At 42.2% G+C, this 60,948-nt stretch overlaps 2 protein-coding genes across 2 annotated transcripts; one reads left to right on the top strand and one right to left on the bottom strand.

Annotated features, from left to right (window-relative positions):
* Positions 1-3,743: 3,743 nt before the first annotated feature.
* LOC106601265 (carbonic anhydrase-related protein 10) lies at positions 3,744-27,405 on the bottom strand. The gene is made up of 9 exons (XM_014193344.2): positions 27,001-27,405; positions 24,798-24,872; positions 18,161-18,306; positions 9,537-9,722; positions 8,693-8,788; positions 8,480-8,552; positions 6,074-6,228; positions 5,757-5,931; positions 3,744-4,638 (listed from the first exon to the last, which is right to left on the bottom strand). The coding sequence occupies exons 1-9, from the start codon at positions 27,056-27,058 to the stop codon at positions 4,616-4,618; spliced, it is 987 nt and encodes a 328-aa protein (XP_014048819.1). The 5' UTR covers positions 27,059-27,405; the 3' UTR covers positions 3,744-4,615.
* Positions 27,406-42,217: 14,812 nt separating this feature from the next.
* Positions 42,218-46,636, top strand: LOC123741899 (uncharacterized). The gene is made up of 3 exons (XM_045716182.1): positions 42,218-45,970; positions 46,091-46,172; positions 46,454-46,636. The coding sequence occupies exon 1, from the start codon at positions 43,988-43,990 to the stop codon at positions 45,347-45,349; it is 1,362 nt and encodes a 453-aa protein (XP_045572138.1). The 5' UTR covers positions 42,218-43,987; the 3' UTR covers positions 45,350-45,970; positions 46,091-46,172; positions 46,454-46,636.
* The last annotated feature ends 14,312 nt before the right edge of the window (positions 46,637-60,948 follow it).

Below are 60,948 nucleotides of genomic sequence, written 5' to 3'. Positions count from 1 at the left end.
TGTATGTAAACTTCTGACTTCAACTGTAAAAAAAAAAAATTATAAAAAAAATTATATCTATATATATATATCTTTAGGCATAGTGGTATTATCATACAAAAACAGTACATGTATGATATTGTGTTTAGACAAAGACTTCAGCCACCCAAACCATGGGATGTCTCTCTGCTACCGTCCAGCAAGCGGTACCAGAGAATCTGGTCTTGGACCAACAGGCTCAGAGACAGCTTCTACAGTGCATTCGGAAAGTATTCAGACCCCTTGACTTTTTCCACATTTTGTTACGTTATGGCCTTATTCTGAAATGGATTCAATATTTTTTTGTCAGCAATCTACACACAATACCACATAATGACAAAGCGAAAACAGGTTTAGACATTTTTGCTAATTTATTAAAAATAAAAAACAGAAATACCTTATTTACATATATATTCAGCCCCTTTGCTATGAGACTGAAATTGAACTCAGGTGCATCCTGTTTCCACTGATCATCCTTGAGATGTTTCTAAAACTTGATTGTTGTCCATCTGTGGTAAATTCAATTGATTGGACATGATTTGGAAAGGCACACACCTGTCTATATAATGTCTCACAGTTGACAGTGCATGTCAGAGCAAAAACCAAGCCATGAGGTCAAAGGAATTGTCCGTAGAGCTCCGAGAAAGGATTGTAAAGTCTGTAACGTAACAAAACATGGAAAAAGTCAAGGGGTCTGAATACTTTCCGAAGGCACACGCATACTGACGCCCCAAGAATAAGACAGTTGAATAGCTATCCAATGGTTACCCGGACTATCTGTACTGCATTATTTTGCACTCTCACGTGACTTGATCCTGACACTCTCACACACACTTACACACGCACATTGCGCACACAAACACACGCATACTGACGCCACACAAACACACACTTTCACACATGTACACATACACTCCGAAAAAAGGTGCTAAGTAGAACCATATAGAGTTCTTCAGTTTGTCCCCATAGAGTTCTTCAAAGAAACCCCTGTGTAGGGTTCTACCTAGAACCCTCTATAAACAATTCCATCAACCTTATTAGCCTTTAAAATTGAATGATCTATGGCAATACATTACATTTCACAAGGCCTTTCTTTGAGGGCCTAGTTATACCCCAACAGCAGTGTTAGGAAACTCCCAACAGGGCATATCAGGCCTGGAAGTCACATTATGCTGGCTTGCAAAGTGATGTGTAATTCCTATTGGAATCCAGCCAGTTAGTATATCCAACAAGTGGAATTGTTAAATCACCCGCAACCTGCATTCAGAATGACTGTCAGTCTCAGTATTCAATCTTCCATAACCTATCTCAATCATCTAAACTGGAACAGCCATCTCAGTAATAGGTGCAATAAATCCAATTACTAACAGATTGGATTATATTAGAAAACGATGTTATTTATCTTTGTGTAGCATGAAATTAATCAACCAATCAATGTACATGCGAAAACACAGATAATACAGTAAAACAAACAATTCTTAATCTCCCTGCAATAGAGCATACTGGGAAATATGATGTATGGTTTTATGTAGAACCCTTCTTGCCTTCCAAAGAATCCTTCTTGTCTTCCAAAGAATCATCAAATAACCCTTTCTTCCCAAAACGGTTCTCAGGATGTTAAAGGTTCTAGGTAGAACCCTTTGTCTTACAAAATAATCCTTGTCTTCCAAATAGGGTTCTTTAGATCAGAACGGTTCTTGGTAGAACCCTATCCCTCCGCAAATAACCCCTTTGTAACCCTTTTTTCTAAGAGTGTACACTCATCATATACGCTGCTACTACTTTGTTTTTTTATTGTTATTATTATCTATCCTGATGCCTAGTGACTTTAACCCTGCCTACATGTACAGTGCATTCAGAAAGTATTCACACCCTCTGATATACACACAATACCCCATAATGTTAAAGTGGAATTATGTTTTTATACATTTTTACAAATTAAGAAAAAATGAAAAGCTGAAGTCACTTCAATATAAGTATTCAACCCCTTTGTTATGGCTAGCCTAAATAAGTTCAGGAGTACAAATTTGCTTAACAAGTCACATAATAAGTCGCATGGACTCGGTGTGCTATAATGGTGTTTAACATGATTTTTTAAATGACTGCTTCATCTCTGTAACCCACACATACAATTATCTGGGTCCCCCAGTCGAGCAGTGAATTTCAAGCACAGATTCAACCACAAAGATAATGTAGGTTTTCCAATACCTCTCAAAGGGCACCTAAATGAGTAAAATTAAAAAGCAGACATTGAATATCCCTTTGAGCATGGTGAAGTTATTAATTACAGTTTTGATGGTGTATTAATACACCCAGTCACTACAAAGATACTGGCGTCCTTCCCAGCTCAGTTTCCGGAGAGGACGGAAACCGCTCAGGGATTTCTCCATGAGGCCAATGGGGATTTTAAAACAGAGTTTAATGGCTGTGATGGGAGAAAACTGAAGATGTATCAACAATAGTGTAGTTACTCCTCAATACTAACCTAGATGACAGAGTGAAAAGAAGGAAGCCTGTACAGAATACACATATTCCAAAACATGCATCCTGTTTGCAATAAGGCACTAAAGTAATACTGCAAAAAATGTGGCAAAGAAATTAACGTTTTGTCCTGAATACAAAGCATCACTGACTAACACTCTTCTTATTTTCAAGCATGAAGTTGGCTGCATCATGTTCTGGGTATGGTTGTCATTGGCAAGGACTAAGGAGTTTAAAAAAATTAAAATAAACGGAATAGAGCTAAGCACCGGCAAAATCCTAGAGGAAAACCTGGTTCAGTCGGCTTTCCAACAGACACTGGGAGACAAATTCACCTTTCAGCCGCACAATAGCCTAAACACTAGGCCAATTATACACTGGAGTTGCTTACCAAGACAACATTCAATGTTTCTGAGTGTCCTAGTTAAAGTTGGCTTAAATTGGCAAAAAAAATGTATGGCAAGACTTGAAAATGGCTGTCTAGCAAAGACCAATAACCAGAGCTTGAAGAATTGTATAAAGAATAAAAAGGACAAATATTGTACAATCCAGGTGTGCAAAGTTCTTAGAGACTTACCCAGAAAGACTCACAGCTGTAATCACTGCCAAAGGTGATTCTAACATGTATTGACTCAAGGGGTTGAATACTTAGTGTTTTATTTATCATTTAATTAAAAATAAAAATGATAATTTTTCTTCCATTTTGACATTAGACTATTTTGTTTAGATTGTTGCCAACAAAATGACAATTCAATTCATATAAATCCTACTTTGTCAAGGGGTGTGAATATTTTCTGAAGGCACTGTATATACTTACCTCAACTACCTCGTACCCCTGTACCCCTGCAAATTGATATGGTATATTGGTACTCCCTGTATTTAGCTTCATTCTTGTGTGTTATTTCTCTTGTGTTTTTATCTTCTTGTTTTACTCTGCATCGGTGGGAAAGAGCTTGTTAGTAAGCATATCACTCTAGACCTGTTGTTGTATTTGACGCATGTGACAAATACAATTGTATTTGTTTCGTTGCCACAAAACGAGGAGATTTACCCTATTTAATGAGAAATACAATGCTCAGGAGAGAGCGCACACACACACACACACATACAGTCATGTACACATGCGCGCACACACACACACAAACCCACATTGCCTGTAACGCCATACACAGCTCTGAATTGAAAATGAGGATAAATAATTGATAAGGAATGCCTTGTGACTGCTTAAAGAATTTGCAGACAAATCACGTCCCATGCTCTATTCAGTGCTAGACAATATACAATTCTTAAACAGCATATACTATATAGGCCTTATGTAAAGTGTTATTTTATCTTAGATAATTCTCTGAAACAATTGGGCTGCTATCATTGAAATAAACAGAGTGAATGAAATTGTAAACAATTAAACAGAAAAGGCAAATGGCCCAAAATGGCTAGAAAAGTTTAGCAAATACAGTATAAAATACTGGATCTCCCAAGTCTATGGCAAGGAGTGTTTCCTGACTATGTGGCCTGAACAGGAAAATCTCTTGCCCTGGTTTTTTACTGGGGCCCAGAATTTTTCCTGGTTAGGTCACATGGTCAGGAAATGTTTCTGCATTTGTGACATTTATTCAGTACACCTTTTGCTTGTGACATGGTTATGTAGAAGCTTTCATCACCGGAAGAGCACCCATCAAATTCAGATTCTTAGCTTGTTGTTAGATCTGATGGAATGCTATTGGTATCAAAACACATTATGGTTGTATTTGTGATTACATTTAGCTAATTTCAAGAAGTGTTGGTCCTTTGGGATCTTTGGGTACTCAAGTGAATCTGATGATGATGTCATAAAAGAGGTCCTCATTGTCTCCACTGCAGAGGTCAGTAAATGGCGGAGCCTGTTGAATTTCCTTACAGCCCATTTCCATAAGCTCTGTAGAATAATTACATTTGTGCAGCCTTAAAAGTTACACTTTTCAATCTTTCCTTGTCTTACTTTGCAATCTCAAACATATTCAAAAAACAGCCTCTCTGCTGATAATGTAGTATTTCCACATTCAAATAAAGTCTTGAGAATCAGGATCCCATATTTAGTTTTTATCTTGTTGTATTGTACAGCATGTTCATCTTTTTCCTATTTCAGAAGCCACTGGTTTACTGGAAAGAGAACAAAGAGATGTGGAGGTTAGCATGAACTGCTTGAACTGGAAACACAAAGGCAATGCTTGAGACATAGAACCTACAAAGAACCTGTTCATTTTGAGGGACAAGGCATTTCTCTATAGACATCTCAGAACTATAGAAGACAGAAAACATACACTCAGTAGGCAGTTTATTAGGTACACCCATCTAGTACTGGGTCGGACCCCCCTTTGCCTCCAGAACAGCCTGAATTCCCCAAGGCATGGAAACGTCTCTCAATTGGTATCAAGGGACCTAATGTGTGCCAGGAAAACCTTCCCCACACCATACACCACCGCCACTAACCTGTGCCGTTGACACCAGGCAGGATGGGGCCATGGATTCATGCTGCTTTCACCAAATCCTGATTCTGCCATCAGCATGACACAACAGGAACCAGGATTCGAAGGACCAGGTGATGTTTTTCCACTCCTCAATTGTCCAGTGTTGGTGATTGCATGGCCACTAGAGCTGCTTCTTATTGTTTTTAGCTGATCGGAGTGGAACCTGGTGTGGTCGTCTGCTGCAATGCCTTTCTGCACACGACTGTTGTACTGCAACATTATTTACTTATTTGTGGCCAGCCTGTTAGCGTGCACGATTCTTGCCATTATCCTTCGACCTCTCTCATCAACAAGCTATTTTCGCCCACAGGACTGCCGCTGACTGGATGTTTTTTGTGTGTTGCACCATTCTCGGTAAACCCTAGACACTGTCGTGTATGAAAAGCCCAGGAGGCCGGATGTTTCTGAGATACTGGAACCGGCGGACCTGGCACAGACGATCATACCACGCTCAGTCGTTTAGGTCACTGGTTTTGCCCATTCTAACGTTCAATCGAACATTAACTGAATGCCACGGTCTGTAGGAGTTTTTTTCGTGAATGTGGTAGTGTACCTAATAAACTGGTCGCTGAGTGTATATTGAATTTCTAAAAACACAAACCGGTTTCAGAATACAGTATGTGCAGTTTATATTACTATGACAAACTTCTTTCTCACAGTCTGTTTTTACCAATACCTGAATTTTACCGGAAAGTTTCAAGTAACCGTGTTGATTGAATAAAGATCCTAAACACATGCGTTCAGACACACCTCGATACTGGGGCCTCAGGGCACGGTTGTTGGGGCAGTCCCGGCCCTGCTTGCTGAAGTTGATGTTGGTGCGGATACAGCGCTGTAGGAGAGGCTGGGCGGGCCGCGTGTTGTCACTCATACTGAGGAATATCTTATATGGCTCATTCTGACTTAGCAGTCGCAGAGAATGCATCTAAAGAGACGGAGTGAGAGAAAGTTGGACAGATAAGGTTTATGGTAAAGAATCTACAGTCTCAAATACGGCCAATTATTAAGTAACTTCTGTCACACATGAGTTAATGTTATTATTGAGTCTATGATCGAGGGTGAGTTACCTGCATCTGTGTGACGTACACAGGTTTGTTCATGAGGATCCAGGTGGCTGTCTCGAAGCAGGGCGGGATAGTCATGGAGCCCTCGTATGTTATAAAACGTGTAGTGTCTGGATATAGATCTGCTATGTTGAGCCCCATGAGTAAGAATGCGTCATCTGGAGGTGGACCAAAACAGAGGTAATCCGATTCATACTGTACCATCCTCAACACTTTATACACTGTATTACAGAATAATAATAAACACATTTAATTTGTATAGCGCTTTTCATTACAGTGTTATCTCAAAGCTCTACACAGGCAAAAAATAATGATAATAAAATAAATACTACAATAAAAACAAATCAAGGCAGGATATAGCAATAGTAGGCTAGTTGCTAAAAGGACTTTCCAGATTAGGACTATAAGAAAGACAGTCTGTAGAAATGTGTTTAAAGACCCGTTTTAAAAGCTCTGATTGATGGAGCAGCTCTCAAATGGTCAGGGAGAGCATTCCATAGGCGAGGGGCAAAGGAGCAGAAGGCTCAGTCCCCCATAGTACGGAGACGTGTGTCTTGGGGTTCTGAAGCAGTGTTGAGTTGCTGGAGTGGAGAGTGCGAGGTGGCTCATTGATATAAATTATATTGTTGATGTAGGTGGGACTCAATCCATTCAAGGCTTTAAACACTAGGAGGAGGATTTTAAAGTCAATCTTATAGTTGACCAGTACCCAGTGGAGTTCAGCAAGGATGGGGGTGATGTGGGCTGACTTCTTGGTCCTGGCAGGACTCTTCTGGAGAAGTTGTTGCCTCTGAAGTGATTTGGTTTAAAGGCCCCCGAACAGAGCATTGCCATAGTCGATCTGGGAGAAGATGAAGGCGTGGACGAGTTTCTCTGCATCTGGCTGGGAGAGCGATGGTTTGAGCCAGGCAATGTTTCTTAGATAGAAAAATTATGTTTTGCAGATATGTTTTATATGGGCATCAAAGGACAGAGAAGGATCAAACTTAACTTCCAGGTTAGAGATGACAGAGGACAGATGGATGACTTGACCGTCACTAGTCGGGCAGATGTTTCCAGCACTAGTGACCTGCTTGTGTGTCCCAATAAGCATAGCCTCAGTCTTTCTGCTGTTCAGCCGGAGGATGTTCTCTTTCATCCATGCCCTGATGTCATCTAGGCAGCTGCCAAGTTTTGCTAGGGCTGAGATGGTGTCCGGATTGATGTAAATATATACTTGGGTATCGTCAGTGCAGCAGTGGAAGTTGATGTTATAGACTCTGAGGATTTGGCTGAGAGGGAGCATGTAGATTAGGAACAGAATAGGATGCAAAACGGACCCCTGTGGGACGCCACATGTGACTGTAGACTCCACCGATCTGGACTCTCCAATCGGGATGTATTGCTTCCTATTGGAGAGGTAAGAGGAGAACCAGTTCAGAGCAGTTCCAGAGATTGAAGTGTGCTCTCTGTGATGCCGCAGGAGGACCACAACATGGTCAGCAGTGTCAAAAGAGCACCGAGATCTAAGAGAAGTGGGAGGCTAGGTGAACCAGATTCTGCAGCCATCAGTAGATCATTGGTAACTTTTACCATAGCTGTTTCGGTGCTGTGCAAGGACTGGAAACCTCACTGGAAAAATTTGTTCAGCTATTTGGAACACAGATGGAATTGAAGCTGGTGTGCAATCACTTTTTCCAGTACTTTTGATAGGAAGAGGTTGGAGATGGGCCTGTAGTTGGATAAGAGGTCAAGGTGGGGTTTCTTCAGTAAGGGGGTGACTGCATCTGTTTTGACGAATGATAGTACCTCCCCGGTCAGCAGGGACTTGTAATACAGTATAACATCCAATTATTATAGTAATGCGATACAAATAAAAGGATGATTAGTGATTTATTTAATGTAATTCGTTTAATTTAATTAAATGAATGAAAAAGGAATGACAATTAAATTAACCAGACTTAATGAAGAGCATAAAACTGAGAGAAAAGAGAGTTTGGGTAGAGGCTGTTAATACTAACTATAGCAATGTTACATAATTGTTGTCTTTAAAGGAATGCCAATTTTCGATCAGCTTAGAACATTTTGAAAGTGCCACCGAGTTATTTCTGTCGTTTAGAAACAGGAGATGACTCAAACATCTCTCAGGGTTGGGGGTAGTTTCTATTGTTACACATCTTCTCTATTGAACCAGGAGGATCACATTGGTAATGTAGCTGATTCATTCAGAAGTTGGAATGAATTTCACTCAATCTCTGATTAAGTCAATCTCTGGCAACCTTCCAATTAGCCAAATTAATTCAGTTGCTAGATATTCTTTTTTATGACGGATTCAGAAATGGAACTGACTACTATTCTATCTGTGACTACTGTAGATTTGACAATGTGTGTGCATAAACCCACACATCTTAAATGCCTGAGGGTGCTTACGTTTGTATGTTATTCTCGTGATGGTGTCTCTGTTCAGCATGCGATTCAGGAATACATTTGGAGACTCGGATATCTGAGAGGGAAGAGATTTAAAAGAACATGAAATATTCAGCATCCGCAGCACAGTCCCATAGGATTCTGAATATAAAGACCACTGTCACTACAATAGGACACCACAGAGAAGGAGATTGTCTGCATCAAGCACAAACTGACCTTTATGAATATGGACACAATTGCTACACCATTGGGGCTCTTGGCTGCCTCACTGTAGTTGGCATAGAGTTCCTGGTTGTAGTGTATAAGTTGCACCTGTAAGTGAGGCGAGATAAAGACAAAACAAACAGTGAGTCCTTCATTTGCTGGTGTTAGACCATGTGAGATAGAAATGTGAATTTCTCTTGCACATGAAAGCATTATGTCAGATTAAACTAATTTTACCCATCCAACCCACACTCGAAGACAAACTCAAGAAATTCAGGAATATTTTACTTTGACACTTATCTGCTCAGTAGAGTTCCAATTTAGAACAGCATTCAGCTCTAATTATCTGGGCAGCCACTTACTTTTGACAACATATCTTCCTCACTTAAAAATGGTGATTAAGGACTGGAAAGTGTTTGCCAATTCTCATTTAAATCGTAACAGACAAACTCAGTTTGGCACCTGATCAGTTTACTGTTTTTCCTTTCTTGTCATAATAATATCGCCCTCCTCCACTGAAAAAGCCCGCTCCCACAAAAAACCCACTGCCATTTGTCGATCCAGCCTTTGCTGTTGCTCTTCTACCCCACCCTTCAAAGGTCCTGTACATGTGATTAGTGGACTGAGTGATAGAGGTAGTTCAGCATATTTTATAATTGTCCATTGTTTGAGGAAATCTTCCACACAAACAAGCCTCAGTAGAGCTGTGTAAAGCAGTGAAGCCTTAACTGTAATGCAAGTTTGATTGAATTGAGCTCTTAGTCTAATGAAAGCAACTTGCAGTGGATTGGATTGTTTATAGACACAACAAAGATAAAGATAATCCCTCTCGGCTCATTGGCTCATTCCCTCTCACCTCTGCAGGGAAGGACTGTCCATTGAGCAGGTGCTCCGAGCCCTGGCCGTCCTCGCTACCGAAGTGCAGGCGGATCTCCTCCAGCCGGTGACTGTAACCCAGAGGCCCACCGGAGATGTTCACCAGGTGAGCCTTGTCTGGCCGCAGCGAAACGTGGCGCCCCGTGTTGTACATGGTGCCTCCCATCTGCACAGAGAGGAGTCAAGTGAGGTGTGGTGGATGTGTGGTAAAAGAGAAGGGGCGCAAGTTTCTCACCTGAGAGACCTCTACAGAAGAGGAAATGGAGATAACTCATGTTAATACACTGAACTAAAATATTAACGCAACATGCAACAATTTCTAAGATTTTACTGAGTTACAGTTCATATAAGGAAAATCAGTCAATTTAAATTAATTAGGCCCTAATCTATGGATTTTACATGACTGCATATACAGGTATGCATCTATTGGTCACAGATACCTTAAAAATAGGTAGGGTTGTGGATGAGAAAACCAGTCAGTATCTGGTGTGACCACCATTTGCCTCATGAAGCGCGAAACATCTCCTTCGCATAGAGTTGATCAGGCTGTTGATTGTGGCATGTGAAATGTTGTCCGACTCCTCTTCAATGACTGTGTGAAGTTGCTGGATATTGGCGGGAACTGGAACACGCTGTCGTACACGTCAATCCAGAGCATCCCAAACATGCTCAATGGGTGATATGTCTTGTGAGTATGCAGGCCATGGAAGAACTGGGACATTTTCAGTTTCCAGGAATTGTGTACAGATCCTTGCAACATGGGGCTGTGCGTTATCATGCTGAAACATGAGGTGATGGCGGCGGATGAACGGTCTCACCACAGTATCTCTGTGCATTAAAATTGCCATTGATAAAATGCAATTATGTTCGTAGCTTATGCCTGCCCATACCATCACCCCACCACCACCATGGGGCACTCTGTTCACAACATTGACATCGCAAACCGCTCGCCCACAGGATGCCATACACACAGTCTGCCATCTGCCCGAAACAGTTGAAACCGGGATTAATCCGTGAAGAGCACACTTCTCCAGTGTGCCAGTGGCCATCAAAGGTGAGCATTTGACTACTGAAGTCTGTTACAACGCCGAACTGCAGTCAGGTCAAGACCCTGGTGAGGATGACAAGCATGCAGATGAGCTTCCCCGAGACGGTTTCTGGTCTTTTATTTTCCCCAGCACAAGGTACACCTGTGTAATGATCATGCTGTTTTATCAGCTTCTTGATATGCCACACCTGTCAGGTGGATGGATTATCTTGGCAAAGGATAAATGCTCAGTAACAGGGATGTAAACAAAATTATTTTATTTCAGCTCATGAAACATGGGACCAACACCTTACATGTTGCGTTTATATTTTTGTTCAGTGTAATTCTTTATCATTTCCATTATGGGTAGAAAAAGAAAAAAAACTCACGCTCCAATTGCACTTTCCCATTACTGCAATGTAAAATTATAATATTCCTCAGGCTCATAATCACAGAATAATCATTTGGGATTGGCTGTAGGCCTGCAGTAAATGAGGTTTTTAAAAGGTGGATTAAAATAAAAAAATGAGAAAATCATCTTCCAAATCTCATCTCATTAAGGAAGCAGGTGAAATTAATAATAAACTGAGAAACCAACTCTCACGTTGTTTGAAGTGACACATCGAAATGCCCAACAGGTAAAGGAAGACCTACAAAGCTTTGTTCCATTCTTTCATAAAAAACTAGGATAACATCAAGATTTATAATGAAATGAGAGGGAGGTAAGGAGAAAAAGTGAAGGGAGGGAGTTCAGTGTTATGCCTGTGTAGATCGTGATGGAGTCATTCATCATAGGGTGATCCACTTAGTTAATTTATTCAGACCAAAAAAGACAGAAAAATATATACAACAAATACTGCCGATGGTTAAATGAAGTAGGAAAAGCAATATATTTCACTTGACATGTTTTTTAATAGCCCTATAAACATGGGCCCTTTCTACTCCCTCTTAGTGCATAATGCATGGAATCAAATGAGCAAAATGGTGAGAGCTGAACATTAATTCAATTCCTCAACAGTGTTATGTATTAGACCAAATCTTCCACTGACACCTATTCTAATTAGTAGGCAAAATAAGCACTCAGCAGGTACTGAGCTGGCACTGGGGCCAATACTTTGTGCATGAGAAGACGGCAATATGGGTTCGGAGTTGTAGGTTCTGTTTTGGGGATGATATAATCTCTACTGGCTAGTAAGCAAAGAAATTTGATGAGGCCCTTTGGGATGTGATAATGTAGCTGGCTTGCTTTGTCATAAAAATATGTTTTCACTAAATCCACATACTGTTCACCCACACAGCCTTCAAAATCCTTCTGATAACAGTGGTGCATTAAAATCTGATAGACAAAGATATAATAAGAACTTTAGAGTACCCACTTAACAGTGCATTTAAGGTAAAGAATGAGTACCTTGAATGAGTAAGCATGTCCACATTTGACTGGTACTATATATATATATATATATATATTTTAAAATAGTTGCAGACAGATTTTAGGTCATATTACATTTTTTTTATAGCAGCAGATGTTTAAAGTTGTTCAGTTCCTGTATTCATCTTGTGTAGCAACCGACTATACTCTAAATCAGTGCTTTTATACTGGCCGGGTATGGTCACATGGTCATTCAATCAAACCAAATCAAATCTCTTAACATAACTTCAATTTATTAAGAGTAGCATGGACAATCAATTGGATATTCTATCACGAAGTGTCTTTCAAATCCTCTCCATTCTGTGCCGTCTCATTGACACCACAGACTAGGCCTACCTAACAGACAGAAATTCTGCAGATGAACATCAATTCCATTCAGATTCACAATGATCATTGATTATGACAATGCTCTAGCTACCTTGAATGCAATGTATTTGGACGTAAAGTCATGCTAGAGGAGGAGCTGACACAATAACACTCCTGTTGAGGGATTTAGTGATTTTGCTGTCCGCTTTAAGCATTTCCAAACAGAGTATAAAAGCTGCTTACCATGAGCAAAAATCCCCCCACGCTTCATTGAGTTAAAAAGGCTTGGGACTAATTGCTGTGCTGCTTCAGTGAATTGAGTCCAAATATTGAGGGCTTACATTTTGGGGACATTTGATTATAATTTGAAATGTGTTTTGTATCAGGTTAGGTTAAACTTTTCCCCTCTGCTGTACAGTGGACTGTCCCTCAGGCTTGAGAGATAGGTTCTACAGTGCCTTCAGAAAATATTCACACCCCTTGACTTTCCAAATTTTGTTGTGTTACTAAATGGGTTTCAAATGGATTTAATTGTCCTTTTCTTTGTCAATGATCAAGACAAAATACTCTGTCAAAGCAGAAGAAAAATTCTAACATTTGTAAAAAAAGAAATCCCACAGTGTCTGGTGGAAAGCAGATTGAACCAGGTTTTCCTCTAGGATTTTGCCTGTGCTTAGATTCATTCTGTTCATTTCCTATCCTGAAAAACTCCCCAGTCCTTAAAGATTACAAGCATACCCATAATATGATGCAGCCATCACTATGCTTCAACATATGGAGAATGGTACTCAGTAATGTGTTGTATTGGATTTGCCCCAAACATAACACTTTGTATTCAGGACAAAAAATTGCTTTGCGGCATTACTTTAGTGCCTTGTTGCAAACAGGATGCATGTTTTGTAATATTTTTATTCTGTACAGGCTTTCTTCTTTTCACTCTGTCAATTAGGTTAGTATTGTGGAGTAACTACACTGTTGTGGATCCATCCTTAGTTTTCTCTTATCACAGCCATTACACTCTTTAACTGTTTTAAAGTCACCATTGGCCTCATGGTGAAATCCTTGTGCAGTTTCCTTCCTCTCCGGCAACTGAGTTAGGAAGGACGCTTGCATTTTTGTAGAGACTGGGTATATTGATACACCATCTAAAGTGTAATTAATAACTTCCGCATGCTCAAAGGGATATTCAATGTCTGCTTTTTTTAAAATGTTTTACCCATTTACCAATAGGTGCCCTTCTTTCTGAGGCATTGGAAAACCTCCCTGATCTTTGTGGTTGAATCTGTGTTTGAAATTCACTGTTCGACTGAGGGACCTTAGAGATAGAGATAATTGTATGTGTGGGGTACAGAGATGAAGTAGCCATTCAAATATAAAGTTAAACACTTATTTCCCATAGAGTGAGTCCATGCAACTTATTATGTTACTTTTTAAGCCAATTTTTACTCACAAACTTATTTAGGCTAGCCAATACAAAGGGGTTGAATACTCATTGACTCAAGATATTTCAGCGTTTCATTTTTTATTAATTTGTAAAAATGTCTAAAAGCATAATTCCACTCTGACATTATGGGGTATTGTGTGTAGGCCAGTGGCAAAAAAATCTAAATGTAAACAATTTTAAATTCAGGCTGTAACAGAACAAAATGTGGAAAAAGTCAAGGGGTGTGAATACTTTCTGAAGGCACTGTACGTGTCATACCTCACTTTTATGCAGAACACAAGACTCTCCCATTATTATATCAATGAAAGTAAATTGCAGTGACTGCCCTCAAAACAGTGAGAATGGGAGGTAGTTTGGGTTTTCCACCATGTTTTGAGAAGAGAAGTTAGACTAGCTTTGATTAGATTATTAAATCCCCCATCAGTTCTCTCTCAGTTCCCTGGAGGCCCTCTACTGTCTTTGCCTGAAAAATACAAATTTTACATTTACACCATTTAGCAGATGCTCTTATCCAGAGCAATTTACAGGAGCAATTAGGGGCAAATGCCTTGCTCAAGGGCACAGCAACAGATTATTCACCTAGTCGGCTCTGGGATTCTAACCAGTGACCTTTTGGTTACTGGCCCAACACTTTTAACCGCTAGGCTACCTGCCGCCCTCTAACTGTGGCCTTTACACTCTGAAGTGAGCGCCTCTCTGTGGGGAAATTCATTCTATGCAACGAGGCACGTCTACAGGCTCTGTTTCAAAGTTGGGATTTTACTGAACTTCACACACACTCAGCATGAGATCCACAATAGTAGTATAATGGAGAGAATTGTGTCTCTGGCTAAACACGAGCAGCAGAGAGAATCTCCAGTAAACACACATTGACAGAAACACTGCCTGTTCCTGGCAGTTCAATGCAGTTGGGGTGGTAAAGCAACAGAAGGCATGTTATTTGTTCCGCCAACACAGTAAGGTTACAATATGCAAAATAGAAATCCTCACAAAATCATGCACGAGAAGCGCACCCGTAGCTCCCTCTTTGGCTGGTTAACCATCATTTTGCAACATGAAAGACAAAATATGCTAAAACATCTCCGCCAATAAAGTGTTTTCTAAATTCCCTGTTCATGGTGTCTGTTTGAATGTTGTGTGGACCTCAGACAACCCCTAAACATCTTTGTTAAAAGAGATTCTCAGTACTTTTGTATAATATATTTTTTCATTATTTTATAGTCCTAGTTAAATTCTCTCTCAATAACTTTCTTCCATGATTATTGTATTTATTATAATTGCATTTAATCCTGTTCAAGTGTTCACCATTACGATATGATATACTTTATTGTAAATTTAAATGGAAATTCATTCTGTGACGCCAGAATATAAATACACAAACACAACACAATATACTACATGCAGTACAAAAAAATGGAAAGTTAGTACACAAGTCACACATTTACATTTCCACATATTCAAAGTCTCTGCAGCCTACTGACCTGCCGTGTATTGGGCCTGCATCTGTCCTATGTCCCACTGTTCAGCATCCTGCATCTGTCCTATGTCCCACTGTTCAGCATCCTTCATCTGTCCTATGTCCCACTGTTCAACATCCTGCATCTGTCCTATGTCCCACTGTTCAGCATCCTTCATCTGTCCTATGTCCCACTGTTCAGCATCCTGTATCTGTCCTATGTCCCACTGTTCAGCAGCCCTATGGCTGATGGAATGAAACTTGCCTTGCTCCTATTCTTACTGAACAGTGAGACCCTTAATCTCTTTATGCTAACTCAATCTTGCTCACTCACAGAGCTATGGCTAATTTAGGCTCCAAATTTCCACCCTGTTAGGTTCCACCCTGGTAGGATTATGCACCTAACAGGTTGGAAAATGCACAAAAAAATAAGTGACCAATATGTTTTTCTGAAAGTCAAACTGGTAGAATACAAAATGTATGAGGTCCAAAAGGCACCGCAATGTAGGAATGAGTCACCAAAGTTCCGGAGCATGTCTTTAAGTGGTGACACTCCATGTGAAGCCTGTCAGAATGATGAATCCTCCTGTTATTTGACCCAACACTCACCTCACCCACCTTACTTCTCCTTTAGTCTCTGTCACTCCTAAGCCACTTTGTACTCCCTCCCTTCCTTGAGGATTCAAAGTCTGGGATTTGAACAGATTGAGGACATTGAAGTCCTTCAACCTTCGAAAGGAACTAAGGTAACTTTTTATCTTATCTCAAACTTGTCTCTTGGTAATAGCAGGCTGTTTTCTGGATAAACAAAAAAAATAAGGATATTCTAGCCCTGGATTACATCACATGAAATGGGTTATACTGTATAATTGCACCAATATTTTCAAAGGACCGACATTTCCCGGCTGACAGTTTTCCTCATGGGTGCTTTGCAAAATGCCAACTTGTTGCTTACTAAATGTTTTCTATGAGCAACTGTTTGTGCTTTACTAGGGTAAGTTAATGAGAAACTACGTCTTCATGAGTGAATTTGGTGACAGTGTGTGCGAGTGAGTATGGCTTTGTGGACATCATGGGAGCAAGTGAGATAGGAAATGACTAATGTCCTGCTATTGACTGTCGCAGCATCCAAATGATTACTAAATGTCAACACGTTGAAGTCAATTCAAAGATGCTATGAACAGAACCATTTATCAAGCAAAGGCTTATCACCACAGTTTCATGTTGTCTTTTTTCATGACAAAGATTGCCACACTAAATCACTTCTTAGGATTAATTGTCTGTATCAAGTATCTAAAATGCAAATTGCTATTCAGTCGCTGCCTGAGCATACAAGTTGAAAATATTTCCCTAATATTCAAGTGAAGTGAGCAAATACACTTCCGTAAAAGTGCTGTTTTTGGAGTGCAGCAACTGCATCTTATCATTTGATCTTTGACCATAACAAGTCTATTTCACACTTTCTCTAACAGTTAAATGTCTTTACAAAACAGGTTCCTCAGAATCTCAGCATCCCCTTCACCTGAGCATCAATCTCCATCTGAAGTTTTCTGTGGTAAAGTAAGACTCCTCCACAAGGTCTAACATCCCAAGTGCTTAATAACAAGATGGAAATTCATTTACACAACCACCTTTTTCAAGCAACCACCTTTCATCAAGCTATAAATCAAAGCTCAATGTTAATCAGGAATAACATGTATTCTACTTGTGTGTGAGCTGAGTTTGTTTGTATGTAGTGTGTAAATGGCACATGACAATATTTAAAACTAAAATAGTGTATACATCTCAATAAATAGCTGCAGGAAAAGAGGCAATTAACTGGGAGAGTAAACATGTCCATCTGTTGATGGACATGTATCTGGGAGTATCGAGTAGACGAGCTGTGGCGAATGTAAAAACATCCTGGCTAACTTCATTTATCCCCTCTCCCACAGTCCTCCCACAGACACACGCCAGCACAGATGGCCCAGCTCTCTGCGCTCTCGCTCAGCAGATGCACACTAGCATTAATCATAAAACAAGACTTACAAAGAGAATTTAACCCTCTCTTCCATGTACTGCTCTTTGCCAATCCTTCCTGACTCCTTGTGGTAACAAAATGAGCGTACTATTCATGGGAACCAAATGCTGGGGGAGGGGGTGGACTATCTTAATCAAAGGTTTTTGTCCTCTGAAAAATGGCCACCACATACCTTACAGTAAGTCAATTTTCATTCTTACACAACACCGCTAAGAACCAAAAGATACATCAATAAAATGTAATTGCATCAAATAGGCTCGGTAATAGTTAAATTGTCCACATTTGAACTACAGTACTGAGTGTAATTCTGTTGTCGTTCTCATTTTACATGATTAGTGATTTCCCCTATTCCCTAGTGGACCTTAAGCCCTGTGGTGAACGATGGTCATGCCCCCTTGTCCCCAGCTTGCAGCTTGAGCTTGGGGCATCCTGCCAACACCCTTTGATAATGTTAGTGAAATCCTACAATAAATACTATCTGCTATATGGGTCATTTGATGGGATCGGGATGGGAGAGATTCAGATGGCAACTGTGAAAGCAGAGCATGATGTACAACTAAAGGAGAGCCATGGGGCCAGATAGCAGGGGTGTTGCTAGTGGCATTTAGAAAATTCACCCTGTCAGTGTAGTCGAAAGAATTCTGAGAGAAGATTTTAAAATTTGATGTTACTTCATACTATAAATCTACAAACGCTTATTCTGTAAACAGAATTTTTCTCACCTACACCTCGTTTTGATGATGGCTGAGCATACTAGTCCTTATTACGCATTGAAAATATAATATGAACACACACAACTGGAATCCAATAATAGCCTCTAGATGATCAACGTCTCCTGAAGTTTAAGTCCTGATGCCCTTCAGATCTACAAGCTCAAGAGTCATCTGGGAGTTCAAGATCAGGCTTTCCACAATCTCCTTACCTTGCTGCGTCCACCTGTGTTGAGACGTAGAGGGGTGAGGAAGGGGTCAAAGATCATGTGACTGGTCTCGACGTTGACCGGCGACTGCCTCTTTCCCATGGCACACAGGTTCCAGGCGGAATTCACTAGCCCCCAGAAGGATGGTACTGTGGACAACAAGCACAGTTCAATTTCCTTTATCATGTCTAATATCACGTTGATGTGTGAGATGAGTAAGTTCTTAAACAGCGCTTGGACTATAAAGACTTTGACAGGAACCACTGAGGAGGAAACACGGAGTAAGGAAATGAAGTAAAGATATCCCTTTAAAGTCCTTGCCTTACTGTAACCAAAACAGCAGCAGGTAGAGTATGGAGTATGCCATCAGCACAACATTCCATATTATGATTGTACAGTACTAGGAAGAGCCATTTTGAGAGAAGGGCACGTGAGTAATGCCAAAGTTGATTATGTATGTATGTATGTAGATCCTACTAGGGATTTAGATAGAATCCCTCTATATCAGAATCAGTTTAAATGCTTCCAGAATCTGATTTAAGATCAGCTGAAATAATCTTAGTTATCCGTCCCTCGTTACTTGCACATGACAGAAGGGACTGGGGAGAACCCCTCCTCTCCTCTTAGTGTGGCTCAGAGCCTGGCAGTGGCACAGGAGCAGGGCAGCTGTGACAGATGTGGCAGGCCTCAAGAGTGCCATCACTACCCCTTTCTGACACGTGTGACATCACCCAGCCGTGATTACATCACGTGGGCCGGCTTGAGTGGAGAGGGCCGCCCAGCTGTGAAACAGATGAGGGTTCAGGACTATTACGTTCTCTCCCTTAGCATAGGGATTAGAGGCTGATACTCATCTGAATTGCCGGACAGAGACTCCTGGGACAACTAGTACTTTTTCATTGCTCTTAATTCATGGGCAAGGGGCATGCCTTGATGGGCAAAGCCCAATGGTGGTTAAGGACTATCAGATCAGTGCCACAACCCCTTATAGATGTTTCTACAATAAGAGGAAATCATGACTAGGAGTCAATTTCAGAATTAAGAATCAGCTAGTGAATCTGCTAAGTAGCTAAATCTCAAAGTAATCTGAATAAAGATTCAACTAGCAAATAAGCAATGGATTAGTCACCCTAAGATGATCAGTGACCTATATTACATGCTGATCTTGGCCAAACTACTCTTAATACATAATAATGAAATACAGTAGATGAGGATCTGGAATGATGTTGGAATCTCTGAATGTCAACAAAGCTCATGTTGCATATCTTCCTGCTTTCTGAGCCACCACATTGTTTACCAGTTGTAGCTGCACGTGTAGTGGGTTCAATATAGTGTTTACCAAAAAAAAACACAATGTTTAGTAAAATGATCACAAAATGAAGCCTAGGCATTTTTAACTATAATATCATTGTTTTAACGAACTGATCCAGGGAAAAATGTACACTGTTGTTGATAGTTTCGAAGGCAGTATTTTGGCAACAATTATTACTTTTGTCAAAAAATTAGGTAATGTGACATACAGTATATGAAAGCCTTTGTGTCCTAAAACAATGATGTAACTGTGTTGTAATCCCACTCAGTGACATTTGGTAAGCACAACAGTCGCAGGAAAGAGAGCATATGTCCTACTGAGAACCATGCTCAAAGGAAAAAAAAGATAGATTGCCATGCGTTGAGTGTAATGCTAACTGTTGTATTAACTTTAACCACTTTAATTGATTGTTGATTTGGTGGAGCAAGAGTGATAAAAACATCGAAATAAATGACGAGGCATTCATTGTTAAGGATGCTTCATAGGGCAGATTCAAACCAACGTTATTGTTTTGGCAGCGAAAGGTGCTTAGAGATGCACCTGGACATTACTGAGGCTGAGCAGGAAAGACAACAATTTCCATTAGAAAACTCAGCTAGAAAAGTATAAGTATGTCTAAACCCTCACGTGTGAACTCACCCCCTTTACCCATGCTGTATAGTGATCATGATCTCTATTCCAGTACAGGTATATTATTGGATCAGGTAGCAGGTGCATGCAGCAGGTGCAATGCAGTATGTCCCAGCCAAGAGCTGAAAACCAGACCCTACAGTACAACTACCTCTAGGGAGACTTCACAACACGTGTTGGGATATGCAGCTAATTGAAGTCTAGAGGTTTTTTCCAGAGCAAAATAGTCAGGATATAAACATAACGTTACAGAGAACAAACTAAAATGAGAACATAAATGTCAATGGGTCTGGAGAGACCACTAGGACTGAGGACCGGCCAATTCACAGCAATCACAATTCACTCTGATTTTATATCAAAATGACCAGGGAAATCCTCCCCTCAGATCGTAGGGATTACATTTCCAATTTTAGAAGCAGCATAAACAAAGAAGACAAAATTGGGACAGGTTGCCGTCTATTGAACCTGCTGGACTGTGCAGAGACACTCCTGACTCCAGGGTAATGCCTTCCTCAGGTCCTGTAGATATAATTAGAGTGGAGGAATAGCTGATGATCCATCATGCAGTTAGCATCAGAGAGCAGATGTCTTGGGACGTGAGAGAACTACAGATGGAACTACAATTAGTTCAAAAAACTGTGTTGCAACTGCAATATTGTTTCCCAAATACTAGGACACGGTAGACCTTTTCACACTCAGGCAACCGACTCATGAAAACTATAGGCTATGGAGTGTGAGACAATCAGAGAGTAATGATGAAGGGAGAATTGTTCTTCAATAAACAGTGCTTAAAAGGGTGCTGTAAGCCAAGGGGTAATTCCATGGAGCAGTTTATTTAAAAGGCAGCTGGGTGTTTGGGGTATTGGTGGGCAGGTAGTAATACCAATTCCAAAGGAGGAGCCTGACAATGTAGAACAACTAGCCAGGTTTCCATCCAGTTGGTGACAGATTTTCATGCGAATATTCTAAAATCTGCAAAAAAACAACATACACATTTTCTTACCAGAAATGTTTCCATCAAGTAACAGACTTGTTTGAGGATAAAAGGCTGTGTGTGATGATGTAATGCACATAAAAATACATTTCCATGTACTGAATAAAAAAATACAAGTTAGATGGGTTTCCATCACATTTTCTACTCTACCGATGGAAAAGGTTTAATGTAAACCTGGTTACTAGCAAGCTTCTGGTTTGACAGGATAATATTCCTAGGTCTAGACCTTCTTATCACCATAGAGGATTTAACACCATCTGCTGTAGGAGGTTATTTTGCTCAGCCCTCAAACAAATCAAATCTTACTTTGACATGGCAAGGAGGAATAAGCCACTGCTTTTCTGACCTTTCCTTTGAGAATCTTCCTTTATCACAGCTGTAAATTACTTGGCTGGCTTGCCTATAAATGATTTGGTTGTTAACAGTCTTAAATGTCAGCCATAATCTAGCACCTTCACACAATGTTTTAGCTTTGAGGACAATGTTGTAGCTAGTGTTGCTCCAATACCAAACCTATCCGCTCATCCTCCATGCCGCCATACCTGCAGGTAGAAATACAGCAGCAATATGCTAGAACATATGTATGTTCATCACATTAGTCGGTGAGTGGGAAAAGGAGGAAGAAGGGCTTAACATTATTATAGCTCTGAGTGAGAGTGAAAATGTAAAGTGTCCTGTGAATATGGCCTTTTAATACCATTAGAAGATTATTGAGAGCATAGTAATCATAATTCTATTCTAGCCTCTTCCCATTCCATTTAAATTCCCCCAGAACTCTTTGCGTGGGAGGGATTCTGTTTCTTCCTTCCGCACTTCTTTTTTGCCCATCAGTCTTTGCAAGGGCATCTGTGTATGTGTGTGTGTGAGAGAGAGAGGGAGAGAGAGAGAGAGAGAGAGAGATAGCTGGCTGTGATCACTAACTTGGTGACCTACTTTCCAAGACTGCAGCACATACAAATAATAATACAGAGTTATGCTCCTGTAAGAATATACAGAAGGAAGGTGATACCTTTGTTTCTGACAAAAGGTTCAGTTGAATTTAAATCTGTATCAAAAAGTTAATGGGCCAAGGCATAATTGCACTCTTCTTGAGCCTGTTTAGATCAATTCGATTTCCTTTCTATTTCAAAAAGTCAAGTCTTTAATTAGATGGCTACAAATGTACATTCTAGCTGTAGAGTTTCCCGTTTTCATCAAAAAGGGCTTGAGGCAAATTAATGTACAATAGCAAAAACATCCCACCAACTTGGCTTCCACCCATATGACACACAGCACATACACAGAGTCACTGTCACTTGCAGTTGACTGTGTGTGGATGTCTCTTCTCCTGTGTAAAGGTCTCTGTGGTGATAGACAGGAAGCTTCCCTGTTGCTAGGCTGAGAGGCTGAAAGGGCTCACCCCCTGAGTCCACACACTGATACACTAGCAGCAGACATAAAGTAAAAGGTCAGGGAGCATCCCACAACCTTCTACAAAAGACTTCCAAATGCCTCTTTGTCACCTGCTGTGCTTATCTGTCACAGCTAATAAATAGGCCTTTCTCCTAAGGTAATCCAATGACAGAGTTACACATGGAGCAGTTGAGAACAGCGCTGGCCCTCGAGGCAGCAGTTTCTGCTGGTGTCACATATCCTTATAGGAGCCCATTGGCTCATCCAAATTTTCACCATTCCTTGAGGCCCACATTGACAATTGGGGTGGGATGATACCAGTATCGCGGTACTCGTTAGTATTGTGGCAAAGGAAACAAAACACAAAGCGGATTTAACTTCTTTAGGAAAACAGCGCTAATGTTGGAAACAAACATCATTATGTAGTCATCCAGAGCAGAACCGGCGCCAGAATAAAGTGACCAAGGGGGCAGTGGAAATCAGCGAGGGGGCTACATTTTGGGGTGTTCTTGCATTGGAATTATATTGATTTCTGCCTATCACGCTATACCAAAATAAATAAAGTTCAAATGCAGAGACTCCGAGATCATTGAGTGCTTTTGAAGTGACAGGTTGGCGCGAAATCTGTAATCTATCTCCGCTACGCTGTATCAGTGTAAAATAGGGGCCTTCTAGCAGTCATAAGGACACATATTCAGCAGGAGGCAGGCAGGTAGAGATGCAAATTAGTTGGATTTATTTTACACAGCACTGGGGTTTCAAAGATGACTGTGATATTTATATTTATATGTAAACGAGCACTGGGTACATGATACACATTGACCAACATGGTATGTCCATTTGGTGAATGTAGATTAACAGAGCAAATAAAGGACCATCATAGCAGTTGCCCCAAGGCAGATGAACACTTTGCCCAGGCCCTAAACACTGTCCAATAACCTTTTGGCAATGCAGGGGTACAAACTTCCCCACATGGGCCTTTTTTTCTAGCAGGTAAGGGAGAATTCTCTCCTGAACGATGCACAGTGGATACTGGGGTTGTCTCCAGACTCCCCAGCAGTGACAACTTCCGTGCCACTCCCAGGAAAAAATGTGCGGTGCAGTCCTTTTCTCTCCAAGCCCAGGGAAAGGGTCAGAGTACACCCTGTCACCCTCTCCAGGCTCCGGAGAGAGCTAGGTCATCATCAATTCAGTGTCAGTCAATGTCGGGATGAAAACCTCACACACCCAATCACAGGGCAGACAATCCTGCAGAGCACCCCCCTCATAGGAAGAGCAGAGGAGCAGGAAGGAGACAATTGGGCCTCCAACAAACTGGTAAACTTGACCCCGCCCTTATAAATCAAAATCAAATATTACATGCCGAGGCGCATCACGTTATTCACATAGCCTACCACAGAGATTCACGTTATTCACATAGCCTACCACAGAGATGAGATGCATTTTTTCCCCCGCTTTTTATGGAAACTCAAAGGAGTCATATCTAACTGCCCCAGTGGCTTTCCATAGCCCCCCTACACACACAGTGGCGCGCCCTGTCCATTGTGCTGACAGCGAATATACAGATTTTTTTGCTCTTTATAAAACTAAAACTGAGGGGGGCTCAGCCCCCTTTAGCCCCCACGTGGAGCCAGGTACGATCCACAGTCACATAATGTACCTTTTAACGAATAACAGCCTCAAACAAGAAATGTCGCCAGAATTTGGGCTTATGTTGTATTACTGAAATGTTACCAGACAACACTTGCTACACAGTTATATTGGTCATTCGATCCTTCCTCATTGAAAAGGTCTGAGACCTCTATTTTATTCATTGTGCTGCCATTCTTCTTCTGTATACTTGTATGTCTGTGCTCCCCTTGATTATGGAGTAAAGAAGCACAGGGAGGGAGGAAGATGGAGAGAGGGCTGTGATAAAAATTTCATAAGACCTGCAGTCAGAACAGTAGTGAACCTGAAGCTCCTGCTGCAGAGACAGAGAGCGGAGGAAGCAGCCAGCCCATGTCAATAACACTGCCCAAGAGCAAGAAAGTTGGTAACAAGCGAACCCTCCTGGTATACAAGAAATGTTCCCTTCCCAAAACAGAGAGGAATGTTTGGTCTGGCTTTCTGTTACAAAACAACCCACTGGACAAAAACTGGTTGAATCAACATTGTTTCCATGTCATTTCAAGAAAAATAATTCAATGTGATGACATTGAATCAATGTGGAAAACTGATTGGACCATCTCTGTATTTAATAGTGGGCCATGGGACACCAAGGCTTTGAGTTCATGTGATGTCAGTGTTTGTTCAACATCTAAAATACTTACCCGGAACAAAGCTCCCTTGGACAGCATCTTTGTACGCCCACCAACCGTCATGAATCTTTGGTGAAATTAGCTGTGCTGCAGTAGGAAAAAAACAAAACCACTGTAACCATCATGTCGCTGAAAATGATCATCAACTCACTTGTTAGAACACTTAACTTTCACTTCTTTTTAAGTCTAATATTACCTTTCAAGAGACAATGAGAGAGATTAGAGATGAATTGAGGCCCTGGCTTTTGTGGTCAGCCTGACCACATTAAAGAGAGGTTTGGAATGTTCCAGTGGGTACCTCCATTTAATAGGAGGTGTTACGTTACAGTACAAATAGAATAATGGTCTGGTTAATAAGACAGAAATGAAAAGTAGGGAGATTGGTGCATTGCCAAGGGAAGTAGGGTGCACAAGCATTTCACTACACTCACAATAGCATCTACTAACCATGTGTATATGACCAATAAAATGTGATTTGATTTTGATTAGGGGTGCTGCAGTACCCTCAGCACCCCCTGAAAAATCAGAAAAAAGTATAGAAATAAAGCAACCAAAGGTTGCGTGTTCGAGTTGGGTCGGGGACAACTGTAGCATTTAAGCTAACATGTTCCCTAACCTCAACCTAATTCTACTAACCTGCAACATAAATTCTCCTAACATTTGTCCTTACCACAAATGCTAACAAAAGAACAAGCAGCCTGGAATCGGAGCAAGATGTATAGTACTTCCTTTTTTTAACCTTTATTTAAATAGGCAAGTCAGTTAAGAACAAATTCTTATTTACAATCATGGCCTACCGGGGAACAGTGGGTTAACTGCCTTGTTCAGGGGCAGAACAACAGATTTTTACCTTGTCAGCTCAGGGATTCGATCCAGCAACCTTTCAGTGACTGGCCCAACCTGCCACCCAATACGTCCTCCAAGATGCATTATACATTTCATCATCCAATTCATATGATATTGTTCGGCCGGGTAAGACATGTGATACTACACGTCCTCCAATTCATATGATATTGTTCGGCCGGGTAAGACATGTGATACTACACGTCCTCCAATTCATATGATATTGTACAACAGCTATTCCATTCATAACATATCATACTTAATGGAGGGAAACTCATTTAGATCCCAAACCCTATGAATTGCCTCGAGGCCAAGTTGTTGTGGTACAGGTGGTAGAGCCCCTGCCTCTGCACCACACAGGATCTGAGGATTGTGCCCCCTGTCAGTTTTCCTCTCTCTTACTCTCTTGCTACATTGGTGGCAGGCAGCAATGGGATCATTCCGGGGGTTTCTAGGGCACTGGTTTGCAGATGGTGCTCTGTGCGAATGGACAATTCTCGAAGGGAGAGAATACTGAAACACTGTTTATGTGAGTGTTCTACTGCCTCTATCCCAGGCCCAGGGTTTTGTGGTTCATCACTTGCCCTCTGAACTTCTGGATCTTGGGGCCAAGCCCCACGGTCAGCTGTTCTTCCCACTAAACATCATGTCAGCGGTCATGAGGGTAAGAGCATAAGATACAATTTATTGCTGTCTGGCAGATGTAAATAAGAACAGAAGTTAAACATACTTGAAAAGTTCCATCTATTGACAAATGAGTCTCTGTCATAGCTTATTTTGGGACAGAGGCCTCCTAGGATGCAGACAAGATATTCTATGTGTTTGCGATGATGTAAGATGTGGGTAATAATGATATCCATGCAACATGTAAAGCGCATCTGTATGTGGAACACGCCTAATGTTGAATCTAATCTCAGCATTACAAATTTGAGAGGCGCAAAGAGATTTTGTAAAATGTTCTCTCATTTATACCAAATTGGGGGCGGGACAAAAATCTATAATCCTAAACACAAATAGCCTATTATATAATATTATGACTAAGATTCACGAGAATGGCTAGATAATCAACGATTACAGTAATTGTGTTGCCAACTCACGCGCAAGTGGAATAAATATTTTCTTTTGTGACCTTTAAAGACTTGTCATGCTTAAACCTACTGAAACAATTATTGGTAGACAGCTGCAACACCCGTGCCCTACATTGCACGGTTTACAGTTGCAACCGTATCGCCAACAGAAGACTATTCTGTATTTCCTTATCCAAATACATTTAAATGTGTCACAATATTCTGGGGTTTGTTCAAGCCCTGAAGTTGAGCTCATCACTTAATCTCATGTATTCCATTTAATAACCGCAGGATTCCAGGCTTACCTGATGTACAGATGAAATATGCTTGAAAAATCAAAAATATTTCCCAAACGATATGCATTCTTCATTCATTCCAAGTTAATTTTGCAAAAGCTTAAATATATTAATTGTAAAGTTTGAGTTCTTAACGATGACAAACTTTGATGAGGCATTTTCCCCAAACCGTCAACTATCCAAGGTGTCACATTCAGAGTGGTGCGCGCTCTGCCAAAATGGTATGCCAAAAGAACGCGCGTCAAAAACCACGAACGCTCAAAACACGTTGTAATGTGAGCCATAAAAAATATATATTATATAATTACGACACGATGCCGTCGTTCGCTTCGCCATTGAATGTGTTTGAAGACCGAGTACGAACTGAAGCTACATGACTGGCTATCTTTGAGTGGACTCAACTTGTCACTGCGTGCCGCAGACCATCACCATGGGCAGACTGGTCTCGTGGACTAGACGTAGCATAGTAAACGTAAGTAAGGGACACTCAAATTAGTATAATACTTTATGTTTGGTATGCTTACATAAGATAGTAGGTTACTCAAGGCAAAAATGAAAGGAAAGTGGTTGGTTGGTCGTGGTGGATGAGTGACATAACGCGAAAGTCTAGCAACTCAAAGGTTACATGGTCAAATCTTATCACAGACAGCTTTTGCATTTGAGCTAATTAGCAACTTTGCAACTACTTACTTATTTTTAGGTACTTTGCAACTACTCAGTAGCGGTGCATTGGTAATATCACTGAGGAAGCCAAGGCAGTAAAAAAGCCATATTACAACCTATGTTGTGATAATTGCGTTATTTGCTTTATAAGCTATTCGTTCATACGCCACCATGATATACAATAAGGCAGTGACAACAAAAAGACAACAGTCACACAGTGGCGAAATAAACTAAAATACATATATGTTAGTTTCCTCACAAAACCGGAGAGCAACATCTGTCTAATGAAGTCCACAAAGCATATTGCATGTAACAAGCAGTTATATGACCTGCAGCATGGTCAAGCGTCTTGATGTTTTCAACAGTTTACTAAACAACTACTGATTTAAAACCACAGAGTTACATTAAGCACCATTTCAATTTAAACATCATCAAATCAACAAGGCTATATATGCTTAGTTTAATTCACTGAAAACAAACTTAAAGATACCAAAAACAATTTAGCCTAATGAATGTTGCTAAATATCATATGGCTGTCCATGGTACCGATTTGTGTCTGTGTGTGTGTGCTTAAGTAAAATAAAAAATAAAAAATTGGACTTCACCCTACTTGTATAGTTGAATGCAAATGCCATCCTCTTCTCTTTCATGTTGGAAAAACGGTCTATGGCTCTGTCATACAGTAGTACACTTTTAATTTTTGTTGTCATTGGCTACCTAGCTAAAGTGCTTGCTAGTCTAACTTCCTCGCATGGTCAACAATGAACCAGCTAGTTAACATGAGCCTACTAGGCTACATCTAGGCTACATATTGAACTTCAACCCTCTCAGGCACAATATATGAATTTGTGTTTTTTTACTAGATTACTTGTAGTTTTTCATGTTGTCTATCTGTAATTGTGTAATGACTTGGTGCTGTCTACCTTGGCCAGGACGCTCTTGAAAAAGAGATTTCAAATCTCATTGAGCCCTTCCTGGTTAAATTAAGGTTAAATAAAATAAAAAAATGGTCAGAGCAGAATCATTGGCCTGTACAGAGAATTAAGTCAAAATCACAAGTCCAAATCCCCATCTCCATTCACGGCTTAGGAAAGGGCCGATTTAGCAAGATAGCTACTGCAGGACATCAACACAAGCAGACCAAAAACAGACACGTTTTTTCTGACAATGATGATGTTTTGCTTAGGATGTGACTTGATTGGTGTGAAGCCAAATCCAAATGGGCCTCCCATGGGGGGTGTTTTGCTGTGCCAGGATAACACACAGTTTAGCTCAGCTCAATGCTGATTGGCTAATTATTTTATAATTTTTTTTATCAAGGGAGGCCAAATGCTTGCTGGCATCAATCAATCAAATGCTACGGCGGCAACATGTCATACTCATTTATTCCAGACAGAATCAGATACATGGGCTCGGATGATTTCTCCCGTGAGATTATGAAAATACATAGACAAAATAGACATTATTTTATAATTGTTATTTTTTATTGGTCAAATATTTTGGGAAGCCTGGCTTCCCTTGACAACCATGACTACACACCATTGCAACTACTTAGCATGTTAGCTAACCCTTCCCCTAACCTTAACCCTTTTTGCTAATCCTTCCCTTAAACTTCTTGGTGACAGGGGGCAGTATTCGGAAATTCAGATGAATAACATGCCCATATCAAACTGCCTGCTACTCAGGCCCAGAAGGTAGGATATGCATATTATTAGTAGATTTGGATAGAAAACACTCTGAAGTTTCTAAAACAGTTTGAATGATGTCTGTGAGTATAACAGAACTCATATGGCAGGCAAAAACCTGAGAAAAAATCCAACCAGGAAGTGGTTTGTAGTTTTTAATTGATTGCCTTTCCAAACTACAGTGTCTGGTCATTTTGCACTTCCTAAGGCTTTCACTAGATGTCAACAGTCTTTAGACCCTTGTTTCATGCTTCTACTGTTACTGGGGAGAGAATAAGCTGTCTCAAGCCTGGGACCAACGAGTTGTTTACTGCGCAGGCATACAGGCGCACCGTTCCTTCTTTTTCCTCTGTAATGAATACGCTATTGTCCGGTTGGAATATTATCGAAGATTTATGTTAAAAAGACCATAAGGATTGATTGTAAACATCGTTTGACATGTTTCTACAAACGGTAATGAACTATTTGACTTTTCATCTCGGGTTTTGCGCTCGCGCATTATGCCTTTGGATTAGTGATCTGAACGCGCAAACAAAACGGAGGTATTTGGACATAAATATGGAGTTTATTGAACAAAACTAACATTTCTTGTGGAAGTGGGAGTCCTGGGAGTGCATTCTGACGAAGATCAGCAAAGGTAAGTGAAGATTTATAATACTAATTCGGGTTGGGACGCTAGCATCCCACATGTCCCAGAGAGGTTAACCCTAACCTTTACCCTAACCCCTAGAGCTAGCTAACGTTAGCCACAAAAAATTGGTATTCGTAACATATCATATGTTTTGCTACTTCATAATATCATATTGTATGAATTGCAATTCGTAACATATCATACAAATTGTAATTTGTAACATATCATACAAAATGTATGATGGACATCCACAAATTAATACAAACCATACGAAAGGAAATATATCATACTATTGTGTCTTGGATTTACGTATAGAATGTTATATCTTGGATTTACGTATAGAATAATACGAAATGCTCTGAGACCGTGTTGCCATGAGACAGTGACATGCCAGCAAGGTGTGAAAAAGGAATGATGATCAGTCAATAGATAGGCTACTCTGAATCTGTATTCTTTACTTTTATTAATTCATGTAGTAATGCATCGTAACAGGGAGGGCATTTAGCCTACGTTTTGACAGTTTGTAATGCATTGCCCAATGACCATATTTACAAGGCCACAAGTTTTAATTCGTGTTATTAAATCTGTGCTTATGATACCCACAAACCATGACAGGCCTACACAATACAGCAATATAACTTAACCCCTACCTAGCCCATAATATTGGGAAAAATGTAGTTACATTTCATAATTTCCCACATAGCTAGAAAATACAAGTTCAATGCAAATGAATGGATAATGTGAACACTTAGAGACATCTGGTGGTTGTACTTAGCAAGTACATCTTCAGGAAAAATGTTAGCCGATATACAAACATGGAGGTATTCCACCCATTGTAGACTATACTGTATATAGTCCCACTGCAACACGTATAGGGTTTGGATATAATTGAGTTGAGAAAACAATTATTGTTGGGACCCTATAACTGGTAGTCAGCTTTCCCCTGGATCAAGTGTTGGACGAAGGGGTAGGCCTATGCTGTATGACAGACTGGAGTTTGGGGCCACTGGCAACTATGGGTTCCTATGAGAACTCATGTTGCTCATGTTGCCACTAATGTCAATACTAATATTCTAACTGCAGGCTAGTAATTCAATAGCCATTTCATTGTTACATATGAAATTCTCTTATTATATTTTCTTGCCTGCGCTTGATAGCCTTCTCAATCTCCCTGAGGATTTCCCCTTATTGTTTCTCATGTTTGCAGATGCCTTTTCTAGAAGGTGATACATCTTCCCTACAATGTAAGACAGTACAAATGTGGAGTACTCAACCATCTCCTTCTTTATTTCCTCCTCACCTAGAGACAGGATAAGAAACATCAGGATCAGACATCAAGCAACCAAGGATACAAAGAGAAGGAAAGCATAGAATGAGATGAAATACCTTAACAATTCTGCATATTGAAGAGGGGCATGTATATGATGGTGGGGTCACTCGGTTGCCCCTCAAACACGTAGCAGTCCTTTGGATGGTCTTTTTCCTTTGTCACACTGTCGCCTATTTTGGGGAAAGGATTTGCCATCTTTTTTTTAATAGTCCCTGGAGTGCATCACAATCTGTAGGTAAAGAAGGTATTAATGTGCGTCCCAAATGGCACCCCACTCCCTATAGTGCTTTACTTTAGACCGAGACCAGGGGCTCTGTTCAAAAGTAGTGCACTACATAGGGGAATACTGTGCCATTTCGGACGCAGACTTGAATGTGGCAGAACTATCTAGGCCGCGGGTGTCACATTTGGATAGAAATATAGTATAATACATCAAAGGAGATTTCTAAGTGGAAAATTAAGGGTAGATTTGCCTCAAATACAGGGGGTGTCCATGAAGACCTCCTTGAGTCGTCTCAAACAATGACCCTATTGCTAAGAGTGAGGAAACATACACTTACTTACATGGTAGACCTCTGTACAGTAGACATAGAGTAGATATACACTGAGTGAACAAAACTTTAGGAATACCTGCTCTTTCCATGACAGGTGAATCCAGGTGAAAGTTATGTTCCGTTATTGATGTCACTTGTTAAATCCACTTCAACCAGTGTAGATGAAGGGGAGGAGACAGGTTAAAGAAGGATTTTTAAGCCTTTCGACATTTGAGACATGGATTGTGTATGTGTGCCATTCAGAGGGTGAATGGGCAAGACAAAAGATTTGACACTACCTTGTCCGGGGGTATCGTCTGATGGGGCCACAGTGTCTCCCGACCCCTCCTGTCTCAGCCTCCGGTATTTATGCTGCAATAGTTTGTGTCGGGGTCTAGGGTCATTCTGTTATATCTGGAGTATTTCTCCTGTCTTATCCGGTGTCTTGTGTGAATTTAAGTATGCTCTCTCTAATTCTCTCTCTTTTTCTCTCTTTCTCTTTCTTTCTCTCTCTCGGAGGGCCTGAGCCCTAGGACCATGCCTCAGGACTACCTGGCCTGATGACTCCTTGCTGTTCCAAGTCCACCTGGTCGTGCTGCTGCTCCAGTTTCAACTGTTCTATGGAACCCTGACCTGTTCACCGGACGGGACGTGCTACTTGTCCCAGACCTGCTGTTTTCAACTCTCTAGAGACAGCAGGAGCGGTAGAGATACAAATACTTAGGTGTCTGGTTAGACTGTAAACTCTCTTCCAGACTCACATTAAGCTTCTCCAATCCACAATTAAATCTAGAATCGGCTTCCTATTTCGCAACAAAGCATCCTTTACTCATGCTGCCAAACATACCCTCGTAAAACTGACTATCCTACCGATCCTTGACTTCGGCGATGTCATTTATAAAATAGCCTCCAACACTCTACTCAGCAAATTGGATGCAGTCTATCACAGTGCCATCCGTTTTGTCACCAAAGCCCCATATACTACCCACCACTGCGACCTGTATGCTCTCATTGGCTGGCCCTCGCTTCATATTCATCGGCCAAACCCACTGACTCCAGGTCATCTATAAGTCTTTGCTAGGTAAAGCCCCGCCTTATCTCACCTCACTGGTCACCATAGCAGCACCCACCCGTAGCACGCGCTCCAGCAGGTATATTTCACTGGTCACCCCCAAAGCCAATTCCTCCTTCGGCCGCCTTTCCTTCCAGTTCTCTGCAGCCAATGACTGGAACGAACTGCAAAAATCACTGAAGCTGGAGACTCATATCTCCCTCACTAACTTTAAGCACCAGCTGTCAGAGCAGCTCACAGATCACTGCACCTGTACATAGCCCATCTGTAAATAGCCCATCCAACTAGCTCATCCCCATACTGTTATTTATTTTATTTATTTTGCTCCTTTACACCCCAGTATCTCTACTTGCACACTCATCTTCTGCACATCTATCACTCCAGTGTTTAATTGCTATATTGTAATTATTTCGCCACTATGGCTTATTTATTGCCTTACCTCCCTAATCTTACCTCATTTGCACACACTGTATATATACTTTTTCTATTGTATTATTGACTGTATGTTTGTTTATTCCATGTGTAACTCTGTGTTGTTGTTTGTGTCGCATTGCTTTGCTTTATCTTGGCCAGGTCACAGTTGAAAATGAGAACTTGTTCTCAACTAGCCTACCTGGTTAAATAAAGGTGAAATAAGGTAAAGTAAATAAAAGATACTCTGAATGATCGGCTATGAAAAGCCAACTGACATTTACTCCTGAGGTGCTGACCTGTTGCACCCTCTACAACCACTGTGATTATTTTTATTTCACCCTGCTGGTCATCTATGAACATTTGAAAATTTTGGCCATGTTCTGATATAATCTCCACCCGGCACAGCCAGAAGAGGACTGGCCACACCCCATAGCCTGGTTCCTCTGTAGGTTTCTTCCTAGGTTCTGGCCTTTCTAGGGAGTTCTTCCTAGCCACCGTGCTTCTACACCTGCATTGCTTGCTGTTTGGGGTTTTTATGCTGGGTTTCTGTACAGCACTTTGTGCCATCAGCTTATGTAAGAAGGGTTTATAAATACATTTGAGTGATTGATTGATTGATTGAAGTGCCTTTTAATGGGGTAGTAGGTACCAGGAGCACCGGTTTGAGTGTGTCAAGAACTGCAATGCTGCTGGATTTTTCACGCTCTACAGTTTCCCGTGTGTATCAAGAATGGTCCACCACCCAAAGGACATCTAGCCTTGACACAACTGTGGGACACTTTGGAGTCAACATGGGCCAGCATCCCTGTGGAACGCTTTCAACACCATGTAGAGTCCATGCCCAGACAAATTGAGGCTGCTCTGAGGGCAAAAGGGAGTGCAACTCAATGTTCCTAATGTTTTGTACACTCAGTGTATAGTTGCTGTCCCAAAAAGCAATTAAATGAATCAAGTAGTTTATGACTGTCATGTGTCAACTTGCACTAAGTACAGTACCTTCCATAGGTCCATTTATAAAGCAGTATTTCTCTATGGCACTGTAGATGGGTGTCACGTCCTGACCAGTAGAGGGTGTAGTTGGGTCAGGCCGTGGCAGAAGGGAGTAAGTGTTTTATTGTTTCATTTAATTTTGGCCGTGTGACTTCCAATCAAGCACAGCTGTAGAGGGTTGTGGTTGATTGGGAGTCACACATAAGTTGCCTACGTTTCCGTTGTGGGGTGTGGGTAATTGTGCTTGTCACTGTTGTTGCACCTGACAGGACTGTGTTGGCTGTCAGTTTTGTTGTTTTGTTAATTGCATAGTGTTCGTAACATTAAAAATGACGAACCCTAACTCCGCCGCATTTTGGTCCACTTCTTCCGTAGACAGTGTATAACTACTGCAACAATGCACAGTTCACTGCCAGTGAACTGTGGATAAACCATGGCAAAATTATTTCTGAGCATAGAAATTAATACAGGATGTATTTGTATTTATTATGGACTCCCATTAGTTCCTGCCAATGCAGCAGGTACTGTTCCTGGGGTCCAGCAAAATAAAAAAACCATGATATTGTATTTCACACCACATTAAGTGTGTGCCCTCAGGCCACTAATCTAATACCACATACAGTGAGGGAAAAAAAGTACTTGATCCCCTGCTGATTTTGTACGTTTGCCCACTGACAAAGAAATGATCAGTCTATAATTTTAATGGTAGGTTTATTTGAACAGTGAGAGACAGAATAACAACAAAAAAATCCAGAAAAACGCATGTCAACATTTTTATAAACTGATTTGCATTTTAATGAGGGAAATAAGTATTTGACCCCCTCTCAATCAGAAAGATTTCTGGCTCCCAAGTGTCTTTTATACAGGTAACGAGCTGAGATTAGGAGCCCACTCTTAAAGGGAGTGCTCCTAATCTCAGTTTGTTACCTTTATAAAAGACACCTGTCCACAGAAGCAATCAATCAATCAGATTCCAAACTCTCCACCATGGCCAAGACCAAAGAGCTCTCCAAGGATGTCAGGGACAAGATTGTAGACCTACACAAGGCTGGAATGGGCTACAAGACCATCGCCAAGCAGCTTGGTGAGAAGGTGACAACAGTTGGTGCGATTATTCGCAAATGGAAGAAACACAAAAGAACTGTCAATCTCCCTCGGCCTGGGGCTCCATGCAAGATCTCACCTCGTGGAGTTGCAATGATCATGAGAACGGTGAGGAATCAGCCCAGAACTACACGGGAGGATCTTGTCAATGATCTCAAGGCAGCTCGGACCATAGTCACCAAGAAAACAATTGGTAACACACTACGCTGTGAAGGACTGAAATCCTGCAGCGCCCGCAAGGTCCCCCTGTTCAAGAAAGCACATATACATGCCCGTCTGAAGTTTGCCAATGAACATCTGAATGATTCAGAGGACAACTGGGTGAAAGTGTTGTGGTCAGATGAGACCAAAGTGGAGCTCTTTGGCATCAACTCAACTCGCCGTGTTTGGAGGAGGAGGAGGAATGCTGCCTATGACCCCAAGAACACCATCCCCACCGTCAAACATGGAGGTGGAAACATTATGCTTTGGGGGTGTTTTTCTGCTAAGGGGACAGGGCAACTTCACCGCATCAAAGGGACGATGGACGGGGCCATGTACCGTCAAATCTTGGGTGAGAACCTCCTTCCCTCAACCAGGGCATTGAAAATGGATCATGGATGGGTATTCCAGCATGACAATGACCCAAAACACATGGCCAAGGCAACGAAGGAGTGGCTCAAGAAGAAGCACATTAAGGTCCTGGAGTGGCCTAGCCAGTCTCCAGAGCTTAATCCCATAGAAAATCTGTGGAGGGAGCTGAAGGTTCGAGTTGCCAAACGTCAGCCTCGAAACCTTAATGACTTGGAGAAGATCTGCAAAGAGGAGTGGAACAAAATCCCTCCTGAGATGTGTGCAAACCTGGTGGCCAACTACAAGACACGTCTGACCTCTGTGATTGCCAACAAGGGTTTTGCCACCAAGTACTAAGTCATGTTTTGCAGAAGGGTCAAATACTTAGTTCCCTCATTAAAATGCAAATCAATTTATAACATTTTTGACATGCGTTTTTCAGGATTTTTGTTGTTGTTATTCGGTCTCTCACTGTTCAAATAAACCTACCATTAAAATTATAGACTGATAATTTCTTTGTCAGTGGGCAAACATACAAAATCAGCAGGGGATCAAATACTTTTTTCCCTCACTGTATCTACAATCCAAAATCCATGTGTGTGTATATAGTGCGCACGTTATCATGTGTGAATGTGTATGAGTGTGTCTGTGCCTGTGTGTGTCTCTTCACAGTCCCCGCTGTTCCATAAGGTGAATTTTTATGTTTTTGAAATGTGATTTTACTGCTTGTCTATGGTGCTGACCTCTTTCATGACCCCGGCTGCTGTGAAGACACCCCAGACGTCTGTGAGAGAGAAAGCCCTCCACCTCCACTCTGTCGGTTAACTAACCCTGGACCTCTCCAAAGCCCACACTGGGTCCCTTTATGGTCTCAATCATTTTGTCTGGACGCCAGGCAGCTTCTTTGAACAGGGAAGACATGCTCCTGTGTGTGTGTGCATTGTGTGTGTGTGTGTTGTGTGTGTGTGTGAGTGTGTAAGTGCGATACACAATGAGAATCTTGGGTTATAACGTGCTATCAAATTCAATGCATTTTCCTTACTGCTAATTACGTATTTAAGATTTCTTTCCATGAACCTACTTGCTCTCTACTTGTGTTGTAATGTATATATTTACTGTACGATAATACACGGTATCTGGCTGTGCTTACCAGGTGGACCCAGACACCACACACACTTACAGGAGGCAGTCCTGCAGGTCATCCATGCCCATCTGATGAAGACACCCGAGCATGGCCACTGCAGCCCTTTGTCCACTTCCTGAACCTAGCAGTGCTATGTGTGACACGTCCTGATTGTTTCAATATGAAAAGATAATAAACAAAGAACACTTGGAAACCTCTCTTACTCATGTGACTGTCCACATTTAATTCAGTTTCACACTGTTAAGTTGAATACATTTCATGCAGTTCATTTTGCTGCCATGAGAGGAGGAGAAATCCAGGGGTATCTGACAATTTGATCCACATACCGGTTCACAGTTGATGTCATTCCTCCTCAACCATTCTAGAATGTTATGTTTCTTCTTCACAACATACTTCTCCCCTACAAAGAGAGCAACACTACTGAACTTTCTGCTGAAATTAACAACACAAATTCTTATTATCAAAGGAGGCAATAATTAACAACAAATGTGTCATAGTACATATGATCACTCTTAACGTTTTGTGAATTTCTTGAATGTTTCTCCATGATTTTTCAAAGTAGTTGATTTCAAAATGGACATCATGCGTAGGCGTACAAGGTTTCAAAACAGAACTGGCACTGAAAGTATGCCTCCTTCAGTATGCCATATCCTTTATGACATGTAGGCCTAATGTATACTACATGGCCAAAGGTATGTGGACACCTGCTCGTCGAACATCTCATTCCAAAATCAGGGGCATTAATATGGAGTTGGTCCCCCCTTTGCTGCTATAACAGCCTCCACTCTTCTGGGAAGGCTTTCCACTAGATGTTGGAACATTGCTGTGTGGACTTGCTTCCATTCAGCCACAAGAGCATTAGTGAGGTCGGGCACTGATGTTGGGCAATTAAGCCTGGCCTGCAGTCAGCGTTCCAATTCATCCCAAAGGTGTTCAATGGGGTTAAGGTCATGGCTCTGTGCAGGCCAGTCAAGTTCTTCCTCACCAATCGCGACAAACCATTTCTGTATGGACCTCGATTTGTGCACAGGGGCATTGTCATGCTGAAACAGGAAAGGGCATTCCCTAAACTGTTGCCACAAAGTTGGAAGCACAGAATCGTCTAGAATGTCATTGTAAGCTGTAGCGTTAAGATTTCCCTTCACAGGAACTAATGGGCCTAGACCAAACCATGAAAAACAGTCCCAGACCATTATTCTCTTCCACCAAACGTTACAGTTGGCACTATGCATTCAGGCAGGTAGCGTTCTCCTAGCATCTGCCAAATCCTGACTCGTCCGTCGGACTGCCAGATGGTGAAGCGTGATTCTTTACGCCAATGGCGGCGAGCTTTACACCACTCCAGCCGACGCTTGGCATTGCACATTAGGCTTGTATGTGGCTGCTCGGCCATGAAACCCATTTCATTAAGCGCCTGACGAGTTATTGTTGCAACCAAGGACAGACAATTTTTACGCTCTACGTGCTTCAGTCCCGTTCTGTGAGCTTGTGTGGCCTACCACTTCGCGGCTGAGCCATTGTTGCTCCTAGACGTTTCCACTTCACAATAACAGCACTTACAGTTGACTGGGGCAGCTCTAGCATGGCAGAAATTTGACGAACTAACTTGTTGGAAAGGTGGCATACTATGACGGTGCCACATTGAAAGTCACTGAGCTCTTTAGTAAGGCCATTCTGCTGCCAATGTTTGTCTATGGAGATTGCATGGCTGTGTGCTTAGACACCAGTCACCAACATGTGTGCCTAAAATAACTGAATCCACTAATTTCAAGGTGTGTCCAGATACTTTTTTATATATAGTGTATGTTGTAAAGCAGGTTTGTGGGTGGGAATCAACTAAACAAATTATAGTATATTCCTCTTTTCCTCCTTCTGATACAGATTATTTGATCAGGTTGAATTTGCAAAATTACTTTGGAACAATGCTTTGAAACAAAGTCCAGTATTCGAATAAATTTTTTGATTTACTATCCACAGTCTGTTATTGATTAAAAACTCGGCCAAGGGTCAATAACCTCAAAGGTCCATTAAACCATAAAAACAGACAAATTAGTCTATTGTGTTCATTTCATAGCGGTACTTCTGGACCGAGCCTCGCGAGAGTTTGGTGTCAGAAACTTTTGAAGACTGGGATCACGTCATTACCTTTACTAACCACAAGAGGACAATAAGTCCTTTAGTTTGTTTTTTATGTACCACCCTTATTTATTGAAGTCCTCAATATAGGCTGGGCAGAGTTTATTGAACCGATGTTAATGATTGGGTATAACTATTGATTTTAGGGTGAATATAGATTGTCAGTAATAGGTATTGACTGTGCAGTTATAGTTTATTGGCCTGTTCTCCTTATATCTGGTTGAATTACAGGAGTAATCAGAGCAGGGATGTAACTATACCTGCGACTTGCCCCAGTACCCGTGCGTTAGAGATGACTATACCTCTAACGTACAGATACTGGTATACTGCGACCTTAATCAAAAACTCGAATGATCTTATAGGACGATAGTTCCAGCTGAACTGCGACGTTATGGTATGTAAACTTAGTGTATCACCTTTTATGTTGTTTTGCATCGCACTCAACATTTGCGTCAAAAGCCCAAAACATGGGCCTACCACCCCCAGAACCTCCATTAAAATGCAGTACTTTTAATGAGTAGGCCTAAACAAAGCGTTGAGTCGGGGGTGCATTTACCAGTGCGTAAAATACCCATAACATTGTTACATCATAATTGATGAGGTTTAAAACTGAACAGAAAAACTGGTTGGATCAGTCTTATCTTCGTTGTTGACTGGACGACCTACTGTTAATCATTGGATGCGCATTCACTTATTTTACAATGAAAACACGGAGAGTAAAGTGTCTGAGGTATGTTACTTTATATTCAGTACTGTGGTTATTGTAAATGAGAAGAAGAATCATTGTACAGATTTTACAGCAGAATAACATCCAATTGTATTAATTTATGTGGGTTAAAAGGTAGCCTAGACCAGTCATAGGCTACTGTAAAGATAGGCTAGATGTAGCATGTAGGCCTTCTTTCTAATGACTTCAGGGGGTCAAAGGTTATTACCCTTAGGTTGGGTGCAAACAAAGATGATCAATTATATTGACAAGATAGTCGAGTAGCCACTCTAACAATGGAAATACATATCCTGTAAGGCAGGCAGGAGGGGGTGAGATCAGGTACGACCATTATAGCCAAGGAGAGGGCAGATGCATGTGTGAACAAACAGGCACAACTCCAATATAAAGTCGATTTTTTTTTTTTCAAAGTTGCTGAAATGTGTCAGCTTATATCAGTGCATTCCAAACAACCTAACCATTACGAAACTTCTATTCGATCAAATAAGCATCACGCAGCAAATTACCGATGCCATTTTTTGTTGTCCAAATTCAAAACTCTCTCATTGACCTCCATACCAAAAAAATTCACTTCGTTGCCTTATTTTCGCAGACAAATTTTGGGTGGAGTAAACCCTCGCTTTGCCTCTTCCTCTTTGGTGAAAGAGTTGCAATAGGTCAAAGGATATAACCTCACCTTCACTATAGATAAGATGTGACCAACGAGATGGCTAAAGGTGAGGCATGTACAGTTCTTTCTGATGTCTTTCAGGGCTCAAGAGGTCAAAAGTGATGACCTCACCCTCATAGATATTGGAATCACAGCCTCTTGAGGACCCTATCAATAATGCTGATGACATGAAGGATGAAGTCAGGTACGTAATTTACACAAATTATCCATTCACACATAGGTCAAAGGTCTATACATTATGGCTAGGTCCCAGTGATCATAGAGAGATTATTTTCCTCTGCACAGATATGAAAAAGATCAGCCTGATACTGGGAGCCTGGACCAGTTCTTTGCTGATAAGAAATAGCCAGCCCAACTCAGTCAATAGCGGCTGAACCGGAGGCAGAGATGCAGGAGGCTGATCTGAAGTCAGCTGACCCAACCCAGTCACTAGAGGCTGAAATAGAAAGTGAGATGCAGGCTGATCTAGAGACATCCAGCCCATCTCATGTACAGGAGCCACACCAGACTTCTCTACTCAACTCTGGAGACCTGGAACTGGAGGTGAGGACTGTAGTCATCTCTCAATCTAATCTACTAGTTGCATTGTGTGTGTGTGTTTGGGAGGAGAGAGTACTAGAGTTGATTGAATTCCAGCCTAACTGTAATTCCTGTCGTCCCCAGGATACTGACGTGACCTTCACCACCACGCCCACGGCCCCCCAGGCTGCAACGTCCCAGAACAGCCTTGTCAGGCTGCAAAGAAGCTCCCCAGACCTCTGCACCTTTGTGCAGGACATGACTGACAAGTATGTTGCTCTGTGGCTTTCCTATTCTCCCCTTGATTGTTTGATTGTATTATACATCTTTTAGATGCCCAGCTCAACTGGGCTTCCTAGATATGTTCTCCATTAGAAAAGTTATATTTCATTTACTTTTCAGCCACTGGAATCTGTTGAGTGAGAATATGCGTGCCAAGGTGAGTTAAAGTCAGTTCCTGTCTGCTTGGTTAGTGAAATGGTGAGTCATCACATGGCTCTAAGTCATTATATCAGTACAGTGTCTAACTTCTCTATATGTTCATTGCAGTTAACCAGAGATGAGTTTACTGCCAAGTGCATGGACATTGTCACATGGGTGAAGAAGATCAAATCGACAGTTGTGGTTCCCGCCTTTGACCTCACCATGCTGATAGAGCTGACTGAGTTGCCAGGCTCTCCTAGATCAGGAAGTGAGGAGGCAGTAACTTCTCTCTCCTGCGCTGTGAGATTAAGTTGTACCCAAGGCCCCAGCAGGAGCACCAGCTCTAAAACTTCCTGGAGCACGCAGACACCCACACCTTTGCCCTCCACTCACAGGTAAGCACCACTATCCACTTCCCTCCAAGAAGTTCTACCCTTACACATTACTCCCATACCCCCCACCATGTGTACCAATAACCAGTCCCACTTAGTGAGAGATACTGCTTAGATGGATACAAGTGCTCTAAAATGTTTATTGGTTTACTTCCTTTGAGTAGTAATAATAATGAGGACATTATTGGACATTTTTGTTACTATGTCTCTGTGTGCATTCTCTAGGTCCATGACCTCTTTGCTGAGTGACGAGGACGATGAAGACTTGATCCCTGGAGAGTTCACATATTTCTCTACACCTGAGGGGGACAATAGAGAGGTGAAGGACAGACCCTGCTCAGAACCACTCAGGTCTGTGTTTGTCCTGTCTCAGAGCTGTGTTTTCAATCAAATGGTCCACAATGGAGCATGTAGGTCGCTGAGTGAGATTGTACTGCCGTCCAGCCGGAGTAGGCAGAGGAAGCTCATGCCCATCATCGTCTCCTCAGACACCAGCTTGGTAATGGGAATTGTGGAGATGGTGATGAAAGTCATCAACTCCAGGCTAGCTCAGCTAATGCTACATGTGGGTTGTAATCAGGGAACTGAAGGTCATGGCAGCAACTCAGCAAGCATTCAGTTTGCTCAAGAGATGCTGAGCATGGCAACTGCATCAATGTATGCCCACGCCATGGCACATATTGCGCACGGAAGCAAGTCCAACTGTCGCCAGTCCAAAAAGTCTCTGCTTGAATTAGAGGGGGAGCTTGAAGCCATATTGGGTCCTCTGGCTGGACAGGTAATAGTCACCATCATTAATATTATCCTTAGGACTAAAGACAATGGAAGAACTGAGCAGGAACGGACCACCCCTTTGAGTTATTTCCTTACTGCGGTTTCTGCTGAAATTCAAAGCATGGTAGTTCAAAGATCTGCAAGTAGACAGTCCTCCAGGCAGTCCATCAGTGACCACTTGTTGAATGTCTCCAAGGGCAAGATTGTGAAAGCCGTTCAAATTAAAATGTCACAACTCTATGGCGAGTCTACCAATGAAAGCTGCATATCAGCAACTCCAACAATCCAGAGCCTGTCCAAGTGCCCATCCAAAGAATCCCTTTGTGATTGAACTCTCACCTCAGACGATGTGCATCCAGCTAAGTTTATGTCTAGCAACAGAATTACAGCATTGTCGACTGATGTTGTGGATGTTGTGTTTGGTGATGTTCTTTATAATCTTGGACTTTTGGACAGCCAAACACATTTAAGGCCACAGAGCACTGGCTCCAGCTCATCAATAGATATCAGCGGTGTTGCTGGGGAGATGGTCAGACAAGTCTCCGTAAAACTCCAGCCCTTTGTTTCTGAGAGCAGTCTGGAGGCCATGTCCATGACTCACGACTCACCATCTTTGCCCATCTCAGACTCTGACTTGAAGTTATTGTGCTCTCACTCAGCGTTTGCTGTGGCAACTGCCTGCCAAGCAATTAAAAATGAGCTTGAGATTGAGATGAGTCTCAACCCAGCCACAGAGGCCGGCTCCCAGGGTAACCTTGCTGCCAGAGACCTGGTATCTTCTCTGTCACAGAGTCTTGAGGACATAGATGTTTCTCACATCATTCAGGGCCTTAAGGAGGAAGATGTGACATTTGCCAATCTGAACGAAACCCCTTTGACCGACACTAATAGATTAGAGGAAATCTTATCTGCCCATATTTCCCCTGAAAGTATTGCAGCGGCATCGGTTGATCTTTTTGATGGCGTATTTGGAGACTTGCATGAGGCATTTGAGGCAAATAAGGTCTCAGCAGCCACAAAATCTGGTCGCAAAAAGTTCTGGGTGGAAGTACATTCAAGTTCACAAAACCTGTACACCAATGTGCTGGACTAACTAAATAAGTGGTTCAGTTTACACCATCTCACTGAGGAAAAAGATGTCCCTCTGAATACCAAGCTCTCTGCAACTGGACCACTCCTAACTGAGGCCTGTTTGGAGGTATCTCCTGTGCAAAAGACCAGTATTAACAGCTCTGGTATGTCCTTCAGGTCTCTGAGTAATATCTCAGACAACCAGCTAACCCTCAACACATGCACTAAAGAGGTCATCAAAAAGGTGGCCTCAGTTCTGAAGGTTGAGGCTTCTAAGGAAGACTGTTCTTCTTCCATTGGAGGGAGGACATTAAATGTGTTCTTGGAGTTCAGCCAGAAGTTGGATGCTCTCATTTCAAAGTTGGAGGACCTCCCCATTTCTGGTGAGATTTCCTCTCTCACACAGCCACAAAGTGCAGTCAGCAGCATCAGAACCTCTAATATTTCCATCCGGAGTATTCTAAGTGTGGAGTTCCACACAAAGGCTAACCAGATCGTGAGTGAGGCCATCTTTGGAGCTGCAATTGTTTTCATTGCTCGCAAGGCCAACCATTTGGAGCTACTGAATATGCCTGCTACCTATTCACAGCATCTGTTTGCAGCAGCCTCGGACATTGTGAACATTATTGTGGAAGACCTAGAGAGAGAGACCATGGATACAGAGTCCCACCTCACACCTAAAATAGTTTTTGACGAGTTCCTGGATGTGGCTCACAACATCTACTACCGAGTGCGGGATAGGCTGAAGGTCTTCTTCTCCATGTCCCCAGTGCCAGCCTCCAAAACCAAAGATGTGGTGGATTCCATGCCTGTGGAGAAACATGGATACTTTGAGGCCTCTGACAATGCTCATGACCCGGAGCGACCTCAATCTGTCAGGAGTGAGAAGATGTTGACAAAAGACAGTTTAGCCAATATTGAAAGGTCTAAATCCCTTGCATCTCAGGGTGGCACGTCAACAGAAAATCAAGACTTTGACACCTTCACATTAACACCCATCAAGAGCATGTCAGTGTTGAGTGATCACAGTTTGAGAGGAGATTTTTCTCTCTTGAGTGAAAGTTGCCAACCACTTTTGGCTCTCCAAGACTCAACAGTGCCAGTCACTAAGCAGAGTTTCACCAAATCTGCTAAGAACACCCTCAGCCAGATCCTAAATGTGATCAAGTGCAGAGTGGTTGCCTCGGATAATTCACCTGTTGGACAGAAGACAACTGACATGTTGGACTCTCTTCTTGAGAGCCTTGACCAGTTGACTGCAGATGAGATAAAGGGGACAGCGTCCCACAGCTTGATCACAATGGATGTGCCAGAGTCACTGTCTAAGCAATCCTTAACAAAATGCTTGTCAACTCATGAGAGGAACCAGGATTCTTCCCCTGCAAAGCTTGTGTGTCAACCATCATGCCTGATACCAGCATCCATGTCTGACACCAACATTATATTGCAAACTATAATGGAAACGCTGGTGACGGACAAATCAAAGAAGACTTCAGCAGAGGAAAACCTTGAGGCTTATCTCCATTGAAACCATTCAAGGTGTGTCAGACGACCTCATCACAAAGGTCCATGGTCTCATTCAGGAGATCACAATAAGCCGGCAACTTCAATCCATGGCTGGCCACAGGAGCTTCTCTGAACCAAAGCCAGCCCTGAAAAAGCTGTCATGGAATGATGCCTCTGAGCTCGCCTACAGCTTTGCTGAAAATTCTGTTTGGACTCTCCTGGTGCAGTGTTTAGATGTGTCGCTCTTTTCCACTGGAGTAAGGCAGACGATGGATCAGGTCACTAAGATAATGACCAACACAGTGATGGACACCCTGACTGATGTGTCCAAGCCCACAGTGAAGTCAGAGGATGGCAAGTTAAATTGCCATTTTAACTCTGTAGAGGAATCTTTTGTAACGTGCTCAATAGATTGTTTCTTATGATGTAAAGTTTACTGACTTCAACTGTGCCTAATGTATCATCTCTACTTCTCCTAGAATTAGTTTCCAGGTTAGTCCTACCAGATGAATTCCCAACCAGGAGCCTTAACCCATATGATGACAACGCTGAGGTGATGCCTCGCTCTGCTGGTGGTGAAAAGAATAGCAAGAAGTGGCGTTTCCTTTTCAAAATGCCTAACATCCCGAAGATCAGGATCAAGGTAGGGAGCTTTGTGTTTGGGAATTGCCTCTAAGTTAGGGCTGGGATTTAATTATCCCACAGCCAGTGGGCTTATGAGATATTGTGAGGGCTCTAATGTCAGGATATATTTTGTCAACAGGTGTTCAAGAGAAAAGGACAATCCAAGAAGCACCCTGAACTGGAAGCGCTGCCAACAAAACGTTTCAGTGATATGTCACTGAGTGAGTAATAAGCATTGATTATGTAATTTTAATTAATCACCATGTGACCAGTTTGTTACAACCTTGGCAAGAGTGAACAAAGATACAGTACCAGTCAAAAGTTTGGACACATCTACTCATTCAAGGGTTTTTCTCCAGTTTTTACTATTTTCTACATAGTAGAATAACACATATGTTGTAACCAAAAAAGTGTTAAACAAATCAGACTATATGTATATTTGAGATTCTTCAAAGTAGCCACCCTTTGCCTTGATGACAGCATTGCACACTTTTGGTTTCAGAGGTTCCTTCCGCTTCCCCGCCCATGGAGGACCTGATACCTGCACCTGCTGCACAGGATCCCCAGTCCCGTAAATGCCCCTTCGTGGTTAGGGTGTTTCGGGCCCTCTCTCGAGCCATCACCAGCCCCTTCAGAGGAGCTTCAGGGAAGAAGGACTAGATAAGTGCCTGATTTTAATAAACATTACTGCATTTATTTTTGTGTCTACAGCAGTTGTATGTGCAAAATAACAAGATTAGTACTTATTAGTACTTTATAGTGGTAGACTTTTTATGGCCATTGATTGTGGAATACTGATAAAGACAAAATATTGCTTCTTATAGGGATACCTTCAGTGTGGCATGCCCACATTCCAAATGTCAAATAGGGAATCCCCGCCTACCCACCTCTAAGACTCCTGAGAAGCACTGATAATTCTCACCACGTCACACTCATCCCACTCATCCCACTCATCCCACTCCTAGTTTATTGGCTATGGCTGGTTTAACAATAGTACTTCATCATTCTTTTTTAGATCGGGATCGCTTAGAATTAACAGGGGGAGGCCTCATAAGTTTGATGCACACAATGAATGTAGTAGGTGTGGGGGAGCACATGGGTCAAGACTGAGTGACGAAACTATAAGTCTTCCTAATGGGAATTCCTCGAACAGTGTGGCTTTTCCGAAGGGTATACAGCGCATCCTACCATTTACATGGGTCACTCTCAACACCAAAGCTTCAACCTTCACATGTCTTTCTCCATCATGGAATTTCACTCGATTTTTACCCCTGTTGATCATATCTTTGGTCTGCATGTTTGAGTGGAACGTCAGACGGATTATTTGTTTGTGTGTATAGGACATCAAAGGCTTTGCTCGTGGTATTTTAGTCTTAATAGGGAAAAGAGTGTAAAATATGTCAACTATAAGGATGTAGACTTCAAACCAGGTAACTGAAATCAAATAGCAAGCCATTTCTTACATTCATAGAATTTTCTATATTAGAACTCACATTGACATTAGCATTTTGACAGATGGCATTGACTGATGAGTTCAGAGAGCACTGAAAGCTGTTCGACGGAGGGCTCTGCTCAGAATTCTAATAATGTAATATTGTCCACACGACCCTGAGCCCACAGCACTTAGATGGAAAACATTGTTGAATCATGAATATGCCTCCATCTGACGGTGACACAGACATCCGCCCCCCTAACCCTGCACATACCATCTGGGACCAACCCTCATATTCTATTCAGCAGTAGTCAACAGCATGTACCGGTGCTGCTTCATCATCTGTGAAGACAGGGTAAATGACTGACACACGCCTCCCAACAAACACACACGCTGACACGTACACTCCCGCCTGGACAGTGATTCACTATCAATAATATTCTCAGCATGAGGCAAAGTAAATTATTACTCCCCTCCCTAAAAAATGGAAGGGATAAAAGGAAAAACAGCAGAGTCCCATGAGGTCAATCAGCCAATGGTCCAGGATGAAGAGAAGAGTAATGATGCTGTGAGGTATACAGTGACGGTCTGTGGATGATGTGTCTCATACATTATGGATGAAACCTTATGTTTTCCATCACTGTCAGATGTGCTTTGCTGCTGTCATCTGCCAGCGATTTAGTTCCTAAACTGGCCTATTTAGAATTCTACATTCGAGGGCCACCGTCAATTGAAACATTGAACGTACAAAATGCCAATTATGAGTCACCCGCATTGCTCATCCTTTCATGAGCACTTTGGCATTAGTAATTAGTTACTTGCACCAGTTCCCAGGGAAAGAGCAAGTGGTTTGGAAACAGATGAACTCACCCTACTGTGTGTGTGTGTGTCTGTGTGTGTGTGTGGATCACACAGGATCCTACCCCTCCCTTCCCCCCCTCACCTCATTTCCAAAATAAAATGTCATCTCACACAGATACACAACCCCCTGTGAAGATCATCCAACCTAATCAACCTCCATTATCCAATCAGACACAACCATGGAGGAACAATCTGCCGCTAATTCAGTGGGCGGGAAAGGAACCCTAGGGGGAGGGGCTACTCTGTCTCCCCACTTCCACCCCCATAACCAAAGAAGCCTGAGAGGTACAGCTGTTTACACGGTCTATGGCTGAACCTCACTGGAACAACCCATATATTTTAGCCATCATTTTGTACAACGCAATAAGTCCCCATATTCCTGCTATCATTTGTGCAAGGCATATAGGCAGCCATCATGTGTGCTCTAGAGAGCGCAGCTCCCCTGTCTGTCCTCTGGCTCTATTGTCCCTGTTGACAGTATAGGAGATATTTTGCCAAATTACTCGAGCAGGCACTTTTCTAAGACAATGGAGCTCCTTCAGACCCGGCCTCAGAACAATGGCACAGCGGTGCTTAATAACCATCTGTCTGTCAACTTGAAGGATTAGACCCACACACACAGGGCTTATCAGTTGAATCATGTGAGGGTGTGGAGTGTGGGTCTGGCTGCGTGTGAGTGAGGGGGAAGGGGATGAGGGTGCAAAGATTAAGTAGATTAATATGACAAGTGTAAACCAGTGAGTGTGTGCGTGTGTGCGTGCGTGTGTACACATGTATATCCGTGTCTCTATGAGTGTGAGAGAGCCTATGTATCTGTGTGTGTCTGTATTTATCAGCCCAGCAGGATTCACTTGGGGACAAGTGGGAGTTTAACCACATATCTGGACCATTGAGCCTCAGTGACCCACCAGAAGGCTCTCTACACAGAACCCACACTTAACCAGATTAGAGTATTTGGGTCCTCTGGCACTTTACAAGGCTGAGTCAGGACAGCTCTCTGGCTGTGTATTAAGAAGAAATGTAAAAAAAAAACATCTGTCACTTAAGTGATTTGCCACTGTGAATGTTCTGCATTTAAAGGAAGCCATTACTGTCAGCAAAGCTATTGGATTGTCATGTCTCATCACCAAATGGCTTCAACAATCTATCTGACATGATGCCATGTAATAGCAATGTAGTGTTACCTGGCCCTCAACAAAAAGTGTTGGTGAGTTTTGGGCAGAGATGCAGTTTGCTGAAATTTTTATTTGAACCTTTATTTAACTAGGCAAGGTTAAAAACAAATTCTTATTTACAATGACTGTCTACCCAGGCCAAACCCTAACCCGGACGATGCTGATACTGTCGCGCATGTCTGCATTTGGAGAACCAACCAGAAGTTGTGTTTGTTGTACCCATTCTATTTTTGTGCCCTGACTATCATTCCCCTAAAAATCAACCTATTTTGGGTGTGTGTTGGACATTGATTCCAAATGTACTGACAGAAGTCTGAACAGGCTTTGAAGAAAAGTTTTCAACAAAGGATTTGTAAAATGAAAGGATTCCAAAAACCACTTTCACCCATCGGTGACCTCCACCCACACAAACATACTGTATACGTGCACAGAACACCTACATGTGGGTACAACACACACACAACACACATAAATGGGTCATCAGGCAGTGTAAGGGTGTCAGTGAGTGGGTTTTGCGTGGGCCTTGTGATAACAGAGTTCTCCCAGAAGACTCTTCGCATCTGATGTTACTGGGCTGAATACTGAAGAGGAGCACGTTTGGGTGAATCCTCGATGTTGAATCCTTCCCATGTAGAATTCATAAGTATTTAAATATTTTTTCTTGTTATAGCCTACTACAAATGTCTCTAGGAGGGAAAGGGTGTTTATCCTATTCATTATTCCTATATGGCTGTGTGACTGCCTCAATAACTCAAATTGGGAAGTAGACTAATGTTATTAGTTCACTGTGAGCATGTCTTGACTCACTGTACTGGGACAGCTGTTTCCATGGTACCCAGAGAAAGACCTGATAGTTGGGTATCATGTTGTATACCCCACACAAGTCTATCATCCCTATACTTTTCAAGACTTCACCAATTGCTCAGGTATGACTCCCACGCTCTAACATGGTCAGGGAGACTCGGGTTACAAACGTTGAATAAACCATCTGTATACCTTACCCTCCCTACTGTAACCTACTGTAGCACACCGACCCATCTCCATCTTTATCTAACCACCTTGTCAACATTTCCAATCTGCACTGCACAAATAACCCCATTAGGGGTGTTATTAGCTGTGAAAGCCGCAATATGCTAGTTAGATAGCTCGCCGCTGGCTAGCAGGGGCTCTCTCTGTTTGCCTGATAGGAGCAGATTACAGTAATTGTATCTGCAGGGGGGGAAACAGCAGGATACGAGAGAGAGGCCTGTGTATAATGACAGGATGATCGGGTGAGAGCGGAGAATGGGTTGCAGAGGCTGGATCTGTTCCACACAAATAGGCTAACAAACAGTGCTAGGATTGTGTTTACCGAAGCTAGTCCCCCCGCTGTTAGCCTAGATCTCAACGTAACCTGACAACCGTTTCCCTGTTAGGTGATGTTGTTTTCTGTCAACATAGCTGGTTGGTAATGGAACTACTCAATCTTTGGTAATATGTTTGTTATTGTGTGTACTGCTATATCTATAGCTTATTGTACACTTGTCCTCCACCAAGCAGTTTTATTATTAGTTTATCTACTGAGGAGATATCTGAACCAATCTTCAACAAATCTGCTGGATAGCTAACTTGATCACTATTCCATTGTGTCTGTACTAGGCATAAAAACAGTTGACTGAGGACTGCACTGTGCAGATCCAAGCGGCAGTTAAAGTGAGTGGCGTCCATCCATCTCTCTGTTCTCTTCCTCCGGCCGGCCCTCTCTCAGGAGACTGGTAAATCTAATGGGATCCATACTGATGAAAGAGCTCAGCCTGCAAACCTGATTACTTCAGCTCTGGTCAGCAGTAATTAGAACCAGTTTACCACATGGCCGCATGCCCCCCCCCTTGATTTCAGACAGTCTAGATGTACTTCTGTAGTCTTCACCATTGTGGTCAAACTGTGGTCTCCCAGGAATGGATTAAGAAACATTGGCCATTGCATGCTATGAAGTTATCGCGGTCAGCTCAATAGAGCTGAGACACTGGCTGAGTTATAGTCAAATGACCTGGAACTAACCAAAACTAATAAAGGCATACAAAAATTGAATTGGAAAACAGGACTGGTTCTCAAGAAGGACCCCCATCTCAGCCCTATCTCCATACCAGGTCCTGAGCGTGATCAGCAATGACAGAACTGCTCACTTCTATGGCACACCAACCACTGACGTAGAAACGCCAACCAACACCAGCCAGGGTCACAGTAAGCTATACCCGTGCTCCAGCCAGGTAGAAGCCATTGAATCGCTAGAAGAAGAGTACATTTCAGATGAGAGAGTTGGAGCTCAACAGACCATAGAAACCAGGTCACCTAGTCACCAAGTAGACACCCGTATAAATCAGACCCATATAGCTACACTACATGTCAGTATATCTACAGTAAGGCAGTGTTTCCAATCCTAACCCCTCGTTGATTGTACCCAGCCAAACCACTTATTTGATGTGTTCTAGGCTAGCACATAGCATCAAGACATTGATTAGTTGCAGCGGACTAACTGTAAAATACAATGAAACCAAAACGTTTGCTGTTTCGCTGGTGACCACTAAGACTCTGATCATACCTGGCAAACTCCACTAGCACTACAGATAAAGGGTAGCATGGCACCAGTATGTACATCTGATGATCCCCACCATGGCCTGTACTCATGGTTATCTGGAACTGGTTTTCCAGTACTGTGGTTACATAAACGGAGGGCTCGGTGCTGATGGAGAGATTGCGATTCCATTAATAAAGAACTTAAGAGAGGCAGCTGATCTGTTCCACGGAGGGAGAGCCCAGGGCATGTTCTTTGTGTGGTCACAATGAGGCCAGCACCACTAATGGGAAGACCGACCTCTCTGTGTTGTGTGTGTGAGTGACCTGGGCTTATCGCTTCAAACACAGGCATGGCTCCACAGTTATGTGAGAGAGCAAGGAAGAATGAGGCTGAGATGGAGAGATGGAAAGAAAGAGAGAGAGGCAGGCCCACGGGCCACTGCACATCATTACACATCATATTGCAGGAACAGAACTGATACTGTGCAAAGAGCGAGGAGTCAGTAACCCTCGCCCTGGGCCCTGTACTGTACAGTTATAGTTATACAAGTCAAGTTCCAACTGACAACATTGTGTCCAATATGTAACCTGAGTCTAAGATAGATTGAAAGATACTGTACTCTGGCTATTCTGCAGTACTACATTGCTGTAAGAAGACAGACGATATTGAAATGAGAAGTCTTGTCTAGAAGGACTATGCAAGGTAGATGCATTTTTATGGCCGACTGATTTGTATAATGGGCTCTTTCAGTGATATCCATAAAATAGAAGTGAAATATTAAAGAGCGAAGTAGAAACACTGATAAAGAAGGAGGGAACAGCGGTCTTAACACTAAGCTCATCTAGAGTAACACTAATGGTTTCTAATGCATGAACAGCACACTCTCCTCCCATGCTATTCTCCCTGCTCTTGTATCAACAACATTACACAAACAACATCTCAATAGACATTGGGGCGTGGGTGATGCGATACTTCATCTTTACTATGATTGAGCAGCTGTTGCAGTCGATAAAGCAAGCCATAATTACTATCAAACAATCAGAGGGAAAATGAAAAGTCTCCCGTTGAGTATGCTAAAACATTGTCATTCATGCTACAATAATGGGCCGTGCCCTGCCGACAACTCACAGGATATAATTATAGCTTAGCTACCCTTTAACTTGAGCACCTGTAAATGGAATTCTTAAAGGCCCAATGCAGCCGTTTTTATATCAATATCAAATTATTTCTGGGTAACAATTAAGTACCTTCCTATCCACATTTCCATCCAACCATTTCATGCAGATTAATTACCTGAGGCATGAAAAAAGTCACCACCCAGCTGATGGGAACATGAAATGCCGGTACAAATGTATAAATGCCTACAGACAATTTGTTTGTTTCGACATGGTGTGATTTTTTTGTGTCGGTAAAATTAAATATGCGAGAAATGGCAGTGGAAATGCCTTTATGCGCAAATATTGATATAATAACCAATATATCGAAGTAAATTTGGAGTAACGCAATGTGTTGTGTGGTTCTCCCGCTACGACTCGGAAAAGCATGTAGTTCATTAGGCTACAGATAAAATACTTCACAGGCTGGTGAATGTGAAAGGTGATGAGCTTGATGCTCCTTTCCAATAAATATTGAGGGTCTTATTCTGGTGACATGATGATCGATGCTTGGCTGCCATATGAAAAATACAAATAATATTGCTCTTATCCATAATAATCTCATAATGTAATATAGGTAGCCTACCCGCACTGTATCGGCGAGCTGTTGACTTGGGCGCATGTGCCAAGACCAGACTGGGCACATTTGCTATATAATGCAACCGTTTTTGTGACAAAACCATCAGTAGAGTTGAAAATGTGATGGAAACCCATTTAACTTGTATTTTTTATTTAGTACATGGAAATTTAACCACAAAAGTTATTTTTATGTGCACTTCGTCATCACACACAGCCTTTTATCCGCAAAAAGTCAGTTTGATGGAAACACGTCTCTGGTGGGAAAATGCACATATTTTTTATGTCGATTTTAGAATATTCACATTAAAATCTAACACAAATTGGATGAAAACCTAGCTACTGTATTAGATTTTCATTAATGTGCAAAAATAGCTTTTTAGCAAAACTTTATTTCTCAAGCTAAAATTTAGCTAGGAGTGTATGGGAGTGGTCTGAGTAGGAAGGAGAAACTGAAAAGTAACTGTTATTGACAGAGAGGTTTGGCGCTCTCTTTATTGGTCTAGTAACTAATTTACCACATGGTGATGTCACCATGGATAGCCAAAACTCTGCCCGTGTACAGTAAACCTGGGGATTAGAAGGACGTGTGTAGATTTGGATTTTCAATCAGCATCTATCAGGAAATAACACTGATCAAATATTTTCACACTTCTATAGTGTTAGTTTCATCAGCTGTTGTACAATATGATATAAAACACAGGAAAAACTGCAATTTGTCTGCCCTGGTCCTTTAATCACCTATAAAGCAGATTAATTACAGAATAAATCCTATACAATAACCACATGTTATTAATAATGAATGTAGTCATTAATACATGGAGAAAACTGGGTCTATATACAGTAAGCTCAGGGGCCAATGTGATCATAGCAGCTGTTCTTCCTTCTTCCCCACAGAGTAGATCTAGAGGCATTCTGTCGGTTGTGTGCTCTCATGACACGCAATCGGACGTGATAAGGTTGGCGTTGCATTGCAGCCAATTCCTTGGTGACCTGACTACATACACATTTTTTAATTTTTTTATTATTTCACCTTTATTTAACCAGGTAGGCTAGTTGAGAACAAGTTCTCATTTTCAACTGTGACCTGGCCAAGATAAAGCAAAGCAGTGTGACACAGACAAAAACACAGAGTTACACATGGAATAAACAAACATTCAGTCAATAATACAATAGAAAAATAAAGTTACACAAGTTACACATGGAGTAAACAAGCCAATAACACAATAAACAAGTCAATGACGCAGTAGAAAAAAAAGAAAGTTTATATACAGTGTGTGCAAAAGGCATGAGGAGGTAGTCAATAAATAGGCCATAGGAGCGAATAATTACAATTTAGCAGATTAACACTGGAGTGATAAATGAGCATATGATGATGTGCAAGTAGAAATACTGGTGTGCAAAAGAGAAGAAAAGTAAATAAAATAAAAACAGTATGGGGATGAGGTAGGTAGATTGGGTGGGCAATTTACAGATGGACTATGTACAGCTGCAGCGATCGGTTAGCAGCTCAGGTAGCTGATGTTTAAAGTTGGTGAGGGAAATAAAAGTCTCCAACATCAGCGATTTTTGCAATTCTTTCCAGTCACTGGCAGCAGAGAACTGGAAGGAAAGGCGGCCAAATGAGGTGTTGGCTTTGGGTATGATCAGTGAGATATACCTGCTGGAACGTGTGCTACGGGTGGGTGTTGTTAACGTGACCAGTGAACTGAGATAAGGCGGAGCTTTACCTAGCATAGACTTATAGATGACCTGGAGCCAGTGGGTCTGGCAACGAATATGTAGCGAGGGCCAGCCGACTAGAGCATACAGGTCGCAGTGGTGGGTGGTATAAGGTGATTTGGTAACAAAACAGATGGCACTGTGATAGACTGCATCCAGTTTGCTGAGTACAGTAGAGTAATGTTTTGTAGATGACATCGCCGAAGTCGAGGATTGGTAGGATAGTCAGTTTTACTTGGGTAAGTTTGGCGGCGTGAGTGAAGGAGGCTTTGTTGCGAAATAGAAATCCGATTCTAGATTTGATTTTGGATTGGAGATGTTTAATATGAGCCTGGAAGGAGAGTTTACAGTCTAACCAGACACCTAGGTATTTATAGTTGTCCACATATTCTAGGTCGGAACCGTCCAGGGTGGTGATGCTAGCCGGGCAGGTGCGGGCAGTGAACGGTTGAAAAGCATGCATTTGGTTTTACTAGCGTTTAAGAGCAGTTGGAGGCCACGGAAGGAGTGTTGTATGGCATTGAAGCTCGTTTGGAGGTTTGTTAACACAGTGTCCAAGGAAGGGCCAGAAGTATACAGAATGGTGTCATCTGCGTAGAGGTGGATCAGGGAATCGCCCGCAGCAAGAGCGACATCATTGATATATACAGAGAAAAGAGTCGGCCCGAGAATTGAACCCTGTGGTACCCCCATAGAGACTGCCAGAGGTCCGGACAACATGCCCTCCGATTTGACACATTGAACTCTGTCTGCAAAGTAGTTGGTGAACCAGGCGAGGCAGTCATTAGAAAAACCAAGGCTATTGAGTCTGCCGATAACAATACAGTGATTGACAGAGTCGAAAGCCTTGGCCAGGTCGATGAAGACGGCTGCACAGTACTGTCTTTTATCGATGGCGGTTATGATATCGTTTAGTACCTCTAGCGTAGCTCTGGTGCACCCGTGACCGGCTCGGAAACTGGATTGCACAGCGGAGAAGGTACGGTGGGATTCAAAATGGTCAGTGATCTGTTTATTAACTTGGCTTTTGAAGACTTTAGATAGGCAGGGCATGTTTGAAATAGGTCTGTAACAGTTTGGGTCTAGGGTGTCACCCCCTTTGAAGAGGGGGATGACCGCGGCAGCTTTCCAATCTTTAGGGATCTCGGACGATATGAAAGAGAGGTTGAACAGGCTGGTAATAGGGGTTGCAACAATGGCGGCGGATAGTTTTAGAAAGAGAGGGTCCAGATTGTCTAGCCCAGCTGATTTGTACGGGTCCAGATTTTGCAGCTCTTTCAGAACATCTGCTATCAGGATTTGTGTGAAGGAGAAGCTGGGGAGGCTTGGGCGAGTAGCTGCGGGGGGGGGGGCTGTTGGCCGGGTTGGAGTAGCCAGGAGGAAGGCATGGCCAGCCGTTGAGAAATGCTTATTGAAATTTTAGAATATCATGGACCGTGTTACCTAGCCTCAGTGCAGTGGGCAGCTGGGAGGAGGTGCTCTTGTTCTCCATGGACTTTACAGTGTCCCAAAACCTTTTTGGAGTTAGAGCTACAGGATGCAAATTTCTGCTTGAAAAAGCTAGCCTTAGCTTTCCTGACTGACTGTGTGTATTAGTTCCTGACTTCCCTGAACAGTTGCATATCGCGGGGACTTTCCGATGCTATTGCAGTCCGCCACAGGATGTTTTTGTGCTGGTCAAGGGCAGTCAGGTCTGGAGTGAACCAAGGGCTATATCTGTTCTTAGTTCTGCATTTTTTGAACGGGGCATGCTTATCTAAGATGGTGAGGAAATTACTTTTAAAGAATGACCAGGCATCCTCGACTGACGGGATGAGGTCAATATCCTTCCAGGATACCCGGGCCAGGTCGATTAGAAAGGCTTGCTCGCAGAAGTGTTTTAGGGAGCGTTTGACAGTGATGAGGGGTGGTCATTTGACCGCAGACCCATAGCGGATACAGGCAATGAGGCAGTGATCGCTGAGATCCTGATTGAAAACAGCGGAGGTATATTTGGAGGGCAATTTGGTCAGGATAATGTCTATGAGGGTGCCCATGTTTACGGATTTAGGGTTGTACCTGGTGGGTTCCTTGATGATTTGTGTGAGATTGAGGGCATCTAGTTTAGATTGTAGGACTGCCGGGGTGTTAAGCATATCCCAGTTTAGGTCACCTAACAGAACGAACTCTGAGGCTAGATGGGGGGCGATCAATTCACAAATGGTGTCCAGGGCACAGCTGGGAGCGGAGGGGGGTCGATAGCAGGCGGCAACAGTGAGAGACTTATTTCTGGAGAGATTAATATTTAAAATTAGAAGTTCGAACTGTTTGGGTGTAGACCTGGAAAGTATGACAGAACTTTGCAGGCTATCTCTGCAGTAGATTGCAACTCCTCCCCATTTGGCAGTTCTATCTTGACGGAAAAAGTTGTAGTTGGGTATGGAAATCTCAGAATTTTTGGTGGCCTTCCTGAGCCAGGATTCAGACAAGGCAAGGACATCAGGGTTGGCGGAGTGTGCTAAAGCAGTGAGTAAAACAAACTTAGGGAGGAGGCTTCTGATGTTGACATGAATGAAACCAAGGCTTTTTCGATCACAGAAGTCAACAAATGAGGGTGCCTAGGGACACGCAGGGCCTGGGTTTGCCTCCACATCACCCGAGGAACAGAGGAGGAGTAGGATGAGGGTACGGCTAAAGGCTATCAAACCTGGTCGCCTAGAGCATTGGGGACAAAGAATAAAAGGACCAGATTTCTGGGTGTGGTAGAATAGATTCAGGGCATAATGTGCAGACAGGGGTATGGTGGGGTGCGGGTACAGCGGAGGTAAGCCCAGGCACTGAGTGATGATAAGAGAGGTTGTATCTCTGGACATGCTGGTTATAATGGGTGAGGTCACCGCATGTGTGGGAGTTGGGACAAAGGAGGCATCAGAGGTATGATGAGTGGAACTAGGGGCTCCATTGTAAACTAAAACAATGATAACTAACCTAAACAACAGTATTTAAGGCATATTGACATTTGAGAGAGACATACAGCGAGGCATAAAGTAATCACATGTGTTGATTGGGAGAGCTAGCTAGACAACAACGGGTGAGACAGCAACAGCTGATCAGCTAAAACAACGAATGAAAATGTGTGTTTGCGTAACTGTTTTTAGACCCTTGAATTTGATGGTCAACGGTTTTCATCACTCTGTCTCTTTAATATTATGCGCTGTAGGCCTATAGGCTTATGCGTTGTTGCATTTACTTGTGTGAGAAGGAGCCTACAGTGTATGAGAAAAATAGAAGAGAACAGTACATCTTGTTACATCTTTGCTAAAAAAATACTACAATTATATAGATTCAGTGACAGATTCTTTAATGATGTTGTATCAGATATCTTCCTTAGCTAAACTTAGGCTTTTTACAAGTGGGCCATAGGCATGATTGCAATAGGCTGTAATGTGTAAGAGCGAGTTAGAAGTAGCACTCAAACACATTATGAATGCCATGTTCCCTCCAAATTGCCTCTATTATTCAGAGGCCAAACCGCAAAACATTCTAGAATATCGCAGCAGAGTGAGAGGGAGTAGTCCTATACTCTATGTATGACATTCTCATCTGCTAGGTTTGTGTAGGACTGGGATAATCCCGGTGCAGAACTGTATCTCCCCTCACTACAACTCAGCGGTTCACTGGATCACATCAATCAATTCAATAAGACAAACAGCTCCTTTGTTTTTGAAAGATGCACCTTTGAATGCGTGCCAATTTTCAGTGTGTTGGAGTTTCTCACAGCCAGGCAGTATCCACCACGGGGCTAAGTCTGGGCCAAATCCTGCTGACAAAAGAAAGTCTTGACTCATGTCTGTCCCCACAACACTCTTAACACCTCACTTTCCACACTGGTCCCAATCACTCCACTGTGGCAGTCACCAAGATGAGACAAGAATTGATAGTCTCACAAAGGAGGTCTGCTCTAAACTGACCGACAGGTTAACACACTAAAGGCTAGTTTACGGTCTGCAGGTTGACCGTGGCTCAACCGACCCCACCTGGGGTTTATAATGATCAACTAGTATAACACTGAAAAGAGAACATTTCAACAACACAGAGCCAACTATGTTGTATCCCAACTGGCTATTTATACCACAAGAAGAGGGCAGAGCACTATCCCCTGACATGGGCTTATTACTCATCCACATAGAGGAATTCTGACCTCATTCATAGCCACAAAGCTCTTCTCTAACATAACACTGGTGGGCACAGATCTGGAGGTTAAAGGGTTATTTAATGCATTATTTAATGGGTTATTTAATGGTTTAAACTCATTTCCCCCAGTAATATGAGTGCCAGGCCCATTACAGGCTTCATCCAATTTTTATATATTTTTTCCCCAGAAATCGTTTTCTTTGCTTTAAGGGAGATAACCATTCCTGATCTAATGCCAATCATCCCTTATGCCCAATAAATAGATGACATATGTCATATGTGGATTCAAGTTGGCATAATTTTGCTCTTTGAGTAACAAAATGATATTTTGTAACTGGCTACATCTACTCAGAGTAAACCCACCTGGACAGTTATTACAGAATCACTATGATATATACATGCAACATTTCACTGAATTTGGCTTTGTTACTACACTTGTTACTACACAGCTTGTGCTGTAGGTATATTACGGCTATGCTAAGTTCCATATTAATGCTACACTAAATCATTTGTTGAGCGCTAAAGGGCTAGCCATTTCATGAACCACAAGGCATTGCAGTCCCATTCACCCACTGGGAAGACATAACCACTGTGCTGTATGTAAGTGAGGTTTGTTTGCACTTCTGAGACACTTTAGTGGTTCGCTCATCTCTCATCCCATTCTACATTGTGCTACTCAGTAAACAGACTAGCGTCACACTCCTCTCGCTGTGTCGTGATGGCTTGACTGTCTGTGACTCACCCACAGAGAGAATGCTCCTCTGCCTGCCTGCTCGCTAGCGTGATGCTGAGAGGAGAGGCACGACAGGCTCATGTTAGGGCAGCAGAGGCTGCCTCTTGCACGGGCCTCTGGGTACAGTCATGGCATTGTTACCGGGCAGATCCTCCAGCCTGTAGCACGCTCTGTGAGAGACTGGCTTGTGAGTGGGTGAGCCAGCAAAGCGGCCTATGACTTGTAGTGATATGACAGATCAGGAACAGGCAGACGCACCATGGGAAAAGTCTGTTGTGGTTCTGGGACCTACTTTTGGGACAGTGGAAAGGATGGGACAGGTTGTGGGATGGGGATGGCGGTGCATGTGTGGTGTGTATGTGCGTATGTCTACATAAATCCTTGATGGTGCATGGAGAATGATGCCCACATCCTCACTCTAGATGTTGTTGGATAAACAAATTCTTAGGCATGGGGATAGTATCACAGATGATTGAGTGAAGATTACTGTGTGAGGATTACTGTATGCACTTAATGTGATATGTTTGCCCAGAGCGTGACATGTGGCTCAATGTCAGAGCATGTTTACATGTCTCCGTTCCAAGGGCCATTAAGATCCATTACAGCTTCACAGT

The sequence above is a fragment of the Salmo salar genome, chromosome ssa03, assembly GCF_905237065.1.
Source record: "Salmo salar chromosome ssa03, Ssal_v3.1, whole genome shotgun sequence".
In the NCBI taxonomy this organism is placed as follows: Eukaryota; Metazoa; Chordata; class Actinopteri; order Salmoniformes; family Salmonidae; genus Salmo; species Salmo salar.
The sequence above is the reverse complement of the archived record's forward strand: the minus strand, read 5'-3'. Positions and strand labels throughout refer to the sequence as shown.

What these genes read in the sequence shown, in the direction of transcription:
- LOC106601265 (XM_014193344.2), bottom strand. Translation starts at nt 27,058, where the DNA reads ATGCATATCGTTTGGGAAATATTTTTGATTTTTCAAGCATATTTCATC. An exon ending in GACAGTCCTTCCCTGCAGAG is followed by an intron (nt 8,789 to 9,536) that starts GTGAGAGGGAAT and finishes CCTCACTTACAG; the next exon opens with GTGCAACTTATACACTACAA. An exon ending in CACGAGAATAACATACAAAC is followed by an intron (nt 6,229 to 8,479) that starts GTAAGCACCCTC and finishes GTCCACCTCCAG; the next exon opens with ATGACGCATTCTTACTCATG.
- LOC123741899 (XM_045716182.1), top strand. Translation starts at nt 43,988, where the DNA reads ATGTCCTTCAGGTCTCTGAGTAATATCTCAGACAACCAGCTAACCCTC.